The sequence below is a fragment of the Magnolia sinica genome, chromosome 6 (assembly GCF_029962835.1).
Source record: "Magnolia sinica isolate HGM2019 chromosome 6, MsV1, whole genome shotgun sequence".
NCBI lineage: Eukaryota > Viridiplantae > Streptophyta > Magnoliopsida > Magnoliales > Magnoliaceae > Magnolia > Magnolia sinica.
Window position 1 is genome coordinate 20440602 of NC_080578.1, and position 72089 is coordinate 20512690.

Consider the following 72089-nt stretch of genomic DNA (forward strand, 5'->3'; position numbering starts at 1 on the left):
TGTTAGAGTTCTATCAAAAGTAATCTTTGCAAAAGCAATACTCTTATTAAAGAAAGTTTTTCTATTTGTATTAAATGCCAAGATTCTATCAAAGCATATTTCTATCTAGCATTAAATACTAGAATCATGCCAAAAGTAATTCTCTACAGATATTAAAGCCGAGTAACGAAAGGAATCCAGCAACCTTCTTATGTGAGAGTTTAGTGACGATGAACTTCAATTAATGCACAATCCGAAGAAGCGGGGGTTTTTCTCTCATACACATAGTCGTACGTGATAGGTTATACATACGTGGAAGAATTAAGGAGATTTGCATCACCAAACGTCCAAATCCTTCATGATGTTAAAGACTACATAAGGTCACTGCTTCCTAGAAGAGCTCCAGGCCTTATGCCATTACAATTAAACCTAGTTTTATTTATCTGTTTATTATGGACATTTATCTTTTTATTTTATTCTAGTTTTAGGCCCCATTACTAATAGCATGGGCCCTAGTTAGTTTTTAATACTTTGTTTATCGCTCCACCATTTCCACAACATTCAATTGGATTGTAAGAAAGATTGCTTAATTTCGAATAGAAGGCTATAAGGCTTTCCTGTTATGTACTAGGTAATTCCATCAGACATCTCGCTACGAAGTTTGGTCCACACCAAATAATGAACAGATAGTTAAATCACGACCGTCTTGTCACTACCAAGACCATGAACAGACTATTACTTCGCTAGCTATCTCGTCATGCAGCCCAGTTTTAACTGAGAAACGAACAGATCATCAAAGATCTACCCTCCATTGGCTGTCTCTCCACTAGGTTAGCCCGGTTTCTAATCGAACAACAAACAAACAACCATCCAACACATCACGACCCTCCTGCTACGAAACTTAGTCTGCGATTGGGTAACCAAACAGATCGTTGTCCCCTAAGTTGATCGTGAGTGCCAATATTGTCAATATCATAAATAGAAGACTGACATTTTCTTTGTATATTGTTATTGTTGAACTATGGTATCAAATCATGCTGAAAAAATAAGTCCTGAAGTCTATTAACACAAGGCCAAAAGAATTCATTCGAAAAGGCTAACTCCTACCCTTTCACAAATCGTATGATCGCTGACCACAACCGGTGGTTGAGAGGATAGATGGATCGTACGCCTAGTCTCTAATTAGTATGACTAAACACGGGAGCACCAACGATTTAATCAAACACTGAGTTGAGTAGACTCTGGCATACCCATGCATCATAATTATATACAAAATCTGAATAGAGGATCTTAACCATACGTGTGGCCTTTTATTTGATTATATTGATACAATACATGTCATAAATATTATCTCAAAATACTTATTTTAAATATATATAAACAATGCATTAATCTTCTCAGATATATAAACGGTGTATAAATCTTCTCATAAAACTACACATACATTAAACACTATACCATCAACATACATTTGACATGCTTATTCAAACTCTTAAAATACATGATTTTAAATCATCATAAAGATTCAATATTCAGTTAAAATAAGTAGGTCGACAATAATCATGAATAAATATTTAATTAAAATCTATACACAATTCCTCTTACATAATTATATTTTCTAATGAACAATCGATCATGCTATCATATAAAACATAGTTGCATAAAACTTGTCTTCTTTAATATTTTAGTAATAAAATAATTAATTTAATAAATAAAGAATATACAATTTTTAAGAATTTTATATAAATATTCTAAAAAATTATTTTTAATACTACAGTGTAGATTTTTACACGTATTGCAAAAAATTTATGTTGTAAGAATTTAGTCTTTATAATTTCTGTACGGTTGAATTGTTTTTTATAATTGTTTAAAATGTTATAGAAAAATCCCTGAGTATTGCTGGGAATTTTATTTATATTCAAAAAATTTGATTTTTGTATTATTAAACTCAGATAACTCCAAAATTTGAGGAGATTTTGTAAAAACCTAAGTTAGTCTCCTAAAATAAAATTCTAGGTTTTTAGACAGTTTAATTTGCTACTCGTATGTCACGTGTGCAAAATTCTAAATGTTTGTGTATTATTTTTTATTTTTCAATAAAACACAATTGAATTTAAGTTTTAAAAATTCATATTTTAATGTCCCTAATATATCTATGTCCATAATCGTGTAATGTTTTAGAAATACAAAATATATATTTATAAATGTATACTTATACGTAGAAAAAAATTATCCATTTTGTTGTTGTTAATCTCTTAAAATAAAAAGTCTCTTTCCAATTCATCTTAGTTATAGGAAGTAAAAGAATTGTGCTAGATCCTCTAGTATAGGTCATGACCTAATTAAAGTTGTTTAGGAATTAATTAATCTCATGCCAGGGCGTACATCTGTGTGATGGATAAGAGGTGAGGATGTTCCACATTCTTTCTCTATTTTCATTCTCTCCAACTCTTTTTAGTGGATGTTCAAGGGGGTTTTGGGGCTATTATTTTTTTGAATCACACCTCTCTTGAGATAAGGACTATATATAATGAGGGGTTAGGATTTCACGAGGTGCATCGAGGATAGTGGTCCACAATTCTATAGGACTTTTGTGTACCCTATTGTGAATGAATCCTGTTTACTTTCCCCATCCATATGCCCCAACTATTCAAATCCCTCAACTAAATGTAGTTACCATCTTTAGGCATTTCCATTCCACTCTAATAACAGAATTGACAGATCTTAGCTATTGTATACTCATGAAGTATGGTTTAAAATAAATCAATAGTTAAAACTCAAGGTTAGTTGGTAAAAACATACTATTAATTATCAGAAACTATGATAAGTGTTTCTTATCCATTAAAACAATTGATTGATCGTTTAAATCAACAGATCAGCCCAATGCTAATGCCACAAGCAAACTTATTGGATTCCCATATTGAATCATATATACTTTTGACAACCCTGTTAAAACTACCCAACCACACTCACTTTCGGTGGCTATGCACTAACCTCATAAAATTAAAAAAGCATGAAGACATAGGGTGGAGGCACATGACAATAAGTCGAGCTCGATAGTGGAAAATTTTGATTTTGACACCAAGTCACTCCCCTCACATAAAATGACTAATCATATGACTATCATAGGCTAGTTCCACAACCTATATAATTATAACCAAAGTACTGAGGTCTATGAATCATAATTCTTACCTAACTAAGGGCTATTATGTCCAATCTCAAGAGTGCCTAATGACATAGAGATAAACCTATAATGATGATAAACATGTTCACAAAAATTAAATAAGTCAACAAATAAATGAGTGATCCATGAATACAATTAAGTCAATGAGCTACCGATGTTCGCTTTCTAGGGCACAACTTGAACATATCATCCAATGCACTTTGCAAAATTATTAAAGTTTTATGTTTTCTTCTTTTTGATACTCAAGCAGTGTGCAATGGTCAATAGACATGCACACATATTTGGTGTCCATGGTGATGTACATATGAGATTTGATTCATCCATTATATGTTATGTGATGCCCTCTCAGGGCTTCAAACAAATTAATGGATTCATGCTCTCTTAGAAATTTTATGAGTCTTATTATTATGGACACGGTAATCTAAACCATTTATCGTGTATGTTCCTGTGATATGACCCACTTAAAATTTTATATTAGCCGGATTTTAGGGGCTAAGAAGAAGATAATATGATGCATATGATATAAAAATTTAATGTATTTGGCATTAAATGGGCCAGTGGTACTCGATTGTGCGAATTAGTTAATCTCTCAATCATAGGCACTTGTTTGTTATCTTTCTTATTGTTCATGTGAAATTGTTGCTCCACATTATAGTTATTTTTAACCCACAGGCTCATTTTTGTGGATAAGATGATAATTAGTTCAATATAAGTATCCACTAAAAAATGTATCTAAATGCATTCAGCCCAATAACACATCTTATGCTAAGAATTTTATTATTATTATATAATTTGAAGATTTTAGAGTGGTTTTCTGTTCTAACCTCTATTTGCTGTAAATACTCACTTTCTTAGTTGTAAACACTTTATAAGTTAAACTCCCCCTAAAAAAAAAAAAAAAATGAAGAAAAAACAACTTCTAAGTTGTTTACCACTTACATCTAAATACAACAAGTAAATGACTCACATGGGAAATTGATTTTCATCTAGAGGTGTACACGAGTTAAATCGAGTCGAGCTGGGCACAGCTTGACTCGGCTCGGCCACTTGCTGACCCCAGCTCAAACTCGGCTCCGCTCAGTCCTCGAGTCTAATTGGCCAGCTCGGCTTGGTTCGATCAGCAGCTTGGGCCGGTTTGAGCCAAGATTGAGCCAAGTTCACCTGTGCAGCATTTTCACAAACACATGGACTGCACCTTCAAAATCTCACTGTATGTAAAACAACAGTAGTGATTTTATAGGTATTTTGTCAAATATCTATTTGTTTGTTTCCCATCCAAATATTAAGCATTTCCAAATCTCATATGGATCACACTAAAAGAAATAGTGGTGATTAAACACAGACCTTAAAAATTCCGGGAGCCAATATAATGTTTATTTCTCATCCATCCAACCTATTTATAAGGTCATAAAGACTTTGATGATGGGATCACACAAATATCAGCTTGATCCGAACCTTTTGTAGTCCCATTCAATCACCACTGTTTCCCATGCTGTGGTCCACATGAGATTTGGATTTCCTTCACTTTTGAGTTCATGCCCTAAATATAAGCCATCCAAATGGATGGATAGATATATAAGACAAATACATCAATTTAGGCCAGGGGATCCGACACTCATGTGGCCACACCAAACGAAACAGTGGAAACGAAAACATTCACCGTTGAAATCATGGCCACACCGACCATGATGTTTATTTGCCATCCAAACCGTTCATAGAGTTATTACCACTCAGATCAAATTTAGGTGCAAATATCATCCTGATGCAAAACTTCTATGGCCCCTAGAAAGTTTCGAATGGTGAGTATTTAATCATTGTTGTTTCACATAGCATGGCCCATGTAAATTTTGTCTCTGTCTGAGTTTTATAATTACGTTATACTGTGGTTTTGCAAAACCGATGGACGGAGCCACGGATGGGTGCGGATTGGATACTGACAAGGTGAGTAGCCAAATCGCTACCGAAGTGACATCACCAAGCTCTGTTGACCCCACCATGATGTAGGTGTTGTATCCATACTTTCCAACCATTTTTAGAGATCGTTTTATGGCATTACAAAGAGATTGAGATAGATATAAATTTCAAGTCTACACACCACATAAAATTGTGAGAGCCTTGAAACACTTATAAGGCCCACAATGATGTATTTTTGAGATCCATTCTATTCATAAGTTAACATAAAGACAGATGAAGTGAAAACAAAAAAATCTGCATCATCGGAAACTACCCTGGCCCCTAATAAGTTTTTAATGGTGGATGTCACTGTCCCCGCTATTTACTATGGCGGAGCCCACTTGAACTTTAGTTCTATCTCTTGTAATGCCATAAAGCTATCTCTAAAAATGGTTGGACGGTATGGATACAACACATGCATCATGGTGGGGTCCAGAGCGCTTGGTGGCGTAGTAGCCATTTGGCTACTGACATTGTCAGCGTCCAATCCCCGCCCTCCACGGACATGTCCTAATGTCTGTGGCCCCACAACGCTTCCGACTTCAGGAACTTCCTGTGCCTCCGCGTCCGAAAAAAAAAAAAAACTAAAAAAGAGCGCGTGCTCCCAGCATACCTGAGCGTGGGGTGCAAAGTGATGTATGTGACTTAAATCCACACCGTCCAGACATTTTTAGAGATTATTTTACATTACGTTGCAGAAAATGAAGCCGATTCAATTCGTAGTTGGACAACACGAAATGAAACAATCTTATTGAATCCCCACCATTTAAAATTTCATGGATTCCACCGGAATGTTAATTTGCCATCCAACCTGTTGATAAGGTCACAAAGACCTAGACGAAGAGACCACATAAATATTATCTTAATTCAAAGCTGTTTTTTGGCCCGCAAGAAGTTTTTAATGGTCAATTACTACTGTTTCATATACTATGGTCCATCTGAGATTTGGATCTGCTTCGTTAGCTTGATCATGCACTAAAATGAGCTTTCAATACGGATGAACGGCGTGGATGTAGTCAGATACATCACGGTGGGCCCCACAGTCAGGGGTCCCACCCACCTCGGTGGATCCGGGCATCCACCGAAGCCGCGCCCCCAAAAAAACTGCACACGCTGTTAGAATCAGAGAGAAAAACACACAGAAGGAAAATAGGGGAGAAAAATAAAAACGATCTTCTTCCTCCTCCTTACCTACTGGTAAGAAAGATGCAAGGAAATGGCTTGAGTGTTCCTCTCGGCGTACGTTAGCAAATACCTATTTAGATATATTCATGTAAAGATATTTAGAAAACCTGGATGGGGGTGGGAGGACATTTCTGGGATTTGCTAAAACCCTACGGCCGAACAGAGGATTTTGATTTCCTGAGAGATAAGAAAGTGGCTGTCGATCTCTCTTTCTGGACCGTCCAACATGAGACCGCTATCAAGAAGAGAGGAATTGCCAGAAATCCCCATCTTAGAATCGCCTTCTTCAGAACTATCAATCTCTTCTCCAAGGTCTCTCTCTATCTATCTATTTCTCTCTCTCTGTGTGTGTGTTTATTTTGATTTCTTGGACATGTTGTTTTTAAAAGAAAATGGAAAATGATTGTTTCAGCTTGGGGCGTTTCCGGTGTTTGTCCTGGATGGGGTCCCGTCGCGGTTGAAGGCGCAGGCCAGGATCGCGCGGTTTCTGCAGGCCACGGGCATTGACCTCTCTGGTCTGCCTGTGGCCGAGGAGGGTGTTCCTATTGAAAGGAATCGAGCCTTTACGAGATGCATTCAGGAGTGCGTAGTAAGTATTCTTGATCCCAACATGGACATTTGAATTGCATTCCGTTCGACAGCTGATACGTTCCTGTGCTGCACGGTGGGATTGGTATTGATTCTGTATAATTAGATTTGCCATGCATGTGCTGCAAGTTGGTCCACTCATCTGGTGGTTCTAACCAGCTCAATTCAGTTTGGTTCACTCATCTGGTGGGCCATGCTGCTCGCATGTGTACGTTCAATATAAACCTGATGAGTGTACTGGTCTGAATTTTCGGCTTGGGTATGTTAATGGTGGGGCCTACTTGCTGAATGGCCTGGATTTGCATAGCTATTCTGTGTTGGCATGCTTGCCGCGAACTGCCTTTCAATGCATCCTTGCACAAGTGCTGATAGAAAAAATCATCCTGCAAATCACCTCACTCTTTCTTATTGATAATGGAAATTTCAAATATTCCATCTTTTTTGATACCTATTCATCATGGTATGTAAGATGGTATGAGTGGCTGTTGTTTGATGTCCACCCATCAACCACATTGCCCCGATCATAAACCCGCTGGTATGAACACACGTGAATTGAGACAGTTTCTCAATCCAATGGGTTTCCAGTCCTTTGTATATACCTGCCCTTAGGCATGCTGACATTATGGGTCCACATTGTTTTTTTTTTTATTCCTGACGAGATTGTAGTGTTTGGGTCACCAATGTTTCTTTCACGTCTGTGGAGAGGGTTTATTAGTTATTATTTCTCATAGGAAAGAATTTGAATTGGTTGTATGTGGGGCCAGATAACTATTTTCTTGTTCATTTTCTCTGCAATATGGTTAGAAGTTGGCCTAATTACACAATGGTGTCTCCAAATGATAGGAGCTGCTTGAACTCTTGGGGATGCCGATTTTAAGAGCAAGGTGTGAGGCAGAAGCACTTTGCGCACAGTTAAATAGCGAAGGTCATGTGGATGCTTGCATCACAGCTGATAGTGATGCTTTCCTGTATGGGGCCAAATGTGTGATAAAATGCCTACGATCCAACTCCAAGGTAAGTATTAGTATTTCAGAAGATTCATTTTGCTTCTACATGTTGGATTTGATCTGTTTTTTCTTTTGCTTCACTATCCCTTGAGTTCTCCAACTTTTAACACTCTGTTGGATAGTAAGAAACAAGTAATAACAAATTATCTATAGTCCTAAAATGCCATATAAAAAAGCTTGAATGATATGTTAATAATGGCGCCAGACTGCATGAAATAGCCTAATCTTGGAAAGCTTCCACTCCAAGGTATTAAAAACGGTTACATAACAGATAATGGTGGGAACTGTTATGTGTTATGGGACCATAACCACCGTTATGGAAAAAATGGCCCATAACAGCCCGTTATGGGGCCGATACAGTTTGTTTTTTTATTTTTATTTTTAATTTTTAATTTTTTTAAAATTTTAATTTTTTAAATTGTCTATAACGGCTGTTATGGCCCGTATCGTATTGGTTAAGGCCACCGTTACTGGTATTGAATACCTGTTCTACTCCATCTAGATATTCATCACTACCCTCTTAACTGGCTAGCACATTCACCACCTAGTTGGCCTCCCTATGTTTGTATGGGAAACAACATCAAAGCTACTATGAATTGATGAATGATACAGTTTATTTTTCAATCCTTTTAGACTATGTATGAACAAAAGCAAAGGTGATATGATTAAAGGGATAAGAGATTTACAAACACAAGAATGCAAATGATTTGGTTTGCAATTAGATCAGTTGCATAGTGATTCAGATCTATATTTGAGTACCCAAATAATATATTTGACTTGCCATAGATTAGAACAAAATATTGGATTTGCACATGCGAACCTAAGGAGAGGAAAGAACAAAATAGGTTGGCACTAGGCAAAATATTGAACAAAAGAGGTTGGGAGACTCCTTTCAAGGTTCCATTTGCTGATTTGGTGATGGACTTCCCTAATAGAGTAGTAGGGGTATGTGAACGCCTTGAAAGTTTAGGTGAGAAGGTAGTATGGTGTCCCAAGGTTGGTTGGATATAAGAGATGAGGCAATATGTAAGTTAGCAAAATTACTAGATAGGTTAAATGGATCATATTATTTTCAGAGTTTAAAAAAAAATCTAAAAAATTAGGAAAAACTATGCCTAATTACGACAAGTGATTGAATTGGGTTCTTTTATGTATTTTATTGTAGTTTGAGTGTTTGAGACTATTAGACCATCAATAAGTTAAGTTATATATTTAATTACTTATATTATATTTGCATAAAATTTAACAAAACAATCAACAATTTACGTTAAGAGAGAATTAATTATTAAAAACTTTGAATATAGAAATTTTATTCATAAATGATAAATTGATAACTTGAACAAATTATAAGTTACAAGTTACAACTTAATTTACAAATACAATTTATAATTTATAAAAAAACAAGTTTCAACTTATCGACTTATAAATTTAGAATATAAAAAATAAACATACTAACATAGGCTACTATACACATATATGATGTTTGGATACATGGATTCAATGGTCTTTTTTATTTATTTTATTTTATATTTTTAACCGTAGGGACCTACATGCGATCGCATATGGAGTATGCCATTGCATACTCACATATGCAGTCACATATTTATCGCACCAAAAAGTATGCCATCACATTCTATCATCCTTTTGAAAAAATGGCATATGTGATCACATATTCGCATATGCAACCACACATGACAACAATGATAAGGGTTAGCAAATATGTACCTACATAACTAGATAGACAGTAGAAGTCATCATCATTGTCGTTATCATAGCCTTGTCGCAGCTACTAAGAATTGTCAGAAGAGTAAGCACTAAGAAAATACAAGAACAAAAATGATATTTAAGGTTCTTCCTCATAGAAGTGTCAACATGCATTGATGTAGGACATGCCACAGATGTATTCTTAGCACTGCTGGATTAAAAGAAGCCCAAACAAAAATGGGAGTAATTCGTTAGAACTGGACCCAGTCCTACGCAGGGCATGACGAAACTAGGTCCTAGGCATGTCCGGTTTGAAGAAATTCATTCCGGATATGGAAAAACTGGCATTCGGACTTTTAACCGTAAAAGAGCTGTAATTTTGATCTAGGCATCGTCACAAAATGCACAACCTATCAATCTTTATGTAATAATGGTTTTGGGTCAACCGACCTGCATAGCAGGTCGCACACCTTCGTTTCACCGGAAAACTCACACTTCTGGGTCAAAAATGCGATTTTAGAAAAAAAAAATGCTATTTTTAGTAGTTTCTATTTTTGTCGTATCTTCTTTTTAGAGTTTTAGGATTTCCGTCTTGTTGAGAAATTGCTTGTAATAATGCTAGGAATGCTTCTGTAAGGTTTATCCGGACGTTTCTGTTTTTGGCAAATTAGGCTTTAGAAGAGTTTTGCTATTTAGGATAACTTCTAAACGGTTTAGGAAATTAGGCTTTATAAGAGTTTTGCTATTTTGGGTAATTTCAAATTAGGTTTTGGGTTTTCTTTATTAGTGGTGTAATCGAGATACCATACACACATTATACAATAAAATACCCAAAATTTCTCTCCTTTTTTTTTTTTTTTCTCTTGTGGGCTCAAGAACTCTCCCTGTGGATTTTAATCACTTGACGAAGACGGTGATCTTTCTCTTATTTTTTCACGCTCTTCCCTGCATCATGCGTCCAACATGGGTGTCAAACATGTAAACTTTTTTGGAAAATGAAGTGTATACGTGGTTGTGGTCTTGGCTGAGTTGGGGACTGAAATCACTATTTTAAACCATGGACCTCCATCAGGGAAATCTTGGATTTACATGATCAATATAAGATTAGACCAAGGTATTCCAAAATGGTAATGGTGGCCGTAATGGCCACCACCGTTACTGTTATGACACAGGCCATTATGGCCCCCATATCGGCCGTTACTACTTTTTTTTTTTTTTTTTTGAAAAAACTGTTACAGGACCATTATGGCCTGTTTTTTCTGTAATGACCGTATGGTTATGACCAAGGTGTTCTGTAACTGTAACGTTGGCTGTAACGGCCGTTACGATCTCTTTTTTTATTAAAAAAAATAAAATAATGAAAAACATGTATTTGCCCTGTAATGTTCATTAAAAAGTATGGAAAGCTTGTATTTGCCCCATAACAGACAATTACGAGGTTGTTATGGCCTTTATAGGGGACGTAACATGCCGTTAACGGCAATTACGAGTCATTTTTTTTTTCCATAACGGCTGTTATGGGCGTTACGACCCTGTAACATGTAACGGTTGCCACCGTTACCTTTACGTAACGGCCTTTACGGCACACCATGGTTATGACCGTTACTGTTACGGCCGTTACGTAACCAATTTTGAATACCTTGGATTAGACACATCCACCCAAATCTCCCACCTGCCCTCACTTAGACACCCATGCAGCGTACACGAATTCACACACACACACACACACACACACAAAGCACATATAAAACTGGGTTGTGATCAGTTCTGTGTTTTTCCTCCTTCCCTTGGGTGTGCCATGCATATGACCATGAGAAGAAATGGACTGACTGGAGATAGAAAATGGATGAGGAAGAGGTTACAAAGGAAAGAATTTTCAGCATCAGAACAAACCTTTTTGCAAAAGGTAAAACAGTGAAGAAGACGATAGGAGCCCTTCTAAGATTTGTGTAGAGATGTTGTCTCTCAAGAGTTAGCTTTTGTTGCTGCATGGAACCCTTCTTTGTCAGATATCATCAAAAATATTTTCTTGTCTCTTCTAAAAAAATGTTTTCTTGTTCGTGATTAATGTCAATAATATAACATCTTGCAAAAGACCAAAAAAAAAAAGACGATTAAGAAGAAAAGCTCAAGTATATACTACAATGCAGTAACTGCAAGAGATACTGCAAAGCAAATGATGAGGATGATAAGTGTGCCCCTATACAAGGAATGAATGAATTAAAAGAATAAAAGGGAGGAATGCTCACCTGCACACCTCACGTGCGCACCTGTGTGCACCTTTGCACACGTGTCATGGGCACAGAATCTGAACGGTCCACGGGATGCGGCACCCCTTGAAACCTTATGGGCCCAACTTTCAACCGGATTCAAAACTCTAGTGTGGGCCATAGCAAAGAGAAATGCAAATCAAGGGAGGAAACTGTTTCCTTTTTCCATGGCCCACCAGAGTTTTGTATCAGGCTGAAAGTTGGGCCCAAAGGGTTTCAAGGGGTGCCACATCACGTGGACCGTTCAGATTCTGTGTCCATGACACATGTGCAAAGGTGCGCACGTAAGTAGGTGCGCAGGTGAGCATTCCTCTCTCTCTCTCTCTCTCTCTCTCTCTCTCTCTATATATATATATATGAAAGGTAGGAACGTAATAATATTGAAAATTGTCAATCACAGAGTCTTGCCTGCTACTGCATTATCTGAAGTTATGACAGAGATTTGGCCTCTTCTGATATTGTTATGATTGTGAAGCTTCCTTGCTTTAGTTTAGAGCCTAAATCCTTCTCCAAATTTTCAATATTTGTAGAGGAATTCACCTTTGCCCCCTTTTTCATCCTGATGGTTGTGTACTAATCGAATTGATCTTTCCAAAAAAGAAAAAAAAAAAAGTACTAATTGAATTGCTATTCAATTAGGTTTTTCACCTGCCTTGCAAGCATGATGATCACATTTTATGCAGGAACCATTTGAGTGCTACCACATGTCAGAAATTGAAGCTGGTCTTGGTTTGAAGCGGAAACAGTTGGTAGCCATTTCTCTTTTGGTCGGGAATGACCATGATTTGCAAGGAGTGCCAGGGATTGGGGTCGATACTGCTCTTCGCTTTGTCCAGTTATTCCCTGAGGATGAGATTTTGAATAGGTTTGTTTTTGGATGGCTAGATGTGGCAGTAATAGTATCCATTGTGTAAGAGAGGAATTATATCATCTCCAGCCTGTAGTTATCTATCCATTTCAAGGATCTCCTTGAAGGGACATTCCTAAATCTTTGATCAGTGATGCACATAGACAATTAAAAACAGAGCACAGCAACTATCCACATTTGATGGAGAAAATGCTCGAGAATCCAAGATTGCATGGCTAGCATCTTCTTATCTGGAAGATTATGGGGGATGGTGAATGAATATTTGCATCCATCAGATCAGTGCATTGGTCTGGATTGCCATGTACACATTCAAGCCCTTGGGATGCAATGTGTATCATTGTGTTGGGGGATCATATAATTCCACTTTAAAAGAGTCTCATGCTCTGTGGCTGAGAATTGTTGTCAGCTTAATTTCATTTAACTGCTAAGGCGTCAGAAATTTTATACCTGCACAGGTTATGTGAAGTAGGGAAAGGGGATGTTCTGTTTCTTCGGGGTAGTCCCAAAGCTGTAGTGGATTGCAATATAGCCACTGGTGATGAGTCAGCAAAGACCAGATCTCCTCACTGTTCACATTGTGGACATCCAGGCAGTAAGAGAGCTCATCTCAAGGATGCTTGCACGCATTGCAATGTGTACGGTTATGAAAAGTGCATGCAAAAGCCAGTGGGGTTCAAATGCGAGTGCTTCATCTGTGACAAGGTACATCTTTAGTTCAGTTTTGCTGTTCCATAAGAGCTTTTCTGAGCAACATTCACCTCTGCACACATGCCTATATAATGGCCGCATTTGCAAATCCATACATGCATCAGGTGGGCCCGACCATGTTGATGTTGTGGCCGAATCAGGCCAGTCAACTCATGAGGTAGACCACATTTAAGAAAACAATGGACGGTTCGGGAAAAATTATCATGGTCCATTCAACATACATGTGTGGCCTGACTGCCTGTTGGAATGGCTTGATCTTGGGGCCAGGTCATCTATTAGACTATTAAATGGTGGGGCCAACCTGATGCATGTATTTTATGTCCAGCACGTGCTGGGTTGGCACATATCGAAGTGCATGTGGGCTTTCCGAGACTTCAAATATAATTCAATTTTTATTGAACTGCTTTTGTTCACTTCTCAGTCATTATGGAAATAAGTGACATGTCAACCAGTTGTGTCTGTATTCAGTTTCTTATCCATTCGCTTAACCAGAAGAGTTCATTGGCATTGAGTGGCAGGACCGAAGAAGCAAGCAACTTAAGAGACACGAAAATTGGCAAATTAAGATTTGCAAAAAGATTGCAGCTGAACAGAATTTTCCAAATGATGAGATCATTGAAATGTATTTAAGCGAGAACCACTGGAGTTTCAGTGGTATGTTTCTGATTCAAAACAGCAATTCGATGTGATGGGAATTCCCCGATGGTATTCATTAAAGGAATTATAGGATACTTGACCTGAGGGTATGCACAATTTACTTGGGTTTTCAGTTTGTATGAGAATATTTCTGACCTTTCAATTTGTGGATGGTTAAGGAGAGAAATATGGCAGCAGTTCAAATTCGACTTTACCTTTGAAAGGTTTCAATCATTTTGTGTAATACTCCATTCATACCCAAGATTGGTGGCCTGGATCTTCCTATCTGGGCCATGGTGTGCAAATTGCATCAAATGAACGATCTAGATGACTGAACCATGGTACCCTCTTTTGCTTACTGAAAACCTGAGGGTACTATGGATATCCTGGGGTTGAGGATCATATAATTCCTCACTTTGCTAAATAGAGGTGTCAATGGGCTGGGCTTGGGCCTGAAAAATCAGAATTTTGAATAGGCTGGGCCGTGAAACAGTTCAAAACCCAGGCTGAGAAGTACCCAGGCCCTGCCCCCATTGACAGCCCTATTACTAAACAGACAAACTGTCCTATTATTAAAGAACATATACTGACATGGTCTGTTAATTTGCATGATTATTTGCTTTTCATAAAATGCAAAGTTGTTATTCGTTTTGCTCTTAAAAAATTAAGATCTCTCAATTCCTTTGTTAAAATTGGGAATGCTTTTATGTTAAACACCCTTTTCATGCTTAAAGACGTGGGGGGTGATTAAAATGGCAAGACCATTCGGTACATTCCGGTCATCTGGGCTGTTTGGAGCCCTCAAGGACAAAATTTGTTGTTAGACAACTGCTGATGGGCTGTTGTTATAACAGCCATGTTAATGTTTTGTTTCTTGCCTTGCTAATGTTCATTCCATTTTCTTGGTAATTTTGAAGCCTTTTTGATAGAGATCCTTGTCATGATATTTTGGTTAGATTTTGGACAAAATGCTTATGTGGCTGTAATCAATGTTTTAAATATCGACAATATCGGCCGATATATCCCATGATATATCTTGTATCCCGCTTTTGCGATACGAAACGCACAGGTAGTGCCAATATTATCCCCCGTGTTCGATCCGGTGAGCATTTTTAATTTCCGTTTTTTGTTGAAATTAAGTTAAATTAGTGTCAAATGGTTACAAATCCACTAGTTCTTCATGTTTTGCATGAAAATCATGATGTTGGAGCTTTGATTTCGATATCCATTGGTTTTTCATGTTCTCAATGTTTTTTTTTTTTACGAAAATTTCCTTCAACCGGCTGTCAGTTGAAACTAATTTCGAAGTATTTTAGAGTATTTGAAGAAATAATCATCGCATACACTCTAATTTCGAAATTTGATTGTAGGTAGTCCAATTTGGGAAATTTTCAAAATTTCCCCAATTTCTCCCCATTTGTTTTTTTTAAAAAAAAGGCAACAGCAAATGTATTAAAAGGGGCAAGGGAAAACAAGGGGAAAAGGTCAAAAACAAACAAAGAGAGGGGAACATCTGCCGAGGTGGCAGACCGCCCCTAAAAGCCTAAGAACGGCATGTCGAAATCCTTTAAATCTTTAACATTACAAGCCCATTCAATCACCATCTTTTTCGCCCTCGTTCCTACCACTGAGATGGAGGATGAGACATCGTTGAAACAGCGATTGTTTCTTTCCTCCCAAACAGCCCACCAAATAGCGATGATTGACAACCGGCAAATGATGGATTTAACCTTCCCAACTTTCCGCCCATTCCAAGATGAAAGCAAGCCTCCCACCGAGTCAGGACTACACCAGGAAACAGTAAAGTGCTGACAGAAATCAGCCAAAATAGAAGAGATAAAGGGGCAATGGAGGTGATCGACCGATTCTGCGTGACGCATACAGCATAGGCAGATGTTAGCTATTTGCATTCCTCTCTTGAGGAGATTATCAACCGTGAGGATTCTGTTACGGCCAGCTAGCCAAGCAAAACAGATAATTTTATCAAGTGAAATTTCCTCTGATTGTCTCTACCACACCACAGAAAATCTCTTCTAATTTTATCAATGACCTTGAGCACCTGAGCAGGACACCTGAAAAGGGACATGAAATATAGGGGAAGGCTAGATAGAGCCGCTTTGATTAGAGTGAGTCGACCACCCATAGATAAGTAGCGGCATTTCCAGGTGGTGAGAGACTTTTGAAACTTGCTGATGATCTTCTCCCACATGGACTGCAGCGGCCGCCCCACGGCCAAAGGAAGGCCAACGAAGTGCCTTGGGAAGGTGGCAACCTGACAGCCAAGAGTATCTGCGTAGGTCTGGAGGGAGGGAGAGGAGACGTTGATGCCCATTGTCTTGGATTTAGACAAGTTGATCTTGAGGCCTGAGATCGCTTCAAAGCAGCAAAGGCAAATGAGAAGGTTGTCGATGTATTTCGTTAGATCTTCCGAAAAAAATCAGAGTATCATCCGCAAATTGGACGTGAGTGATCGGGTTGGGAAGACTAGGCATCTTAATACCAGAAAGAAGACCCTGCTGCTGGCCTTTGAGTAACATAGCAGACAATGCCTCTGCCACAATTAAAAAAAAGAATGAAGGGAGAAAGGAGGTCACCCTGGCGCAGGCCTCTTGAGCTGCCATGTATTATACTTACCAATTTCTCCCAAATTGCACTCCAAACATGAAATCAAGCATGTATGAGAGTTGATCTATTGATTTGTTAAGTCCTTTTCAATTTTTGGAAAATAAATATCATTTTTAATTTATATATATATACGAAATTTCCCTTCAACTAGTTGTCAATTGAGACTAATTTTGAAGTATTTAAGAGTGTTTTATGAAATGACCATCACATACACTCTAAATGTTATGCATTCAATTTGAATATAATTGCATTAGTTCAGTCAGACAACACATAACCTATTATGTGCACATCTGTTTTGAGATGTTATGATTTAAAAATGTGTATTAAGTTCTTTTTTAACAATCCCTGAAGTTTCATTGAAAAATTCAACCATTTTCCCAATGTTTCCCCATGTTTCCCAAAAAGTACGATAAATTACCTGATACAAATGATATATTCCGTGCGATAGCCGATACGTGTCTATATCCCAAGGAAGCGATATGTAACACTATACGATATTTTGAACACTGGCTGTAATAACTACTGGTAAGCAGTTGTCTAACACCACATGTTTTCCTTTTAAGGGTGCCAAATGACCTCTTTGTTTCGAAACAAAACCATCTGATATTGTGTATTTAGCAATCCTGTATTTCTTTTTTCAAAGGGTTTGGTTATTTACGATGCTAGCCATCTGTCTGCATACAAAAAAATACTTCCAAATTTTGTCATTTCATAAATAAAAAAGTGATGGAATTCCTTTTTGAATATGTTTGAAGTTTATAAGATGGTTTCACCAATTTTCTTGGCTGCATTGCGACCAAATGCTAAACCATCATCATCACATTCTGCAGAAAATGATGGCCTGCCTCTTTTTTGGGGAAGCCCCAGAATTGAAGCTCTTGTTGACTTCTTAGCATATCATCAGCACTGGGAACCATCATATATAAGGCAAAGGATGCTTCCAATGCTGTCCACCATTTTCTTAAGAGAGATGGCTTCGAAAACCAAGGATGGTCTGTTGCTCTGTGATCAGTACGAGTTTCATTCAATTCAGCGAGTGAAAATAAGATATGGTCACCAATTTTACTTGGTAAAATGGAAGAGAGCTATTCCTAGTATGGGTAATGTTACCTATACAATCCCAAATGAAGAGTCCGATTCCCACCAGAGCGAGCCCTTGGGAGTGATGGAGTCCGCTGATGTATTAGATGAGCCAGATGTCCCAGAGATTCTTGTTGATGATGGATGCTGGTTCCTGTTGACCGACGAAAATATGGAGCTGGTGCAGGCTGCATTTCCCAAAGAAGTTGACAGATTTTTGCTGGAGAAGGTAAGTCATATGCTCTCTGTTGGTTATAGGCTGACTGTGAACAAGGCTGGGATACTTCCAGTTTGTTATATTGTCCTTGGAACAAGCTTACATTGTTGTCAGACCGTCAGTCCATGCAAGTGGGACCGTTATTTAGTGATCCAGGCGATTGATATGATGGTCACCACGGTGCGGACCATGACTAGAAACCTCCCATATAAGATCCCTGTCCATCCAATTGTTGGCCATTTTTCTGTTGACCATAGACCAGTGCTTTATATTTTCATGACTATCTCTGTGTGGTTGTGGGCCAAGGTAGCATTGTCACATCTGGGAGATTTTTTGAGCACCCCCAGCCATGGTGGGAGCCATCAGGTCAATATGGTCTGGACCACATGCCATTTCTCACAATTTTTATGGACTCAAGCTAGAGGAAACTATACATATCTTTGGAGTTTGGAACGATGACATTATAATTTGTTTAAGAGATTAAATGTGAGATTTCATCACCATGTGCAACATCGAAAGCATATGGTTATTATGTACTAAAATTACATTTCTTGCTGCACCTTATTTGTGGTGGCAAGACTGACTGTTGTTTAGAGATTTATAGGCATCCCTGAGTAGTTTGTAGGAGTTGACATGTCTTACACCCTGAGTTCATCTTATTTTAGTTAACAGTAATCATGTATTAGAGATCTTGATCTCTATTACATAATTACATAATTACTATTAGCTAAATGGGGATGAACTCATTTTTAGGTGCCTATCAAACAGGGCCTTAGATGTCGTAAGCAACTGATTTACCACTATAACTTTTCAAGTACTATAATGTTATCTGCATAGCACTATTTAAGTTCCCTAATTGGGACTGTTCTCGGTAAGTTCTTAGTTCTATATGTGAAAATGCAATAGGAATTGAAGGAATCAAAATCAAAAGGAAAGAAATCAAGAAACAAAGCTGGAAATGGAGACAGGTCAGGATCTCCAAAATCGAATGGCATTCAGCTAAGCATTACTGAGTTTTACCGATCGAGCAAAGTGCTGGTTCAGGCAACGAATGAAGAAGATCCAGCTAAGAATTCTGAGAATAGCGGCGAAGCCCCCATGAGAAAGAGCAAGAAGAGGGTGACCCGTTCAAGTCCAAATTTGCCCAAGTCTGTCAGGAAGCGTCTTTTGTTTCACTAGCAATACCTTTCTGCTTGGACACAGTTCTCCACCTTGATTCTCCTCATGTAATTATGAAAAATGATGTAAATATAGTGGGAGACCCGTTTTTAATTAGTGTTTAAATTATTTTATTTTGCATGGAAAATCTTTGATACTCTGGCAGAATGTGACGGATGATACACGTGCACTTAGAAATTACATAGCTGAGCTGTGGCATACAGCTAATTCAAATCATGGATCCCATTTTAGATTCATCGGGACCCAAAGATTTGATTTTCTAACTATCGGATTGGGGGGGTGTTAATTGGATGGTTAAAAATTGAAAAGATCCAATTGTACTATTTTAACGAACAAGTGTCCAAGAATATGAGGTTAGGATTGCTAAACCAATCTGATTTTGGGACCCTGACCTTGCGGCAGTGGTACACAATTTAAGTAGTGTTGTTTGAGTTAATGTATGCCATGAGTAAAGTTTCCAAGTGTGAGCATCATTTTCTACTAGAGTATCAAATAACTCACCCTCATTTGGACCTAATCATCGGCGAATGATGAACTTTGGGCCCACATTTGGGCAATCAAATGGTGTCCAAATGAGATGATTCTAAAGTCATTTGAAACTTCATCAAATTATCTTTCTAAAAAGTATAATATCACCCACATCAGACATATAATGAGTTATAGCCGTTTTCGTGGGATTGACTATCCATGGTGAATATCTGCGATCTACGGGAAAAATACCTGCGGTCCACAATAAATATCAGCGGTCCACTCTTAATATTAACGGTCCACATTGAATATCAATGGTCCACTCTTAATATCAATGGTTCATAGTGAATATCGATGATCTACATTAAATATCAATGATCCACAATGAAAATATGGGCGATCCGCAATGAATATGGGCGATCCATGGTAAATATCGATGATCCACCGTATAACAGTCATCCATTATAACATTCATCTATTCTAATGTTTATCACATTCATCAATTACAACATTATTCAATTACAAAATTCATGCATTATAACATTTTTCTATTACAAAATTCATCCATTACAATATCTTTCCATTATAAAAATTCATCTATTACAGTATTTTTCCGCACCCTCTTCCCTTTTACAAACTTACATCATTCGTACCAAATAAAAAAAATCTAAAAAAAAAAAACTATAAATGAAACTAATGATGGATGAATGAAGAAGGAAGAAAGAAGGGAACAAAAAACACCATCCTCCCCTCCCGGGAACAAAACCAAGTAAGAAAGAAATGACCAAACGGCCCTTGTGAACAAGGACTCCACGTTTTGAACCCATACATATCTTGTGTGGGCCCACTAAGGTTGTCGTCAAGCAAATCCAATTCATCCATGTGTAAGGAATTTTAATTTTATGTCATCATCTTAAGTTTAAGGACAACTTATCACAGGTAGACCAAAGAGAAAATAGTTCAGAAATAATGAATAATGTTAGTGTAGTTGTGAGTAATAGAGAACTTTAAATAGAAAACTGAAAAAATCTTCCTTTAAGTTCACGACTGTCTGATTAAAGTGAACGGATCAGGTCAGCTAAGGAGTGGGGTTGAAATTTTATTTTTAATGGGGCCTATGTCCCCTTTTGGAAAAACCTTTTCCTTTTGAGATAAGTGCTCGCCATATAAGAGGCAACTGTGGCAAATTGAGTATTTTTGTCCTCCAAAAAATGAAAAAGTGGTTTCAGAGTTAGAAAAACTTAAGTTTGGAAAAGACGAACTCCTGTCATGACCACGTTACAGTATGAGGCTATTTGGACAAAAAATTTATTGAGAACTGATCCCTTGTAACTAGTTGCATGCAAATATAACTTGTGGTCAATATTTACGAGTGTTTTTCCTTGCTTATGACTGACTATAGGTTATCTTAGCATACATTCCATTTTTATTATCCATTTGTGAAAGTTGGGATGTGTATAGAAGAGGAGAATACAAAGAAAAACACATTTAAAGATAGGCTTAAGACACATTTATCTTCAAGGCGATATTCACACCTTATTAGTAGTTAAAATAGTTTGCAAAAGACACCCAGATCCATAGCTCAACTGGCAGACTGAGTGGACATACCTCGTTTCAACACTCGAGGTCTTGGTATCAATCCCTGGTGGGGGTGGCTAACATGGAGTGTGTGTACTGACATGGGTGTGTACTAACAAGCTAACCCCTGAACTGGAGAAATATGGGTTATAAAAAATCTTCTCAAGATATAACGAGCCTTCTCTCCTAAACTGGAGAAATATGGGTTTTGACTAACAAAATAGAAAAACCGTACCTTGAATATACTTTTATAGATTATACCCCTGACTTTTTTTAACAGTTTATCTCATAAATTTTTTTACAAATTTTCAAAATAACTCATAATAATAGTGGTGAAAAAAGATGGAGAGGAGAGATTGCTTGATATGGTCCTTTTTTTTTTTGGAATATGACACAAAGATGGGTTTTTATAGACCAATAAGGGATACTTAGAGTCATTTTCATGAAAATGCACATGGTTTCTTCAGGGAGGTATCTTTCTATGGTGTTTCTTCATTAATGAGAATTCTTCACTAAGATCTTGAATTTAAAAATCTATTCATTCATCAAAAATCACCATGATTCATAATTAAAGGATTTACCAAGAATCATCGAAAGTTATGAATTATATCTTTTAATTTTCTTTTCAATTTTTATATTTGAAAATTCAAATTTTTTTAAAAAAGTTTTTTTTAGTATATTTAAGAAAAATGTAACAAAATGGCACTATTTTTTAAAATACAGAGATTAGGTATGTAGGAAGATGTGTATAAGAAAATGTGTCATTACATCAGAATCCTTAGTAATCATAGTCTTGAATTATATATTTTATGTGAAAGAATTGAATATATCACACACATAGTGATTGTAGTTTGAGTTAAGTATTTTATGTGAAACAAATAGATGTGTAACGCACACTTATAATTTTCATTTGTTGTAAAATCAGTAGCACATCAATGGCCTCGCGCTTAATCTTAGATTCATGAGTTCATGAGAGTAGCTAAAACTCTCAAACATCAAGAAGGGACTCTACTTCCAATACTGATGCAAGTGAGTCTTTATGAATGTCCTTGTATTAATAATAGCACACTTGAAATGCATATATATATATATATATATATAAGAATAAGGCGGATGAGAAAATGTACAATGTTGTTATAGTCACTTCTTATGATGTACTTTGCCCATTGAACTTGTTAATTTAGTTTGGATTTTCCTCATTCTGTGCTTATGAAATTAGTTTACTAATGAACATTCTTAGCCAGTCCCTTAGTGAATAGGTCTCCTAATATTTAGATAGGCCGCATATATTGAATTGTCATAACACCGCTACCAAGTATTGATGCACGAAATTGTCTTAGACTAATGTATTTAGATTTCTAATTATAAATCGTGTTATATGTTTTTGACGGTATTGCTTCATTGTCAGAGTATATAGAGAAATGTGACAAAAGCATTGCCAATAATGATATTTATAATAACAGGCTTCACAATATTTCTACTTCTTTATTATTGATTACCAACCTTGTATATAAGTTCATATTCTATGGTAGAATGAAATATTAAAGTCTACTTGACTACATCAGAGTCCGTGATTTAACTTAATTGCTATACTCTTCAAATACATTAGGGTAACTATAAAAGTGCAAGCTATAATTAATTGTTTCTTTAACTATCTAACGAGCTGTTTGGGGAGCATGTATTTGATATGAATTGATATGCGTTGACAATTATCAATTGCATTGGGCAGCCTACAATTGGAATCCATTGGAATCCGACAATCCACTGGAGCAATATTTCAGTGATTTAAATTTGAATTACTTATAAACCTACTTAATTTGTCTATTGTAGAAATAATATCAAATTAAGTAAATATTATGAGAAATATATGACTACTAATTACCTTAGAATACTCTATGTATACTATAGCTTCTTTTTTTCTTATTAACTTGAAGTTAGAATTAAAACGAGCATAAACATGGTTCTCATAATAATGATTAATCTTTTTAAGATTTTTTTTCCCAATATAACATGGTTGATAAAGAATTATACTATTCACGTTTCTTATTAGCTTTACTTAGGGGTGCACATTTAACCGGTAGAACCGTGGAACCGGATCGGAACCGTTGGATCGGTCCGGTTTGGTCCGGTTCTAGACAGCACCGGTTCCGGTTCCAGTTCCAAAATTTCCAGAACTGTTGGATACGGTTCGGTTTCGGTTCAAGGGCACGCAGAACTGAACCAAACCGTTAACCAAACCGTGGACTCGATCCGTTGAACCGTGGCCCAGATCCACACCGTCCATTGTCTTCCTCTTGGAATTTAGACCATGAATGGTGAGCTTTAATCATATGATGATATGGCCCACCTGAATAATCAAGCCTTAAAAGCAGTCAGACGGCCTTCTTTCGATCGTTGTAGAGATCACGAGGGTGTACACGGCTAAGAAAGCTCAACATGGTTTTAATGGATTCCACCCCCTCTACCTGATGAACGGTTCAGATCCATCTCTCCCTGCATGATGGTGGCCCACAACAAAAGGACGGAAGCTCTGTTCAACAGAGTTGACGTACGTCGACTGTGTGAAGTTTGGTGGCCCACTTACTGAAGTCTTTTGAAAAATCTACTCTGTTCATGAGATTGAGGACGAAAAACCATCAGGAATATAGTGCTTTTGGAGCAAAATCAGCATGGCCCATGAGCTTATCTACTCCGCCGTCCATTTCATGTTCAACGGTCATAATTCTACAACAGCTTGCATGGTTTCAGAATGCCACATTGCCAAGGGTTAAATCTCCTTTCTGTACACAATGGACAGTACAGATCGACGATCTGAATGTGGAGTGGGCCACACTGAGAAAATTGCAAAGGGACTGTAGGGGATTTTTTTTTCACCTTTTTTTCTTCTTTTGTTAAATTTTTTAAAAACCAATTTTCATTGTCCCGTTTCAGTTTGGTTCAAGGGTGCAAACCATCCAGTTTCAGTTCCAATATTCGGTTCCGGTTCCAAAAATCTCAGAACCGTTAGGAACGGTTCGGTTCTGGTTTTACCCCAGAACCGGACCAAACTGACCCGTGTGCACCCCTAGCTTTACTTACAATCACATTAACTTCACTGATATTCTTTGTGTCAAAATTTGACGATAAGAATCTTTTAATGTTATTTATTACTTCTAAACATGTGTGAAAGATTAACATATCATATATATGTATATATATAATTACTCCTTTATTACTAGAGAATTTTGAATACACATTTATCCATAGAGTGATTTGATCAATTTACACATTTTATTTTCTTGCCTTGAAATTAAGAAACTGCCCGGTTTCTCTATATATTCATTTTCATCGAGGTTACCATTTAGAAAATTTATTTTTATATTTATCTGATGAATTTTTAATTTATAGATGGATGCTAAAGCAACTAAAACTCTAATAATCGATATCTTGGTCATTGGAGCATAAGTGTCGAAAAAGTCAATAATTCTTTGTCTAAATTCTTTAGCAACTAGTTTTTCTTTAGACATTTTTATGGTCCCGTATGATATTAATTTACTTTTTAATATTCATTTATAGCTTATTAATTTTGATTTTAGAAGTAAATTTGCTAGTTTTCATTTTTCATTTTACATTATAAAATCCATCTCATTGTTTAGAACTTCTTTCCAAAAGGAAAACATCCTGAGATCTAAGGACATTATTTAAAGTTAAAAGATCATTTTTAATATTATATATTAATATAATTTTTTTACTATTTGTTTTTTTTTTAATTATTTATTGGCAGAATGTGGAAGTTAGGTTTAAAAGATGTATTCGTTTTGATCCTCCTAATCATTCTAACTTTTATATTCTCTTTATAGGAATTAGTGGTGTATTCAGATACCTGAATGCTACTGCTGGTATTAGAATTTTGAGATTTTGATTCATTTCTAGTTATAGAAGAGAACGAGTTTTCGTAGAACTCGACGTTTTTAAATTCTATAATTATATTTACTTGGATAGTATTATTAGATTTTGCAACTACAAATCTATAAATCTTATTGTATATGCATATCATAAGAAAATGCATTTATGAGATTTTAACTTTATCTTGGGTCTTTTAGGGTCAGTAAGTCTACTTAGGATTCTATAGCTTCTTACGGTATGAAGTATGAAAGGTTTAGTCTTCTTCCTCAATAGCTTGTATGGAATTTTAGAGATCTTAAAATGAGTATATTATTCAAGATGTGACAAGCATTTAATATGATTTCTTCTCAAAACCTTGAACCTATTATTGTATTGTTTAATATAGAGTTTACTATGTCTATAAAATACATATTTTTACATTCCGCGACCTTATTTTGTTGAGGTGAATAAGGAACCGTGACCTGTTTTCACAGTTAAAGCTAATTAAGGCTAATTCTAGAGATTACTAAAGATGATTATTTTTTTAGAAATAACTTAAAGATAATTTTTTATAAACCAACAAATGACACTTATAGTCTCTTTTCATTAAATCATTTATCGTTTCTCTACGGTATCATTTTATCTATAGCAACTCTCTAACAAAATTTTAAATTCAAAATTTACTTCATTTATCAATAGTTACCATGATTCACAATCAACCAAGAATCACCAAAAGCTATATCTTTTAATTTTTTTAAAATATTTATTTTGAAAAAAAAAAAACTAATAATTTTTTCAGTTGTGTTTTTATTTTAGAAAAACCCAACAATTTGTGCTTAGCATACATTATTTTCAACGATAAAGCGGATTTGAAAAAATCCAAGGCATTTGTGCGTGGTATTAGATGAGATTAGGTAGGATGGAATTGCATTTGGTCCCGTGCAAATTTCATCTAATGTTTGGGGGGGATGAGAAGGGATGAAATTGCATTTGGTCCATGTAGGTTTTTTTTTTTTTTTAATGGATTTTGAAATTTAGTACACATGTGGGTTCCACATTGATGCATGTGTTTTAATCATGCTGTCCATCTATATAGGCCCTTTATTCGTGATATTCTGATTATATATGTGTATAAGTGACCGACATCTGTTGAGAATTTAGTTCATTGATTATAATTCCATGGTCCACCAAACGAGTTTTTGCTTAATCCAGTTTATTTTCCCTACCAAGAATTTTATCCCAAACATAAGGATTAGATGGCCAAAATACCATGATATATTTTTATACATGCAATCAATATTGTGCAATAATGATGTTAATCCCATCTAATACAATTCCATGCCATTTAATCCCACGGACCAAACAACCCATACAACTGGTTGGTGTTTTTGTGATCAATTCTCATTTATGTTTCTTGTGGGCGGATCTCCAGTTCATATAATTATACCTCTTTTCTTTTGGAAGTGGATTGGCTGGTGTAACACACACAACTGACCTGGCTGGTGTATTGACGTTAGAGCTGGGCATCGGACCGAGTCGGATCGGATTGAGTCCAACTCGGTTCGGTCCAAAATCTACATGGGCTGACCCGAATTTGATCCGATCCGGGACCGAGTCTGGGACATCTGACTCGAATCGATCCGATGCACAGTTGGCCTGACCCGAACCGAGTTCGACTCGGTCAGGGAAACCGAGTCGGATTGGGTTGGGTATGGTTCGGATCGAGTTGGGTCTGTGGGTCAAACTATGAGGTATATGTTATATCCAAACCGTCCATCCATTTGTAGAGTTTGTCTTAAGGCTTGAGCCAAAAAATAGGACAGATCTAAAGATCAGTTGGATTACACTGCAAAAAATAGCGGGGGATTGAACGTGTACCATTGAAACCCTTTTGGAGATCACGGAAGTTTTGGATTAATATGAAATTTATTTTTCCTCTTCATCCATGTATTTTTAACCTTATTAACAGATTAGATGAAAAATAAACGTTATGGTGGGCAAATCATTATCCTCGCTACTATTTTCGGTGTGGTCCATTTAAGCTTTAGATATGATTCATTTTTATTTTTTATTTTCAAATGCTCTAAAATGATCATGAAAAATGGATAAACAGTATGGATATAATAAATACATCATTGTGGGGCCCATGTAATTTTGATCTCATTTGAGTCGTTCGTACAACTCGGAGCTCGAGGCGTGTCTCTACTCATCTTTACATGACATGGATCTACACCAGTTGTATTGACGTGCTGTGCATGAAATTGCATTGCGTCAGTGGGCTGTTATCGTACTGAGTAAATTCTGTTGGGGCCCACCGTGAATGCATGTGGTTTATCCACGCCGTCCATTTGCTTTTTTAGATCATTTTAGTGGTTGAACCCAAAATTGATGCATATCCAAAGCTCAAGAGGACCATACCAAAGGAAAAATTAGAAGTATTAATTTCTAACATTGAAAAATTTATAAGGCCCTAGTGATGTTTATTTGTCATTTAACATGTTTATAAGATAAATATATGTGATAAATATTCATAAAAATCACTCTAGATCGGATCGGATTAGATCCATTCGGTTTGGATTTCGGTTCGGATCGGTCTGGATTGACCACGATTCGAACTCAATTTGATGAATGGTCAGATCTAACTGATCCAACTCGAACCTCACCGATCCAGGCCTTCGGTTCGGTTCGGATCGGGTTGGATCCACCGAATTGGGTCAGTTTGTGCCCAGCTCTAGTTGATGTCACCAAATCTTATGGGTCCCATCTGTCCATCCTTTAGCGAGCTCATCACAAGGCTTGAATCGAAAAATAAGACATATCCAAAGATCAAGTGGACCATACTACAAAAAACAGTTGGATTCAACATCTACCATTGAAACTCTTTTGGGGTCACAAAAGTTTTGGATCAATATGATATTTGTTTTAGCTATTCATCTAGATCTATGTAAACTTATGACATGATTGTATAAAAAATAAATGTTACCGCCTATGTAAACTTATGATATGATTGTATAAAAATAGATGTTACAGTGAGTCCTACGTATTTTATGGGTGATAACCATTGTCCCACTGTTATTTTCGGTGTGGTTCACTCGAGCTTTTGATATGACTTAGTTTTGGGCACATGATCTAAAATGACCTGCCAAATTGATGAATAGTGTAGATATAATAAATACATCATTATGGGCCATCGGTCATGTAACTTTGATCTGCAAGCGGATTGGATGGTGTACCACACACCGGCTATATAGCTGTGTAGGTACGTGTCATGCGAAGACGAGCGCTGACGCTCCTCAAACTCCAAAGGAGATCAAGGTTACGTGGGCACCACAATGATGTTTTTATTATATCCACACCGTTCATCCAATTTTCGAGATCATTTTAGACAACTATATAGAAAATGAATCATATCCAAAGATCAGATAGCACCATAAATAATAGCAGAGATAATGATTTTCACCGTTAGAAATTTCGTAGGGCTCAGCGTAACATTTATTTTCCATCCAATCTTTTCATAAAGTCAAAAAGACTGGGATGAAGAGGAAAAACAAATTTCATATTAATCCAAAACTTCTGTGAACCCCAAAAGGGTTTCAATGATATACGTTCAATCCCCCGCTGCTATTTGTAATGTGGTCCACTTGATCAGTAGATCTGTCTTATTTTTTGTCTCAAGCCTTACGACGAGCTCAAAAAATGGATGGACGGTTTGGATATAACACATACTTCATGATGGGACACACAAAACCTGCTGACGTGAACACATCAGCGATATAGCGGTGTGCTACACCGGCCTATCCGCTTTCCTTTGATCTCCTTTGAACCGTTAGAACAACTCAGAGTTCGAGGAGCGTTAGCGCTCGTCTTGGCACGACACGTACCCACACCAGCCGGGTCGGTGGTATGTGGTACAGCAGCCAATACGCTTCAGTTTTGTTTTAATTTTTCTTTCAAAACATAAATTTGATTAAAAAAAACAAAAAAAACGTGTCCTATAACTCCACTACGTTTGGTGGTCCCCACTTCGGATTGTCTAATGTTATTAAAAACGCCACCACAGTCCCCCAATCATAGCCGTATGACTATCGGGCTTTCCTCATTTGACTGGTTGCCGACCAGATTGACGACAAAATATCTTTTTCCTCCTTGGCAGTTACCCTCTATCCACTGAGGGTCATCCATCGGACGGTTGATACAATCCTACTATCTTTTCGCAAAGCATATTCATGCACGTTGAAGAAACTATTCATATATCATATCTACAAGTTTGATAAACCCACACGTGTGTGATCTATGTCGGTCAACATGCAAACGCACGTGTCAATATAGAACACGTGTGCAAGATCAATTCTTGACCGCTTACATCAAATGGCCTAAAAGTCATGCAACTTCACTCAGATGGACCAGTGTGAAAATGGACGGCTGGGAGGGGTACAAAAAAGTCTCAGCTGTTCCTTTGTTTTGGATCCTGCGGCCCACCTGATGAGTGAAACAGCCTATCCAACCAGTGTGCCCCCACCTGATAAAAGAACCAGATTTCCTACACGTATGCCACTATGGCACGTGTGAGTAAGGCTTGGCATACCTAAGATAGGTAGCGGATTGGCCGGTGTACCTCACACCAGCTACATAGCTGCTGTATTGACCTCGGCAAGTTTCGTGGGTCATTCAAACTGTCCATTCATTTGATGAGCACGACTTAAGGCTTGACACAAAAAATAAGATGAATTTAACCATCAAGTGGGCCATACTGAAAAAAGCAGCGGGGGATTCAACGTCTACCATTGAAATCTTTTTTAGGGTTATAAAAGTTTTGGATTAATATAAAATTTGTTTTTCCTCTTTATTAAGGTTTTTGTGACCTTACGACAGATTGGATGGAAAATAAACACTTTGTGGGTCCTATGAATAGTTTAACGGTGAAAATCATTACCTTTACTGCTATTTGTGGTGTGGTATAGATTATATTTGAATATGATTCATTTTTTGGATAATGTTCTAAAATGATCTCTAAAAATAAATGAATGGTATAAATATAATAAACACATCACTATGATGCCCGTGTAACTTTTATCTCCTTTGAACCATCCGTACAACTTGAGCTCGACAAGCGTCATTGCTCGTCCTCACCCAACACGTACATATAGCAGCTATGAATACGGATCCTCTGTTTGTGTCGAGCAGAAAAATTGTGGTTGTTGTAATGTAATTGGACCGTGTGATCGTAAAATGCATTGAATTTGCTTAGCTGGCAGAGATGGACCAATCATTGGACAGCATAGGAGGAAAAAAGCGGGAAAGTCGTAGTTTTGGCAAACAGAGGATCCGGACTCAGCAGCTATATAGCTGGTGTGTGGTACACCAGCCAATCCGCTTCCCCAAATATAACAACAGTAGCAAAAGAGAGAAGAAACTATTCATATATAATATCTACAAGTTTGATAAACCCACACGTGTATGATCTATGTCGGTCAACTTGCAAACGCACGTGTTAATATAGAACACGTGCGCAAGATCAATTCATGATCGCTTACATCAAATGGCCTAAAAGTCATGCAACTTCACTCAGATGGACCAGTGTGAAAATGGACGGCTAGGAGGGGTACAAAAAAGTCTCAGCTGCTCCTTTGTTTTGGATCCTGCGGCCCACCTGATGAGTGAAACAGCCTATCCAACCAGTGTGCCCCCACCTGATAAAAGAACCAGATTTCCTACACGTATGCTACTATGGCACGTGTGAGTAAGGCTTGGCATACCTAAGATAGGTAGCGGATTGGCTGGTGTACCTCACACCGTCCATCCATTTGATGAGCGCGACTTAAGGCTTGACACAAAAAATAAGATGAATCTAACTATCAAGTGGGCCATACTGCAAAAAGCAGTGGAGGATTCAACGTCTTCCATTGAAATCTTTTCTAGGGTTATAGAAGTTTTGGATCAATATGAAATTTATTTTTCCTCTTCATTAAGGTTTTTGTGACCTTACGACCCGATTGGATGGAAAATAAACCCCATGTGGGTCCTACGGATAGTTTAACGGTGAAAATCATTATCTTTACTGCTATTTGTGGTGTGATCCAGATAATCTTTGAATATGATTCATTTTTTAAATAATGCTCTAAAATGATCTCTAAAAATAGATGAACGGTATAGATGTAATAAATACATCACTGTGGTGCCCATGTAACTTTGATCTCCTTTGAACCGCCCGTACAACTTGAGCTCGAGAAGCGTCATTACTCGTCCTCACACGACACGTACATATAGCAGCTATGAATACGGATCCTCTGTTTGCGTCGAGCAGAAAAATTGTGGCTGTTGTAATGTAATTGAACCGTATGATTGTAAAATGCATTGAATTTGCGTAGCTGACTGGGACGTACCAATCACTATACAGCAAACGAGTAAAAAAGCGAGAAATCGTGGTTTTGGCAAACAGAGGATCCGGACTCAGCAGCTATATAGCTGGTGTGTGGTACACCAGCCAATCCGCTTCCCCTAAGATAACAACAGAAGCGAAAAAGAAGGGACGCGGATTTCCTGCGAAAGCCTTTCGCAGTAAGTTCTTGCACTGGGAACGCACGTGGGACCCATTGGGATGTTTGTGAGAAATCCTCACCGTCCATCTATTTTGTGAGTTCATTTTAGGACATGAGGCCAAAGATGAATAGTATCCAATGCTCAAGTGTGCCGAAAATGTGATAATTAAACATCCACAGCTGAAATATTCGTGGGGCCACAGAAGTTTTGAATCATGATAATATTTGTGTTTTCAGTTCATCCCAGTAGGAATGACGTTATTAACGGTGTGGATGGCATGTAAACATCACTGTCGAACCCAGGGAGATTTCAACAGTAGGAATTTCCCTAAATACTTTTTCTTTTAGTGCGGCCTAGTTGAGTCTTGGATCCTATTCAATTTTGGTATAATATCTTAAAATTATCTCAAAAAACGGATAGCCGGAGTGGATTCTTGACAAACATTACAGTGGGCCCCATCTGCATTACCAGTGCATGTTTCGCAGGAAATCCGCGTCCCAAAAAAAGAAAGAAACAGTGGGCCCCCGCTTGAAGAAACTAACGGAAAACACTCTATTTTCTCTTTCATACGTTGGGGGTCTAACCCCATCATTCACTCAAATCCAATAATTGCAACTGCCAACTGTAATAACTGTAACTCCGCTACAATCCACTATCTACATATCGGAAGGAAACTCTCCGTCCGTACCAACACAAAAAAACGGGGCACGTCAACCATATAACAGTACCTCACATCCTGCAACACTCAAATAGAGTAGCTCCACAGTGACACGTCAGCATCATCTTCCATATCATCATCCCACTGGGACCCACTTCCCTCATAAGGAGGTGGAGAAAGCAGCAATCCCTCCGCCATGTTCGCAATCAGCCCCGGCGTGCCAGCCTCCTCATCCATGTAAAACACATCCACTTCCGGCGGAACAGTCACATTCTCCGGTCTTGCGTAGTCGCTGCTGCCAGTAACTGCTTCGGAGTGCGATGGAGGGCGGAAAGCTTCCGCAGCTTCTGCAGCAGCCTTCTGTATGTCTCTGGCATTGGTAGATGCCGGCACGGGCAGGAGCCATGCAGAGTCGGCGAAGTTGAGGCAGGCAGAGCGGCCTCTGAGAGCTATGGCAGCCACGTCATGAGCCCGTGCAGCCATCTCCGGTGTCGGAAACGTTCCAAGCCATATCCGCGACTTCTTGTTCGGCTCTCGCACCTCGCAAACCCACTTGCCGGAGTTCCGGCGCCTCACGCCCTTGTAGACCGGGTGGCGTGTCTCCCGGAACTTGGTACGGCCGGCCCGCCGCTTCGGACCGGTCGATGCGACGGTGGTGTATATTTCCTCGTCCGACGCTGCCCGACGGGTAGTACTGCATGTTGGGGAGGAACTGTCGTGTGGGCCACTGGTGGTGAAATCTGAGCGGTTGATGAAGGTATCCATGAGAGAGAGAGAGAGAGAGAGAGAGAGAGAGAGAGAGAGAGAGTAGGAGTGAAGGAAATAGGCGTTTTGAATTTCTAAAAGTGGAATGGAAGTGCTTTTATATGAGTGGGAGTCGGGGCCACGTGTTTTCGGTTTGTACGCGCACACACGGAATCTAACGGTATGCCAGGCTGGGGTCCAGCGGTGGAAATCAGATGATGACTTGGCACCAGCTGTCCGTTTGGTGGTGTTATGGTATGATTTTCCACATTGGGGCTACTTTTGCTGACGTGTACATCTTCGGCACGGACGCGGCTTTCGCAGGAAGTTCCTGCGCTCTAAAACGGGGTGAGGCCCAACGTGATGTTTTTAAGAAATTTATTCCGTACAACCGTTTTCTGAGCTCATTTTAGGACTTGAGACAAAAAATGAGAAGGATTCAAAACTCAAGTGAGGCGCACTAGAGTAAAAGATGGGTAGGAAAATTCCTACCGTTGAAAACTTTTTGGAGTAAAAAGTGATGTTTACATGACATCCATACCGTTAATAACATCATTCCTGCTTGGATGAACTGAGAACACAAATATTAGCTTGATTCAACACTTCTTGGCCCACAAATATTTAAAATATGTACGTTCAGTACTCACATGTTAAGTCTACTTGAGTATTACTTACTATTCATTTTTTGTCTTTTATCATAAAAATATCTCGGAGAACGGATCGCCAGGGTGAATTTCTCAAAAACATCATGTTGGGCCCACCTAGGTTTCCAGCGCAGGGACCTCCCGCGAAATCCTTCCGCAGGAAATCCGCGTTGCTTCGGCTCCGCTATCGTTTTCCTTTTTTCTTCAACGTCCGATGAATCCATTGGCATCGACAAAAGTTGATTTGGACCTTTCTGTCGTGTAATTTTTAGGTATCACGCACCAGCAACCTAGCTGGTGTGGGTACGTCTCGTGCGAATACCAGCGCTGATGATTGGGGAGATTATTTTAGTTTTGATTCCAAAAAATTAAGTAATTTCCTAGCTCAAGTTGACCACACCACGCATAGCAACTGGAATAATGATTTTCACTGTTAAAACATTTGTAGGGCTCATCGTAACGTTTACTCTGCATCCAATCTGTTCATAAGGTTAAAAAGAGCTGAATGAAGAGAAAAAACAAATATAATACTGATCCAAAATTTCTGTGAACCTTAGGAGGGTTTCAATGGCAGGCGTTCAATCCTCCACTGCTTTTTACAGTGTGTTTCACTTGAATTTTGAATCTTACTTATTTTTAGGCTTTAGTCCTACGACGACCTTACCAAGTGGATGGATGGACGGTTTGGATATAAGTCATACCTTATGATGGGACCCACAGAACTTGGTGACGTAAACACACAAGCCACATCGGTGGTGTGTGGAACACCAGTCAATCCGCTTCCATTTCTAGGTGTGTCAGCATAAATCCGCACGCATTGTAATGGGATGGGTTGGGCCTTTGGACTTTGGATTGGTCCTTTTCAATAATCCTGGCCATTTATATGATGGGTCTCATCATGGATGGGGTTTACGAGCAAAAATATCTCTGATTGGAATGAAATGTTAATGGACCGTTTATATTCAAATAAAAAGAGTTAAATGCTTAAATGGTTAAAATAGTTTAATTTAAAATATTTTATTTTTATCTATCGACTATTTTATCCACCGTATAAACGGTTTGGAATATTGAAAGGTTACCACAGATTGAAATATTAAAGTCCTGACGTATCATATTTCAGTAGTCTGAATGTGTTCCAGCAAACACCAATTTCTAGTAGCCGAGGAATCGTCTTAATTCGCCGGTCGTGGTTCTTGGAAACCACGCGAATTCCTCAGTGGTTTTACCACGGTTCGAACGCGTGAGATGTAAGGGTTTCTGGAGATACAACGGCCGCTGGACGGGGTGAAATCCGTGTGAGGGATCCACGATATTCCTATGGTGGGCCCACGGTGAATGTTCCAGAACCCAAGAATAGGAAACACGGGCAAAGGTAAATATAATAAGGATGGTTGATAATTAACGGCCGCATTCAATGGGCGCGGATTGGCTACTGACAGGTTGAGTAGGAGACTGCTACTGAAGTAACGTCACCAAGTTTTGTAGACCAACCATGATGTATGTTTTGTATCCACGCCATCCATCCGTCTGTAGAGATGATTTTAGTGTAAGTTCCAAAGAATGAGTCACATTCAAAGCTCCAGTGGACCCACCAAAAAAAATAGTGGGGAGAGTGTGACGCCACCATTAAAAACTTTTAAAAGCTTCTATAGGCCATAAAAGTTTTCGATCAACCTGATATTGGTGTTTTACCTTTTTTAATGTCTTTTCTAACCTTTGAACACGTCGGATTTCGAAAAAACATCCTGGTCGGCTTTAGGAAGGTTTTAACTCTGGGCATCAATCTTCCCACTGTTTTATGTGGTGTGGTCCATTAAAGCTTTGGATCTACCTCATTCTCTAATTGATGCCTTAAAATAATATCTCCAAATGGATGGATGTTGTGGATACAACACATACATTATAGGGGGGTCCACAAAACTTGGTGATGTCACTTCAATAGCAACTCTCGCTTAGAGTTGGGCATAATGGACCCGGTCCGGTAGATCCGATCCGATCTTACCTGATTCGAACAGAACCGACAGTCTGGATCAGGCAGGTTCGAGTAGGATTAGACAGATCCGACCGCTAATCGGAGTTCAGATTAATAGCGAATCCGACCGGATCGATCCGAAATCCGATCCGTTTAGAACCGACCCAATCAAATTCGAACAGATCCGAACGTAGTTAGTAAGAAATTACAAATTTACCCTATATACATCTTCTACAAGGAAGGGGCACATGTGCCACGAGCACGACGTGGGTGCGACCATGGAACCATTGATGTGGGTGAGGCCCTAACTGTAGGGCTTACCTTGATGTATGTATTCCAATATCCATGCTGGCGATCCGTTTTTCCAGCTTAGTTTAAGGCATGGTCTCAAAAAAGTAGCAGATAAAAATTTTAGGTGGACCATAGCACAGAAACAGAAGTTATAGGCCATTAAAAACGTTTTGTGGGACAAAAAAGTTTTTGATCAAGCTCATATTTATTTTTCCCTTTCATCCTTGTCTGTGTAACCCTATCAACAGGTTGGATGGTAAAATAAAACTTTACGGTGGACCCTAGGAATTTTTTAATGGTGGGTGTTCAACAACCACTCTTTCCAGTGGTGTGGTCCACCTGAAATTTTCATCAGGATCATTTTCTTTTACGTATATTAAAATAATATGTAAAAACATATGGACTACGTGGATACACACTGCATAAATCGAAGTGGGCCCTACGGTTAGGGTCGCACCCACATCTCTCGTTCAGGTGCGCGGCCAAGTCGCGCTCAAACTTGAATACAGATTGCCAGCACGCCTATTGATAGTCATCATTCTCTTCTATCCTACTAAATGAAAATTGATCACATACAGGACGCGTACCACAGGTCCATAACTTGCGGTACCATGACATCTTTCCCGCCAAAAAAGAAAGAATTATGAAGGACATTAGCAGATGGTAGGCCCCAACATGATGATAAACTTGGGAAAAAATCAAGCCCTTCCGATCATCAGGTGAGCCACACCATTGGAATCAATGGAATATCGATTGAGTGATTCAACATATTATTGTGGAGCCCTTTACCAGCGGATCGGTCTGATTTCCAAGAACAAAGATCTTCATGGCGGGGGCAACCGTTTCCATGGCACTAATTTCCCATACAAGTGGTTTGTTGGAGGGAAAGATGGTATGAAACCGTTGCCTGCATGTGACTAGTTCTCCTATCATACAACGCACCTTGTGCTTTTCAATTATAGCTGTTACTGACATGGGATTCGAAAATCTTTGATTAGACACTCGCACGGTCGCAAGTGAAAAAGAAAAGGAAAAAGCTGGTAATTTCAGTCCATGACGAACCTTTCAACGAAACACTCTCCCCATATCAGTACTCTGATCGGTGGGCCACACATGCCCTTAAAAAGAATGGTTCTTTTCATTTGAGAGTAGAGCTGGGCATAATGGACCCATCCGGTGGATTCAGGGCAATCGAAAGAAAGACTCGCATATTCAGTATGTCTCGGTGTATCATCTTCTTTTCCCTTTACTGGTGCAGATGGAAAAGCAAAGCCCCTGAAACAACCCAAGGCGTAAAAGAAAGACTACAACGAGGTATTATACCTTTTTTATTATTATTATAAATCTCTAGGAATTATATGGTATTTTAATATAGGATCGGCCTATCAGTTCACCAAATCCAGTACAATTGTATGGTATTTCCGACATGATGGATGGTACAGATCGATGTTTTAGACTCACCAAATCCAGTACAATGATTTGCACCTCAATACTGCGAATGTGAGCGGGAACAGATGATCATTTGAACCACAACCGATCCGGACCTAGCCAAATTTGATCCGACTCGGTCAGGATCGGGTCTAGTTCAACCCAACATGAGTTACGATCGGGTCAAGTCAGGTGACTCAAACTCGGTCTCAGATCGGACCGAGTTCAGGTCAGGCCATTCAAAACTCGGATTGAGTCGAGTTGGTCCCAATCCGATTCGACTCAGTCCGATGCCCAGCTCTACTCTCGCTATTCAACCTGTCAGTATCTAATCCGCGTCTGCATTCAATGTACGAGAGGTCGACTTACACAGGTCCCACTCGAAGAATTGCCTGGATATCATGAATGAAATCAGATTGCGTACTGAGTTACTTAGTACGCTCTTATCGTACTGAGTAAACTCAGTTGGGCCCATCTTGAATGTATGTGGTCTATCCACGCTGTCCATCTGTTTTTCCCTCTAATTTAATGGGTTGAGCCCAAAATTGAAGCAAATCAAAAGATCAAGTGGATTATACCACAGGAAACAGTGGGGATAATGATTTCCACCGTTGAAACCATGTTAAGCCCAACAGTGATGTTTATTTGTTATCAAACCTATTCATAAGATCACACAGACATGGATGAATGGAAAACACAAATATAAGCTTGATCCAAAACTTTTGTGGCTCTTAAGAAATTTTCAACGGTAGAAGTTCAATTGAAAATTTTCCTACGGTGTGGTCTATTTGAACATTGAATATACTTCATTTTTGGGCTCATGCCATAAAATTATCTAGTAAAATGGATGGATGGAGCGGATAAAATACATAAATGATGGTGGACCTCATGGAGTTTACTCAGTACGTTAAGCGTAGTGAGCTACTCACTACGCAATCTGCTTCCATCATGAACGTGTTAGGAATGGATGCAGATTGGGTACTGACAGTGCCAGTGGGGCCATCATTGTTGTAGAGCTGATCGTATGAAGATGAACTAGAGAACAGGGGTGCACATCGAACCAGTAGAACCGTGGAATCGGATTGGAACCGATCAAACTGTTCAGTTTTGTCCGGTTCTAAACTGCATCGGTTCATCCCGGTTCCAAAAATCAAAGAACCATTGGATACGGTTCGGTTTTGGTTTAGGGGCATGTAGAACCGAACCGAACCGTGGATCCCAACCATTAATCTAGACCATCGATCATCTGGGTCCATCACCTGGTTGGCCATCCCTTAAAAAATGACTTTTGTTGGATGATCCTTACTGACTAGGTAAATGAGGGAGGTCAACATTAATCATACTACAAAATAAATGGTCTATTCATTTATCTAAACAATCCATCATGTGGGTCAGAGATTGGCTATACCGTAAAAATAATAATTTATTTTCTCCTTTATGCTCTCTTAGAAACCAATCTAATCAATCTAGCAATCATCCTTGCCATCCCTCAAAAGTGCAATTGGCTTGCTCTCCATGTATAAATTATGACTTCAAAACCCAGTCAGACAAAACTTCTTGCATCTAACCTTGTGAGTCCCAAATGTTTGTAAAATTAGCAACCATAGGCAAAAATAATAGCGAACCAGTAATGGAAATGAAATCGTATTAGTTGTTATTACAATAGAATTGGTTGTGGAAGATGTTCACTCCCCAAATATAGGGTTGTGATGTAGTAATAAACTTGGTGAGACTGAGGTCGAATCCCAAGGGACTGAAACCTATACGTAATCTGAAATTAAGGAGAACTAGAACTAGACTAAGATGAAATCTAAATCGACTATAATTTGAGGAATAATGATGAAATAATTATCTAAAACTTAAAGAATTCAAGGAAAGGAAACTAGGGATTCAGAGGATCCACTTGTAGAGATCAGGGAGATCTTATGCCTGCTTCAAGAACTCAACTGGACTTAGAGTCCCATCTTCATCCAGTTGAAGAGTGTAACCATGGAAATCAAGATTGAACTTCCTTTGATATAGTTTTCAAGAGATGAAAGGTATATGAATTAGAATAGATTCCATCACCAAACCATGCCTAGGAGACAAAGTAAACAACAAAATTAAAGTAATTACCAACCAATCAACAATGTATGAAGGTTAAGAAGGGTACCATCATCTGACCATGCCCAGGAGATGATGGTGAACAACATGGTTTCCTGACGTCATAAACATAAAAAGGAAAGGATCATGCTTAAAGCTATCGCAGACCCATTGTAATTTTAGTCATAACAGACTATTAAAAATTAAAACTATTTTCTTAATTAAACTAAAATCAACATCAGTTCAATCTAAACAAAAGGCACAAGCAAAAATGTCTCCCATCACGCTACAAGCTTCACCTCTTAGCCCTAGCTAAGAAGTTTAGCCTAGAATAGACACGATTAGGCTAAACATCTTAAAAGAAATAATAAAAAGAACAGTAAATAAAAAACTCTACAACTACTCTTTCTCTCACTGACGTCCCAGCCGTGGATGCCCCTCTCTCTTCTTGCTCTCTCCCTTTTATAGACGCTGAAGACGGTGGATGTGTGTAGAGCACCGACCTGCCTTTCGCAGGCTGTTTGCAACAGGGCCGGACTCTGTATCGTGCAATAACAAGGTTTCCTGCGTAAGGATGATTAGTGGGGCCCACTTTAGCTGTCATTTGAGAGATCCATGCCGTCCATCAGCTTCTCCTCGGAATTTCGACCGAAGATGGTCTGTTTTAATCGTCCGTTGATGCGGCCCAGGGAAGAATTCCTGCTGCAATGGTATTTGAATGGTCCTCTTATGATTGTTATAGCGGACATGTATGCGTGTATGGCTGAAAACAATCAAAATGGTTCTGACTAGATTGAGTCCCTATACGTGATGGACGGTTCAGATCAGACATCCGATCATCGCTGGTGGGCCAGGACAATTCGGAGCGTCCGGTTCTTCCGGACTGCGAAACAGGGCAGCGTAGTTGACGCTGTGACGATGGTGGGCCCCTTTATCGGCTTCGACGAAGAAATCCACTCCATTCATTGTAATCCTCTCGAGAAACCAGTAAGAAATGGCTGGTTTCATATTGGATTCTAAGTGTCCCACAAGATCTCAAATAGGTTGTAGCTTCTTTTTGTATTGTATCAATTGTTGTTATGTTAGTCTGTTTGTCTGTGCTGTAGAGTATGGGGTTACTTTCTAATCCCTCAGCACCTCAACTGTTTAGGTGTTGGGGTCCTCTGTACGTACGGTGTGGATGAAATATTTCCATCATGATAGGCCTTAGGAAGGTTTCAACTATAGGAGACATTACCTCCATTGTTTCCTGTGATGCAGTCTCTGGATGGACGGTGAATATAAATGCATCTCACACGAATTTGGCTGGATTTTAAAAAGCCCAGAACCGTGGAACCGATCCGGAATTGAACTGGTTTTCATGGTCCGGTTCCAGTTCGGTTCTAGGGTGTTAACGGTCCAATTTCGATTCCAAAAATCCTAGAACCGTTAGGAACGGTTCGGTTCTGGTTTCACCCCAAAACTGAACCAAACCGACCCGTGTGCACCCCTACTAGAGAAGGCTCGATTGGAGGTAGAAGTGATCTGAATCATCATAACATTAAAATATGCATATCTGGCAAATCGGAATGAATTATTTAACATATCATATATAATTTTGGGTAGGAGAAGCTACTTTAGCCAACCAACCTTGCTACACTGGGTTGCCCACACCAAATTTACAAGATTTCATCAGATCAATGGTTGAAAATCCATTTTATTTTCTTTTTTACTATTTATATTAAGTTTTAGTTCGGTTGTAACTTTTGATCCATTGAGTTTTAGTATTGTATCTCTGTAAGGAGTAGAAAGAAATTCCATGGATTTGAAGTGGTTATCCTTGAGGTAGACTGTACTTGACAATTTTACGTCCATCCCTGCATTAATAATGATATATGTGTTTTATCTACTAGCTCATTTTTGGGCATATCAACCATTAACTGAGCTAGATATAAATCTTAAGTGGACCCAGTATAAGAAATAGTGGTGATTGAACGTCCATTGTTGAAAACTTACCAGGCCACAAAAGTTTTGGATTCGTTCACCTAAACTAGATGACAAATAATCACTATCGTGGACTTAGTTTTTCATGGTGGGCATTAAGGGCTCGTTTGGATGCAGTAAGAAAGTAATTTTTATTTATTTATTGACCTTAGTAATTAAGTTATTTATTTAAGATAAATAAATTTGGTTAATTAATTATTTATTATACTTATTTACTTAAAAAGACTGAAGCATTTCAGTCATTTTATTTAGTATCTTCACTTTTATCCACGGGTTGTGGTATAAATGTCTTCCTTTGCAACACGTGTGTTACCACGACGTGAGTAGCCCCTACTTGGGTTTTAAGTTTGTAGGTTGTATTTGGCAATCCCAACCGTTGATACGACCGACACGATTCTAGATGGCCCATGCAACAACAAATCTTAAATGGAAGAATCTTATCCTTTCAATAGATAGTTAATAAATCAATGTTTCACATCCACTAGAAAAAAGACCAAGTATTCAATGGACTGAATCTTTCAAGCAGGGATTTATTTATTTTACTATTATTATTATTATTATTTTTGGGTCCATCTACATTGTGTACCATCATTTCAACAGTTTGGATCGCTGGACCATGGGTCCGGATGGCACAAAGCGAAGACCATAGCTATAGAACTCACAGGCCAAAGCATTGCACAATACATAATTGAATGATCCTCAACTCGAGGGTATGTGAGTATACTCGGGTTTTCATTTACTGCCAAGTGGGAGCTTGGTTTCAATGGTCCACCGTGGATCCACTCAAAATGTATGGTCTTAGGGGATTTATCCGCAGAATCACATAGATTTAGCTCTAGGATAGCAATCCAATGGCACCAAGCATACACAAGAGAACACAAAGATTTAATGTGAAAAACCCTTGCGGGAAAAAATCACGGTACAAATCGATAGAAATCCACTATGAAAGCATAAATTACAAAGAGAGAGGTCTTACTTGATTCGAACAATCTCGAATCTCACCCTTGCTACACCATTTGATAACCCTAGAACCCTTTAGAATACTTTTAGGAAGCCTTAGAATTACCTAGAAAAGCCTTAGGGACCCCTATTTATAGTTTAGGCAACTTCCCTTTCGCACCCTTACAAAACCGCATCAAATTTATGCAGTCCGTACCAAATTCGCGCAAGAATCTGCGTAACCTCGACTAGTAAAGCCGAAGCCTCAACTAGTCGAGGGACCCCCTCGACCAGTCGAGCCATCCCCTTGACCGGTCGAGTGCCCTGGACACCCAAATAAGTAGCACGCTGGACTTTGAGTCGAGTGGTGCTCGACTGGTCAAGTGGTGCTTGACTGGTCAAGTGGACCCTCGACCAGTTGAGCAGCCCAAAACATTAAAGACTTTAAAAGTCTGACAATAATCTCCACCAAGTCTTCAATATTCAATTGTGTATCTTGATACCCTCTTTTCTTATCTTTGCATCATAGCTTCTTGTGCACACTCCGTCTTTCTTTTCCGTCATCGCCAAGCCCAGAAAAGTTACACAGAACTTAAACTTCTTTACAAGAACGATCTAGGTGAGTATGTCTGCCGGATCAAAATCTACGTGCCCAACCACCTTTGCTCCTGTCTTCTCAAAAGGAAAGACGTAGTCTTCTTACCATCTCACCGTTACCCAATATTGCTTGCCGGGGTACTTACTCGCAACACTGATAGCCTGTGAAATAATCGGTCTAATCCAGACCATGACATACATTGCCAACCGTATTCGAATAAGGCCCATGAGATATCCTACTTTTCCTTATCTGTTTTGGGACGTGTCCTGAGGAAAACTTGAGGAGAGACGTGTAGGGAACACTCTCCGGCTTTACATGGTCCGTCACCTCCTTGATCAATACCTACCCAAGGTATTCTGCCTAAGATAACCAAAGCCTAGTCTTCTTCCAGTCTCAATGCCGAGAACCATCTTTGCAGCCTCCCGATCCTTCATCCTTAATATCCCACTTAACCGAGTCTTCAGTACATTGATTTTAGACATGTCATAATTGGCGATTTACATGTCATCAATTTCTAACTCACCATGAAGGAATTAAACTACTGCCTAGACGACAGGTCCTATCACGACCTCCTGTAAAATCTTTTCTCAGCCCATTTAACTTCGAACCGCTCTGGTTGCTTCATGTAGATCTGTTTTTTCAATTTTCCTTTTAGAAGTACAGACTTTACATCCATCCTTCCAATTGAAGATCACATTGGCCAACTAGCACCAATCACGAATCTAATAAACATCTGCTATACCATTGGTGCGAATATCTCTAAGAAGTCAATCCCTTCTCTCTGAGCATAATCATTCGCTACTAACCTCACCCTGTATCTATGCTGTATCCTCTTGAAGATTCACCTGCATCCAACCACTTTTTGGCCTATTGGAAGCTGCACCAGCTCCCATATGTCGGTTTGGTATAATGAGTCCATCACATCGCCTATAGTCACCTTCTACTTTTCAGCACCAAGTTCACCTAGAAACGTTTGAATAGAAAACAAATCCTCTACGACATTGGAGTCGTCCATGTACCTCGCTGATGTCCCGCGATTATGCCGTGTGATTCTTTCCACAGGCGGCTGCTTCCCTGCTCTGTATCTCTGTCCACGTGTCTCAGCTTTCTAGCCCTGCCCGCTCATGTGGTCATGCCTAGCATGCCACACACGTGCAAAAGTGGAATCCGCCATAGCTATTGCAGCTCCACCTTTTGAAATGCTCCCGATCAACCTGTAAACATGATCGAATTGTTGCGCTTTCATGACTACTCATGTCCCCTTAGATACCTTAAGAGCACTATCAATACCTATATACTTATATCCTTTTGCCTCAAGTACACCAAGAGAAATCAGATTCTACTTCAAATCAGGAACGTGCTTGACATCAGTCAACGTACGCTCCACCCCATCAAACATCCTGATGCACACTATACCAACAGTCACAACATTACAAGCAATGCCATTGCCCATAAATATTTGTCCATCATCGTACTCCCTGTAACTAGCGAACAAACTCCGATGAGGAGTCATGTGAAAAGATGCCCCTGTGTCTAAAATTCACTCGTCCTTATAGTCCTCGTATGACCGTCTGATCGTAGACACAGACAAAACATTACCATCACATCTACTCGATCCATCTGGCGTGGCAGTATTGGCCTCTCTGTACGAAGCCTCAGAATCTTCTCTCTTCGATTTAGAATTTTCACAATCCTTCTTCACATGTCCTTCCATCTCACAGTTCCAGCACTTTACCTTTCCTTTGCCCTTGCCCTTGGATTTTGATGTAGGACCTGAAGAACCTGTACCTTGTTTAGAATTCATACCACTTATAAGTAGTGCATTAGAAGATATTCTCAAGCCGACGTTAAACTTTCTCATAACCTTCCCTTGAAGGGCAAAGATAACGGTGTTGACACTCAGGGTTTTATTCGTACTGCACATTGTGTCCTTGAACAACTCATAAGACGCCAGAAGACAATTCAGCAATATACATGCTTGTTTTTCATCTTTCATCACTTCCTCCATATCCAGCAATTTACAAACTAATTTATTAAAGTTGCTGATGTAAGCCTCCAGATCTCCATCATCTGCCATCTTAAAGTTATACCAGTGCCGCTTCAAGTGTAGGAGATTTTCAGAGGATTTTTTCGCATAGATATCCTTTAACTTCGCACATAATTTAGTCGCGGTTTTCTCCCTCATGACGTTGTAGAGAACCTCATCCGTGAGACATAAACGGATCGATGATAAGACCTCCTTATCAAGAGTATTCCACTCATCATCAGTCATAGTATACTTCCGCTCCTCAAGAACACCATCCTCGCCTTGCTTGATTAATGAACTAATTATCTTGATCTTTCATAACTCAGAATTATTTTTCCTTGAGTACTTCTCAATCTTATACCTAGTACTTTCCATTATTACTAATTCCTTAGATTCAGATCTGTGCCCCAACGATTGCTCTGATACTACTTGTTGGGGATTTATCTGTGGAATCATACAGATCTAGCTTTAGGATAGCAATCCAATGGCACCAAGCACACAAAAGAGAACACAAAGATTTAACATAGAAAACCCTTACGGGAAAAAATCACAGCACAAAGCGACAGAAATCCACTATAAAAGCATAAATTACAAAGAGAGAGGTCTTACCTGATTCGAACAATCTCGAATCTCACCCTTGCTACACCCTTTGATAACCCTAGAACCCTTTAGAATACCTTTAGGAAGCCTTAGAATTACCTAGAAAAGCCCTACAATCCTCTATTTATAGTTTAGACAACTTCCCTTTCGCACCCTTGCAAAACCGCTTCAAATTTACGTAGTCCGCACCAAATCCGTGCAAGAATCTGCGTAAACTTAAGTGGTCGAGGGACTCCCCTCGACTGGTCGAGTGCCCCAAACACCCAAATAAGTAACACGCTGGACTTTGAGTCGAGTGGTGCTCAACCAGTCGAGTCAGCCTCTCGACCAGTCTTGACGGGTCGAGCAGCCCCAAACATTGAAGACTTTAAAAGTCTGACAATACGGTCCACGTTCAACTAAAAGGAGATAATTTGCCTAAACTCTTATTATTAGAGGTGCCAAAATACGCCTAAACAATCCAACCATCAATTAGTGGCCAATAAATATACGGTCCACAGTCAACTCAAAGGAGATAATTAGCCAACAGGTCCTCGGATCTTAGATAAACTTTGATAACGGTCCTTCTAAGGTCTGACCCACTGCACCAATGGTCTGGATCACTGATCAAGGGCCCCACTTGCAGTAAAAAGTCATAGTATGCTGTCCGTGTAGCTTCAAATGGGTGTCCTATGGTTTCTCTTTGCAGGAGAAAACGGACGGGGATTGCGTCCTACCCCCACCAAATAATAAGCTTGGGTTGAACATTAAATGCAAGAGTCATCTGTGGTGTGGTCCACTTGAGTGTTGAAACTGCCTCATTTTTATCTACGTATCTAAGAGAAGGATGGACAGCGTGGATAAATAGATACATTGATCACGGTGGGCCCACCCACAGATCTGCCTGCTCGTGGCTAGTGACTGGCTGGGGTAGGATGCAATCCGCATTCCAGGAAAATATATGATACGTGCTCGCATCTTTGCACAGCATACGTAGGTTTTCGGTTCCAACAATCATGGTTGTAGTTCGGTAATCTAGAGCATCCATATGTTGTTCTACGTTGTGCATGGCCATCGCTAAAAATAAAAAAATAAATAAATAATAAAAAATAAAAAATCCTGGATAAAACAATCTCATCTTTTAAATTATGGCCTACATGTGGACGGGTACTTATCAATGCAACCCGTTGATTGTGGCACAATATGTACATATTAGATTGGTGCATATGTTAGCTTTCATTCATTGCAGGTCACAAGAACTGTTTTTTGAAAAGAAAAAGAAAAAGAAAAATAGAAAACTAATTATTATTGGGAACTAAACATAATTATTTACTTTTTAGCTGATAAATATGTTGTTTACCACATTCTTATTTGCTTAAACCAAGATAAGCTACCTGATGCATAAGTAGCTTATTTTAAGTAACTTATGATACAAACAGCCCAAGTTGACCACTGTTTCTTGTGTTGTGGTCTACCTAAGTTTTGTGTCTGCATTTTTGGCCCGCACCCTAAAATGAGGGTCCAAAACAGATGGACACTGTGGATACATAACAAATACATCAAGGTGGGACCCATGGTAAGGGACTCACCTGCTAAGCTGTTGCCCCAGTGCCCCTACCCAAAGGGCATGTGAGTCATGCAATCCAGAGTTCTACCTATCAAGCGGGCCACCCTGTACAAAAAACAACTGATTGTTTCAATCAGAGATTCCAACTGTATGATTAAAGGCACAAATGTGGCCTGATTCTTATCCATGGGTCAACACATGTGTCAAACAACCATTTACTCTAAAAGCTTGTTGTTTAACGGAGCATCAGAGCAAAAAGTCTTATGTTTGAATATTGAGAGCAGCAAATATACCTTGCTAATATATTATTCTCCCATGGAATACCCCACATGTGCAGCAACTTAAGCTTTTAGAGTAAATGATTATTTGGCAGCATGAGCCAGAGGTGGACCAATAATTAGGAATGGTTATCTTTTCCATACCTATGAACTAGGGGAATTGGCATATACGCAGAGAGACGAGAAACAGTAGATGTGGCTACATGCACGTAAAGACAGGGAAGATTCCAATGGTAGGAGACCTATTCATACTTTTTTCTTTTTCATGAGCCATTGAATATTAAATCCAGCTCTTGTTTAGGTTATTATCTTATAAGATGAGGCAGCACAATGGATGTATGGATGAATTTTACATAATTATCATATTGAGCCCCACATAACCCTTGTTGGATAAACTTACCATTCATTTTACATGCAAATGCAAAGAGAGGTAGGACACACAGGAGTGGATAAAATCAACCATCCGTTGACTAGCTAATTAAACCCAAGCTCTTCATTTATAAACACGTGTTTTTAAAATGATACTAATATATATTAAAAATTTTCATTTAACCTTCAGTAAATCGTAAAAGCCGCAGCTCTCCTAAATCTAAGGGTACCGGGTAAAAATGCGCTCAGTTCCTCAGCTTACATAAAGTAGAGATGCATGTTACATTTATTAGTATTTGAACGCATGTGGGTAGGTTAAGCTTAACCTACAACAATGTGTAAGGCCCACCATGATGTGTCAATGGCATTTAATTTATCCATCATGTTCTCATCCTTGTGTTCTCATTACCATACATAAATTAGGCTGATCCAAATCTCAGGTGGGCCACACCATGTAAAATGATGCCTACAATCTCTACAATCATTGATGGCATAAAAGAAACATGGTAGACCACAGAAATTAATGATGGGTTTCCTCTTCTTTAACTTTTCCATGCATCATGACTTGCCGAAATTTTGTATAAGCTTGAAATTTTGATACCAATGAGAAATGGGGCATACATGATGGAGAAATGGATGTCACACACATCATGGTGGGCCCCACACATATTGTAGATTAGACTTACCGTAAGAGCTTTGTAGTGAATCTTGGAGAAAATATAATATTCAACCATGCACACCCATAAGTAGTGTGGTGTATGGGACACAAGTTGCATTCTGACACAAGGAAGGATGTGATGAGGTCGATCACCATCTTCCTCGGGGATAACTACTCCAAATCCACGGAGCTCTCTAAATTCCTCATAGAGTTTCTTCAAATCCATAAGAGATAAAATAGAAATAATTTCTAAAAAAATTCAAAAATAAATTAATTGATGATATATAAAAAGGAATTTAAAATCCTTTAAATAATGATTTCAAATTAAGATAGAGTTTTAGACTCAAACTCCATAAAAACATGACTTAATACATGACTTAATATAAATAATAAACTTATTATTTATAGACAATCATCATTCACACTAGACTTCATGGTTTTCGGCCAAAAATAGTGCATCCAATTTGGCCTAACCATGTTATTCTCCTAATTTTTCTAACCCATTTTCACGTTGGGCAGTCTCCTCAAACTCGAAGGATCAAAAGTTATGATCGAACTAAAACTTACTATTTGTAGTAAAAATGAAAATAAAATGGATTTTCGATCGTCAATCTAATGGAATCTCGCAAATCCAGCATGGGCAACCAGACCTAGTGAGTTGGTTGGCTAAAGTAGCTTCTCCTATGCAAAATCATATATGATACGTTGAAAAACTCATTTCAGTTTGTGAGCTACAACTATTTTAAGGTTTTGAAGGTCCAGATTATTTCCGCCTCCGATTGGACCATCTTTGCAAGTCTCCGCGACCCTCTCTACATCACATTCTTACATGTAGCATAACTGTCCTATAATCTAACCGTCCATCTAGTGGTCCCATCATGTTTCGGTCACTATTCATGAGTTGCACCAACTAAACTCTCCCAACGATCTTAGCATTGGCTACCAAACATGATTAAAACAGAGGCCCATGGTTTGGTTTTCCTTTTCCAAAATATAGCAATAAGTAAAGGATACTATCAATTGCACAATGGTGACACCCTACTATCTGTTGATCTAAGCATTTCAGTTTTCTTTCTAGACCGTCCATCTAGTTGACCACCACTTGGGCCTGTTCATTAACACTGAATTTTTGTACATTTGGAAAATATTTCATGTTTAGTGGTATTTGTTAATGCAAAAGAAGGGAAGCGCTCCACCATTTTATGTTGAAATTCTTTCGTGATGAGAGTCCTTTATGTTGAAATTTTTCGGTAACCGGAGTCTTGCTTAATTGCGAATGAAGAATGCGCTCAGTAATTATTATTACTTTTTTAGCCACCATGATGTATGTGTTTCATCCATTTTTAAATATCATTTTACGGCTTGATACCAAAAACGAGAGGAATATGAATCTCAATTGGACCATACCATAGGAAAACAATAGTGATTGGATATCCACCATTAAAATTCTCCTAAGGCCCAATGTACTGTTTATTTGACATCCAATCTGTGGATTAGGTCATACGTACCCAGATGAATGGAAAAAACAAAGATCAGCTTGATCCAAAACTTTTGTGACCCCCAAAAAGTTTTTAATGGTCACGTTCATTCAACACTGTTTTCTGTAATATGGTCCACTTGAGATTGGGATTAACTAATTTTTGGTCTCATACTATAAAATGATCTAGAAACATAGATGGAAGGCATGGATGAAACACATACATTATGGTGAGCCCCACATAGCACCGACCACCAGCCAATGGCGGCAGGGGAGTGGCCAATCCGTTTCCGCCGACGCAGATTGGATACAGACAGGTAGCGTGGCGAGACTTGCTGCTAAAGGGACGTCACCAAGTTCTGTGTGCCTCATCATGATGTATGTTTTGTATCCACACCATCCATCCATTTGGAATGATAATTTTAGGTAAAGATGCAAAGAATGAGTCAAATCCAAAGCTCCAGTGGACCTCATCACATAAAACAGTGGGGAGCGTGACACCCACCATTAAAAACTTAAATAGGCCACAAAGTTTTTGATCAAGCTGAGATTTGTTTTTTTTTTTTCCTTTTTTCATGTCCGTGTTTAATTAACAGGTTGGATTTCAAATAAAAATCATGGCGAGCCTTAGGAAGGTTTCAATGGTAGGCATCAATCTCCTCATTGCTTTTTGTGGTGGGGTCAAGTACATATTTGGATCTGCCTCGTTCTTTAACATGCACTGAATTATATCTCCAAATAGATGGATGGTGTAAATGGAGCACATACATCATAGTGGAGCCCACATACATCACAGTGGACCCAAAGAACTTGGGGATGTCACTTCGGTAGCAAATCTCGCTACTCAACCTGTCAGTAGCTAATCTACGTCCAAGTAGTACTCGGAGGCAGAGTTCCTACACGATGATGTTGGGTGGGTCCATCGAGTTGTTTTTGAGAAATCCACCGTGAGGTCATTTATGGACGTGTGACTAAAATTGAAGTTTATTAAATACTTAAGTGTGCCATACAAGACAAAATAGTGGGCATTCAGCGAGCATTGAAACATTTTTATGGCCATAAAAGTCTTGTATCAAGCTATATTTTAGGTGTTTTCACTTCATCCGGGAATGACGGGAATGACCTTATAAACGGTTTGGATATCATATAAACATTAAGGTGGAGCCTAAGAAGGTTTTAACTATATGAACTTTTTTTCCTAATTTTCCCACTTGTGTGAGTCATTTGAGTTTTGTGTCCACCTCATTTTTTGTTGAACATCCTAAAATAAGCTTGAAAAATGGATGGACAGAATGGATTTCTCACATACATTCCAGTGGACCCCACCCAACATCCTTGTGCAAGAATTTCCTGCGAAAGGCTTTTGCAGGAAATTCATGTCCATAGTATCCAATCGTACACAGATTTCAGGCTTTTACAGGAAGTTCCTGGGAACCATTGTGGGGCCCACCATAATGTTTTTGATAAATCCACAACGTCAATCTATTTTTTGAGCCCATTTTAGGATAAAAGTCCAAAAATAAGCGTATCCAAAAATCAAGTGAGCCGTAGTAAAGGAAAAGGTGAGTAGGGATATTCTTACCATTGAAACCTCTCTAGGGTCGACAGTGATGCTTACATACCATCTTTACCGCTCGTAATGGAATGAACTGAAAACAGATATACTAGTTTGATTCAAAACTTCTGTGGCCACACGAATATTTCAACTATGAATGTTCAATTCTCACATTTTCAACCCAGTTGAGTATTGGATCCGAATCATTTTTGACCTCTTCTCCTCAAATGAACTCACAAAAACATCATGGTGGGCCCACAGGCTCACAGCGCAGGACCTTCCTGCGAAATCCACCACGTCCATCATGGATGGACGTGGTCGATTTATCAAAAACATCATGGTGGGCCCCATAGGTTCACAGCGCAGGAGCTTCCAGCGAAAGCCTTTCCCAAGAAATTTGCGTCTTACCCAATCTGCATGCATCCAGATGCACTTGAGATGGGCACTATTGTCTCACCAGTTCTGTGGGCCTTATTTGAAAGTTTTGTTGCTACTGGTGCTCAAGCCTACATGATACATAGTGGCAATATTCCCAATAAGAGGAATTGAGGGCCTTATAAATAATGATATTTTAGTTTTCTATTAAGTATTTTAGTTTATTTGAATTAAATATAATAATTTTATTTTCATTTAATAAAAAATAATTTCTTTATAATGTAAAACATTTTCAAATGGGAGATAGGGGCAAATGTGTTAAATTAACATATTTCAAACATTTCGGATGTTTGTTAACAAACAGGTTATTTCAAATTTAGAACTTAATTTTCAGACTTCAGCCATAATTATTAAACGAGTTTTTTTTTTTTTTTCTTTCTCTTTTTTTTTTTTTTTTTTTTTTTTCAAAAAAAAAAAAACTTCAAATTTCAGATTCGGGCTTTAGATTTCAGATTCAGTCTTTAAACTTAAGATTTAACAAACGGGGCCTTGGTAGGCCATGGCACAAAACTCACCAGGATTAGAAATTCTCACATGTTCGAGTCATCAGTTTAACTTTTCATGACCAATTAAATTTTGGACTAGCAATATAGAATAAAAAGATCATCAGATTGAATGGCCAGACGCAAAGTCAAAGAATTATATACTTGGTTAGTGATTCATCTAATACCGACGTAGTATACCATCGGTGCTCTGTTAGCTTTCATTCATACTAATTCATTTTGCAAGCTTAATTTTGAGCATAAGCTCAAACAATAAGGTAGATCCAAATATAGAGGACTATGCCATAGGAAACAATGGTGATTGAACGCACACCATTAAAAATTTTGTAAGGCCCAATTGATTAGGTCACACAAACACGGACGAAGGTAAAACATAAATATGAGCTTGATCCAAAACTTCTATGGCTCCAAGAAGCTCTTACTGGTGCATTTAATCACCAATGTTTCATGAGGTGTAGCTGACGGTAGATTTGGATATGACTCATTTTTTACTCATGTTCTACAATGAGTTAGAAAAATGGATGGATGGTGCGGACAAAACACATACATCATGGTGGGAGGATGGATCTTTTTCAACACCGAGATGGTTAGGGGAGGGTCACTGACGAATCCGAGAGTCCAAGAATACCGAAGTTTCTGAACGCGGGCGCCCATCATGAGGGGGTCAGTTAGTTGACGTTCAGGGTCTATCGGTATAACGTGGAGCTGTAAACAAAACAGGTTCAACAGCCCGATGATGAGAAAAGATCGGGGATTAATTGGAAATGGATTGCATCATGCCCCTTTGGGCAGGGGAAACGGATTGGCTGTAGCTGGTGTGGTACGTGTCGTGCGAATCTGAGTTGGACGAACGGTTCAAAGGAGATCAAACGTCCATGGGCTGCAAAATGATGTATTTATTATATCCACACCGTTCATCTATTTTTAGAAATCATTTTATAGCATGAGCCAAAAAGTAAATCATATCTAAATCTCAAATGGACCACACCACAAATTACAGTGGGATAATGATTTTCACCGTTAAAACATTTGTAGGGCCAACATAACGTTTATTTCCATCCAATCCATTCGTAAGGTCACAAAGACATGAATGAAGAGGAAAAAACTTCAGTGACCCCTAAAAGGATTTCAATGATAGACGTTCAAACCCCCACTGCTTTTTGCAGTGTGATCCACATGATCTTTATATATATATTTTTATTTTTTGGCTGAAGCCTTAAGACAAGCTTTCCGGATGAATGATGTGGATATAACACATGCTTCGTGACCGGACTCACAGAACTCGCTAACGTTAACACACCAGCTAGGCCGCTAGTTTGTGTTACACCAACCAATCCACTTTATCTTGGACAGGGGCTCCATTGGTCCCACTGTAATGTATTTGTTTTATCAATACCATCCATCATGCTAGGTCATTTTAGAGTACGGGCTAAAAAATAATGCAGATCCAGGGCTCAAGTGGACCATACAGTGAGGATTGAAGTCCCATCATTAGAAATTTCCTATGATCCACGTATATTTAGATCAAGCTGATATTTGTGATCTACTTGACCTTAGGAATATATTAGAAGGAAAATAAACAGCACCATAGGTGCAGGAACATTTACACTGTGGTGTCAATATCACCGTCTCTTCTTGTGATGTGGTCCACTTGATACCTCATTTTTGGGCTCATGCCCTAAAGTGGGAAGCTGATTGGCTGGTGTACCACACACTAGCTATATAGCTGGTGTAGGAACGTGCCATGCTCTAAGTTGTATGGACAGCTCAAAGGAGATCAAAGTTACATGGCCCCTAAAATGATATATTTATTATATCCACACCGTTCCTCAATTTTTCGAGACAATTTTAGAGCATGATCCAAAAAATGAATCATATACAAAGCTCAACCACAAATAGTAGTAGAGATACTGAACAATCATGGGGCCTAATATAACATTTATTTTCCATCCAATTTGTTCGTAAGGTCAAAAAGATCGGGATGAAGAGGAAAAACAAATTTCATACTGATTAAAAACTTCTTTGACCCCAAAAGGGTTTCAATGGTAGATGTTCAATTCCCTATTAATTTTTATAGTGTAGTCCACTTGATTATTAAATCGGTCTTATTTTTCATCTCAAGCCTTAGGACAAGCTCACCAAATTGATGGACAGTTTGGATATAACACATACCTCATGATGGGACCCACAAATTTTGCTGACCTTAATACCCTGACTATATAGCTGGTGTGTGGAACATGTAAAAGGGATGGATGGCTTGGATAAAATTCGTCGATCATAGTTTGAAGCAGATTGGCTGGTGTACCACACACCAACTATATAGCTGCTGTAGGTATGTGTGGTGCAAGATGAGCACGGACGCTCTTCAAGCTTCGAGTTGTAGGAACCGTTCAAAGTTCAAAGGAGATCTAAGTTACATGCCCCATGTGATGTATTTATTATATCCACACCGTTCCTTTAATTTTAGAGATCATGTTAGAGCATTATCTAAAAAATGAATCATATTCAAAGATCATCTGGACCATACTACAGGTAGCAGTGGTGATAATGATTTTCACTGTTAAACAATTCATAGGGCCCACTATAATGTTTTTTTTTTCTATCTAATCTGATCATAAGGTCACAAAGACCTAAATGAAGTAGAAAAAAAATTTCATATTGATTCAAAACTTGTGTGACCCTAAAAAGAATTTCACTGGTAGACATTCAATCCCCCACTTTTTTTTCATGTGGTCCATTTGATAGACAGATTTGCCTTATTTTCCGTCACAAGCCTTGAGACGAGCTCGCCGAATGGATGAAAGGTATGGATATAACACGTACCTGTTACCATACCCACGGAACTTGCTGCCACAGCAGCAATATAGCTGTTGCGGGGTACACCAGCCAATCCGATTCCTTCACGGTGGGCTCCACAAATCCACTCGCTGTAGTGAGTCAATCCAGACAGGCAATCCGCGGTCGACTAATTGACAGTGACGCAACGAATAGTACAAGAGTACCTTTGTGAGATAGCGACAGCAAACCCGGCTGTTATTATACACGTTTTACATTAATCGCCACGCGCAAACGCGTGTTCCATGCTTCTTACATGGAGACATCATGGTCTTCCTGCCTTATACAGCTGTAAAATGATTCGAAATACTCCACGACCGTTACCCGCAGCACTTGCAAGTTGCAATAATCATACGCGACGGTGACGCACCACTTGCGTACGTCATGTTGCAGTGTAATTGTACGGTACGAGTAAGCAGTGAAAAACGACATATTCCAACAAGTTTCACTGAGCTACCGGGGAAGTTTGGCACCTTGCATTCCTTGTATTTGAGGGGATTCGGATTTAAACGAAATAAAATCATTGGCTTAGCTCTGTCCATTTGCAGGTAAACGGAATTGGATATTTTTAGGAAGCATTTGTATCATAGTTGTATATATAATAAAAGTGTCATTGGGCTACTAAGCCATTATGTATGCATCACATCAATAGATTATAATCTAATTAACCATTTAATTGGATGGTTCAAAAATGTCCGTGCGCCACTTGTTTATGATCCTTATATTTATGACTCACTTAAGGTTTAAATATATATTTTTTTGTTGGAATATATATTTTAATAATTTTATTATAACCATTTTGTCAAGTATAATATATGTGATTCAATTTGAGATATTAAATCTGATTTAATTAATTAAATTAAGGACCGATAAATACACTAATGAGTTGTTTGGCACTTTGGATTTAAAAGTAAACAGGTTTATTTCAAATTTAAGTAGCTATATTTTGTATTTGGCAACCTTGGATTTGGAGTTATTTCAAATATATTATTTTCGTGTGATTCTAATGTAATCTCAATTAAGTGCATTTTTAAAAATAAAAAATAAAAAATAAAAAAAATAAAAAAAAGGTAGAGGAGTCGCACACATAATAAAGATGTTTCTAGGTTACTAATTCGTTTACATGTGGCACGCTAATGATACTTAAAATAATATAATTATTGGTTGCTAAAATCACATTAATGAAATGATCAGAACTATCTAATCATTGGACATCTAAATGGACAATTAAAAAATGTTAATGAGTTGCTTATTCATGATATTTACATTTTTAGCCCACCTAAGGTTTAAAATTTTTCCAGTTTTGGGCAAAGTATATATTTTTATAGACTTATTATAATCATTCTATCATATATCTCACACACTAATTTATGATATAAAAGTTAATTTAATTACTTAAATCCAGTCTCATGAATATATTACAGAATTTTAATGCATTCGAAATACAAGCTCCCGAGAAAAAAAAATATGCATTCTAGCGCATTTTAACAAAATATAATTGAGGATTTGAAATCACCTTAATTACATTGCGATTTGTATTCCAATGCATTCCAAATCCGATCTCTCAAATTATAATTAATAAAGAACTTCAATGCATTATAAACATAAGCTTTCAAATGAAAAGTTTGGATTCTAATATATTTCAATTACAAGCTACCAAACACAATTAAAGATTTAAAAATGACCCTGATTCTAATATCAAGATAATTTAAAATCCAATACATTTCAAATCAAAAGCTCCCAAGCAAGCCCTTAGGGCTAAGGAACAAATAGCAATTTCTATATTGTGCAATAATGATTTCTCCTGTGAATGCATGGAATCCTTTTATAATGAGGCTACATTAGATATAGTCACAAATTGCACATAAATAGAGGTTACACGGATTTTATAATCCATGACGTGTCCCAATGAGAATCAGAATGAAAAGGGCAAAATAAAAAAAGTCAAGATTGTTATTTTACTAAGAAAAATCTTTGATACGGACACATAAAGCAAGCTATCATTGGGCCACGTCAGAGGTCATTCTAATAAAGTATTTTATAACCCTTGGCTACATGCATTGGCATCCACAGCACCAAGCTCTTTGGGCCCACCAAGTTCGTTATTATTTTATTCAAAAAAATCTATTTCAGTCACAAAAATAAGTTTAATCTACGGCTGAGATAAGCCACAACAATGCAAACAAAAGGCAGGGGGATAGAAACCATGAGCTTGTGTGGGGCCCAGCATGATGTGTTTGTTCCATCAACCACGTTTAACAACTTTGCCTCATCAGGGGGGATTTAGGTGTGATTCCACATTGTTCTCCATGTTATGGCTCACCTGAGTTTTGGAATGGGATGACTTTTCATCGAACGGTGAACATATAAGAAGGCTCAACTGGTGGATGGGAGTAGATATAAGGTGGGACCCACAGTGATTAGGTGTTTTACCTGAAGCAGATTCGTTACTACCTGTGCATGTCCCTTCCTAGGAACGGACAGGGGCTTTGAGGGGCCAACGTGATTTATGGTTTTTATCTACACCGTTCATCCATATTGCCATATTATTTTAGGGTATCGAATACTCAAGTGACCAGGGATTTAAACACTCACCATTGAAAACTTTTTGGGGGTCATGGAACTTTTTATTATCAAGCTTATATTTGTGTTTTCCCTTCATCTAGGTGCAAGTGATATTAGGAACAGGTTGGATGGAAATTAACCCTCACTATGGTTCTTAAGAAGGTTTCAATGGTAAGTGTCATTATCACCGCTGCTTACTGTGGCGTGGTTCACTTGAGCCTTAGATCTACTTCACTTTTGGGATTTTATCCTAAAGTGATATGGTAAAGTGGATAAACGGTGTGGATAGAACCCATACATGCATTACGGTAACCCCTCAGACCGGCTGAGCGGATTAGCTGTTACCCGTGTAATACCTTGGTGGGTGTTACCCTTACTGTGAGGGGTCCACCTTAATAAATTTGTTTCATATCCACCCTGTCGATCCAGCTCATTTAAGTACGTTATCCCAAAAACTTAGAAGATCGAAATCTCTGGTGGACCACACCACACAACTGTGAAAAGTGGTGAATGATTATTAAAAGCTTTTTGTAGGCTATAAATTTTTTTTTTTAATCAAGATAATCTTTGTATTTTCCATTTTATCCGGTTCTATTTGACCTTATCAATGGGTTGGATAGGAAATAAACATTACGGATCTACTTACAATGAGCCTTGCGATATTTTTTATGGTAAGTGTTCAATCATCACTGTTTCTTGTGGTGTGGTTAACCTTAGACTTGGATATGCTTAATGTTTGGGACATGGTCCTAAAATGGGCTGAGAAAACGGACGGACGGAGTGGATATTAGCATATCATCAAGGTGGGCCTTACCGTAAGGGTAACACCCACTAAGCTTTACCCGGTAACACCTAATACGCCCCCGGAACAGGCGGGGTAGTACCCAACAACGGAAACGGATTGGTTACTCCCCCTGACACCAGCCAATGGCTGATGGTTGGTGTTATGTGGGCCCCACCATGATGTATGCATTTCATCCATGCTGTCCACATATTTTTACAGATCATTTTACGGTATGAGTCCAAAAATGAGGTATATCTAAATCTCAAGTGGACCGCATTACAGGAAACAGTGTTGAATGAGGGTTGACCATTAAAAAATATTTTAGGGCCATAAAAGTTTTGAACCAAGCTGAACTTTGCTTTTTCTCTTCATCTGGGCATGTATGACCTAATCAACGGATTGGATGTCAAATAAACAGTATAGCGGGCCTTAGAAGGATTTTAATGGTGGATATCCAATCACTATTGTTTTCACGTGGTGTGGTCCACCTGAGATTTATATCCCTCTCATTTTTGGGATCAGGCCATAAAATGATATGTAAAAATGGATGAACAAAATGGATGAAACACATACATCATGGTGGGGCCCACAGAGCACCAACCACCAGCCACGGAGCCCGTGGCTGGGGGAGTAGCCAATCTGTTTCCGTACCCAACAGGGCTTGATCCAAAGTTCATGTGACGCCAAGAAATTTTCAACGGTAGACATTCAATTCACATTGTTTCGTGTGGTGTGGTTTACTTAGATATGCTTCATTTTTAAGCATAAGCCCTAAAATTAATAGATGCACCACAAAATTACTTGGGATATGCTTCATTTTTACGCTTAAGCCCTAAAATTAATAGATGCACCACAAAATATATAAATCACCGTGGACCCGCATATGAATTACTCAATACGCAATCCTCTCCCCGACCTAGCTAGCAACGGTTGGTCATGTAAGGTGCTATGTGTGGCTATTATGATATATGTCTTCTATCCAAGCCTTCGATATGGCTCCCTTTTAAGATAAATTACCGTGGACCACATCACATGAAACAATGGTCACGATGACTCCACCGTTGAAACCTTCGTAGTGATGGGATTTTCCTCCTCAGGTCAGAGGAGATGTGCTGCGGTTCAAATGCCACAAACAGTGGAATCACCGAGCTGCTCGACCAGTCGAGTGGACTGCTCGACCGGTCGAGTGAACAGTGCTTGATCAGTCAAGGGTCACTCAACTCAAAGTCCAGTGAGCTCAATGAACAGTGCTCGACCAGTCGAGTGAATAGTGCTCGACCAGTCGAGGGTCGGCTTGACTAGTCGAGTGAACAGTGCTCGACTAGTCGAGGACTCTGCTTGACTAGTCGAGTTTACGCAGATTTGAGTCCGGATCTTGTGCGGACTGCGAAAATTGGAGGCAGTTTCGCAAGAGGTGCGAAAAGGAATTTCCAAATCTATAAATATGGGTGCTTATGGCCTTTCTAGGTAATGCAAAAGGGTTTCCTAGAGCTTTGTAAGGGTTTTCTAAAGAGTTTAGGGTTATTAAAGGTGAGAGAGATAGAGAAAAGAGAGAGAGGAAGCTTGTGGAAGGGAATCGACGTCTCAACACTTCTACCTTCTAGTAATCGGTGAGATCTCTCCGTTTTTCTTTTATTCTCTTATTGTTTATCCACTCCTGCATAAGTAAAGAAGGTTGTAACGTTCTACTTCATAGTGGATTGTTGATCTGGATCAGGTCCCGTAGTTTTTACCTCTTTAAAGGTTTTCCACGTAAAAATCTCTTGTGTCATGTGGTTTGTGCTTTGATTTATTTCATTGCTTTATCATCCCATAATTCTGGTGTTTTTGGGAGGCTAGATCCTAAGGTTTTGTGCAATGCACCTAATAAAGTGGTATCAGAGCTAAGTTTTGTAAGACCCGTGTCCTAATCAGTACTGTTCCGTTAGCTTCAGCGGTCCTTCCGGTCAAATTCCTGCAACTTTCGCACCGTATCCGACTATTGCGCGCAATCTTAAGTCGAGTCCTGCATACCGAAGTCAGCTCGAACCGAAACTTGTATCTTAGCGACCGCGCAGTGGTCGTGGTTCCAATGCTGCGACTCGCGCACCGAACCAATACCCAGGCTGGAAGATGTGGGCCCACGTTCAATTTGAAGAAAACGCCATGCGTACGAATTCTGAGAGAATCTTTACGACCTATCCCATCAATCAATCAATCAATCCTATCAATCTAGTACACATCACACATCAAGTCAAGTACAAGCAACCCATACCCTATCCCTACCTCTCTCTTACACAAGCTACCTAAAGTCAACCCTCACATCACTTCATCCATCACTCAACCCATCACTCCATCACCTCTTATCATTCCCATCACCTCACTCTCTCTCTCATTTCTCAATCTCCCAAGCAACTCAAAGCTTCACACGTCCAAGCATTCCCAAGTTTTCCCAAAAACATCAAGTATGGCCCACCCTCTCATCTCTCATCCACACCATCAAAATCCCATCAACCACCATCAAAAGAGAAGGCAAGGAGCATAAGGCTAAAGGAGCAAGGAAAGAGGCCTAGAGGTGGGTGATCCTTGAGTTTCTACCGTTGATTTCATGATTTATATGGGACCCAATTTGATGTATGTGTTGCAATCATACGAGGGACCCATAGTGGCGGGGTACCTCCATCTACACCGCTCATTTCTCTCTCTCTCTCTCTCTCTCTCTCCTTCTTTAGTGTGATGTCTTGTGGCCACCATGTGCAACATGATCTTGGCCGCCCGATCGTGAGGCCCACCTTGTAGTGGGTTCGTTAGACGGCCAAGATGAAGGAAGACACAAAAATCATGTTGATCCAACCGGTGGGCCACGTTCATGTGGGACCCACCTTGATGTGTGGGCCACGTACAGGTGGGACCCACCACAATGATGTATTTACCTATGCCGTCCAGCGTCCCTAGACGCTGGACGTGCTGTTGGCTAACAATAAAGTGTAAACTGACATGGGAGTGTACTAACAAGCTAGCTAAAAAGAGAAGGAAGTGGTGGGCCACTTATGCAGGCCCCACCTTGATGTATGTAATCAATCCAAGTCGTCCATCCTTTTCTTCAGGCCATTTTTGGCATTGAGCTAAAAATTCGAGGCCAATCTGACTTCCTGATGGGCCATAGTATGGACAAAAGAACTCTCACCATTAAAATACCTCCCTGATGTTCCTGTATACCAAAAACCATCCAATATTGGTCTTGATAGGTTTGTATCAAGCCATAGGGACCATTGACTAGGTTGGATTTGTCTGAGGCGGGCCCCACCTACAAAAAACTACAGGAATTATGATTTCAAATAAATAAATAAATAAATAACAAAGGCAACAGCACCTGCTGCTGCTGTTGTCAGTGGGCAGGCGGACGGCCTGGCAGGGCCCTCACGGCCCCAGTTGTGGGCCCCACCATGATGCGTTTCAAACATTAACACCATGCATTTGATGGGTTCCCTCGGACCAGGAGGCCACCCCAAAAATCAGCCGTATACGGAACTCAGGTGGACCACACCATCTAAAATCACTTTGTGGGGCCTATCTGAAATTTGGATGCGACTGAAACTTGGTCTGAACCCTCAGTCAAGTGGGACACACATAATGGGTGGGCTGGATTTGCGAACCACATTCCAGTGAGCCCAGTTTTCCCAGGTCCACGTGAACTTTTTAAATAGGTTGGATGTCAGATAAATATCACGGTGGGCCCAGGACACGTGTAACCTCATCAAAGGGTTTGATGGAAAAAATAAACATTACGGTGGGCCCCAGTCCCACCCCAGGTCCACGTGACCCTATCAACAGGTTGGCTGGAAAATAAACATCACCATGGGCCCCCTGGTCCACGTGACTTTATGAATAGTTTGGATGGCATGAACATCACAGCGGGCCCTACCCAAGGTCCATGTGACCTTATGAATAGATTGGATTGCAAATAAATATTACAGTGGGCCCAGTTTCTCCCCTGGTCCACGTGGCCTTGTGAACAGATTGGATGTAAATAAACGTTATGGTGGGCCCTGGTCCATGTGACCTTATGCACAGATTGGATGTAAATAAACATTACAGTGGGCCCAGGTTAGGTGGAAAATAAACATTATTGTGGGCCCCAGGTCTGAGTGACCTTATCAATGGGTTGGATGGAAAATAAACATTATGGTAGGCCCCACATGGGACCCACTTATGTATGTATTGTAATCCACACCCTCCATTAGTGTGGGCTCCACCATGATGCATGAGTTTCATCCCAACCGTCCAACCATTTTGGAGATTATTTTAAGGCCATTGATGAGGCCCATCTTAATGTATTTGTGGACCGCCCACTAAGGCCCACTTAAAATATATGAGTCCATGGTTTGAGACCCATTTGATGTATTTGGGCCCTTGGGTCGAGGCTCAACAAGATCTATATAAGGCCCATTGCAATATGTGATTCATGGCAGGCCGTGCCCTGGGAGCAATGATGGTTTGATGTCCACATTGTAAGGATGATGTCGGTTAAATGTCCGCATTGTAACTCTCTCCCCAGGGCCCATTAATAGGCCCTAGGGAGAGAGTTGGAGCGTGCAGTCAAGCTTTTGGAGTCCCTGTTATTATTGTCATCTTATATTTCCCTTTCATACGCATTGTACTCAAAAGTTTTTGATCATAGTGTATTTTGTGATGGTGTTCTTGTGGTTATTGTTTGTGGGTTATGCTTTTGGTTATGCTCACTCGAATCAGACTGAAGATTAGAAATCCGCCTTGTAGGATTCCAGGATCGAAACTTGGTAAATGGGTGCTGGGAGCCGAGAATGGGGTTCTACAGAGGCTATCAGCGCCGGATTCGGCGATCGAAAATTTTTATGAGCCTGGTTTCTGAGTTCGGGGTGTGACAAGTTCATTGAACAGAGTGAGATCAGTTTTGAATTATGGAAGGCGGCTCATCAAGGATGATAAGCCTCAATGGTTCTAACTGGACCATATGGAAGGCTAAGATGGAGGACTTGCTTTATTGCAAGGACTTATATTCTTCAATTTTAGGTATATCAGCAAAATCCAAGGATATGTCTAATGATGATTGGAAGAAATTGGACTGGAAGATGGTGGGGTTTATTAGACAATGGCTGGATGATTCCGTATTCCACCATGTGTCTGCGGAGACCTTAGCCGCTAGCCTATGGCCGAAATTACAAGGGCTGTATGAGAGAAAGACAGCTGGCAATAAGATTTTTTTTGATACAACGACTTGTGAATCTCAAGTTAAAATATGGTGCTTCTATGGCTGAGCACATGAATGAGGTTAGTAATATATTGAACCAGCTCTCCGTTATGAAAATGGTCCTACATGATGAATTGCAGTATTTGCTATTGCTTAGTTCATTGCCTGACAGTTGGGAGACATTGGTAGTGTCTCTAAGTAACTCCGTGCCAAACGGAAAAGTATTCATGGAACATGTAACCAGTTGTCTCTTCAATGAGGAGACAAGGAGGAAGTCTCAGGGGTCTACTCAGTAAGAGGCCCTTGTGACACAGGAACGGGGGAGAGGAAAGAACATGAAGGGTGGGAAGGCCTGAGATAAATCAAGAGGCAAGTCGAGTACTAGGAAAGATGTTCAATATTGAAATTGTGGTAAGAAGGGCCACTATAAGCATGAATGTCGTAAGAATAAGAACAACAAGAAAAGAAAAGGAAAGGAAAAGGAAGATGAATCAGATTCCACTACGGTCGCTTCAGATGGTGACGTTGCAGTTATTCTTTCTACAGATCATGATATTTGTCTCATGGCTACGAGTCTGGACACCGACTAAGTGATTGACTCGGGAGCCTTGTTTCATACGACTCCACGTAGGGATTTCTTTACAAGCTACAAGTCAAGTGATTATGGGACCGTGAAAATGGAAAATTCTAGCATATCGAAGATCGTAGGGGTCAGTGATATTTGTGTGAAGACTGATGTGGGTTGCACATTGGTTCTCAGGGATGTGAGGCACATTCCAGACCTTCGCCTCAACTTAATGTCGATGGGAAGGTTGGATGATGATGGTTATGAAAGCCGGTTTGCTGGTGGGTGGTGGAAGCTCATCAAGGGTTCGTTGATCGCAGCCAGAGAAAAGAAGTATTGCACCCTTTACAAGGCAAGTATCAGTTTATGCAAGGGTGGGTTGAACGCAATAAAAGATTCAGCTATTAATATGTGGTACAGGCGTCTAGGCCATATGAGTGAAAAGGGCTTCAGCTACTAATGAGGAAGCAGCTTATTCCAGACGTGACAGTTATACCTCTCAAAACCTGTATTGATTGTTTATCAGGGAAACAGTATAGAGTTTCATTTATTAAATCTGCTTCTCATGTTAATAAAGTGCATGCATTAGATTTGGTTTATTCTGATGTTTGTGGTCCTATGAGGACAAAAACCTTAGGTCGGGTATTGTATTTTGTCACTTTTATAGATGATCCATTTAAAAAGGTTTGGGCTTATGCTTTGATAGCCAAGGACGAGGTTTTTGATGTGTTTAAATTGTTTCATGCTATGGTCGCGAGAGAGACAGGTAAATCATTGAAGTGCATCTGCATTAACAATAGTGGTGAATACATTGATGACTTTCATGAGTATTATAAGTTCCTAAGTATACGGCATGAACAGATGGTTCCCAAGAGCCCCCAATATAATGGTGTGGCTGAGCGAATGAATCGCACCATTGTAGAGAGAATCAGATGCATGTTATCCCATGTGAAGTTGCCCAAGACGTTCTGGAGAGAAGTAATGCATGCGGCAGTGTATCTGATAAACAGGTCTCCATCAGCCCCGTGAATGGAAAAGTACCTGAGAAGGTTTGGACTGGAAAAAATCCATCGTACAGTCATCTCAGGGTGTTTGGATGCAGGGCATCCGTTTATGTACCAAAGGACGAGAGGTCCAAACTCGATATAAAGATCAGAGAATGTGTGTTCCTGTAGTACGGTGATGAAAAGTTAGGTTACAGATTGTGAGATTTGACCGAGAAGAAGCTTGTCAGGAGTAGAGATGTGGTTTTCTTTGAAGATCAGTGTATAGAAGACATTGGTAAGCAAGAGAAGAACCAGCCTAGTTCAGGTGAACTAGAGGATATGAATCCGGTTATTCCTCCCGTGGTGCCTGATGACGGGGGAATATAGCAAGGTGCAGAGGACGAGGGAGTTATTTTAGAAGATGGACCAGGGGAGCAGCCCCTACTTGATTCACCTGTTGAGCCACAGGTGAGGAGGTCATCTAGGGACAGACAGCCATCCAAGAGGTACTCGCCGCATGAGTACATTATGTTAACTAATGGGGGAGAACCAGAAGCTTATTCTGAGACTCTAGCCGACGAGCATAAGGGAGAGTGGTTGAGAGCTATGCAAGATGAGATGACATCTTTGCATAAGAACCGCACCTATGATATGGTGAAGTGGATACTACTGTATCTAAGATGCTCATCTAAGTTGAGCCTATGTTATGGTGACGAAAAACCTGTGTTAAAGGGTTACATAGATGCCGATATGGCAGGTGACTGTTGAGGGTCAAATATTGCATATCAGACCCAGTTGTTGCCTGGATTTATGAACATGGTACCGTTTAATAGCTTATTTTAATCATGTTTCTGTTGCAAGGTAGAATTGCGAGCTGGGACTGGATCGGGATGCTAAAAGCATGGAATTAACATTCAGAATGCACCAAGGCAAGGGACGGACTCCAAGGGACCAAGATCGACAGATGTGCACTCCAGGGATTCAAGAAAATCGAGAAACTAAAGCTCAAGTGGCCCAAGAGACATCCAGAATGCAAGATCACAGGGTTCCCACCATCCGTTCAGTTCAAAACTCCATACGTGGCCTGAGGACCATAAATGAACCGTACACGTCAAATTTCATCCATTGGATCGCTGTGGAAGTGGCCCAACGGACAGATCAGCCCACAAATTATCAATCTGGGGCCCGCCTGATATCTTGAAATACTTCAATTTTGGTGTCAACCATTTAAATCATATGGCAACCAGGTTGGACGGAGCTGATCTCTCATATACATCAGCATGGGACCCACATGTGCATCGCACATGTACAGCGTGGGTGCACCAGGCGTGCACGGAAACTCCAGGACGGTCAAACCGTCCTGGACTCGAGCTCTCTCTCTCAAACAGACGGTCGGACTGCGGAAGTTGGTGGGCCACCACCGTGCATCAAATGATCAATCCGGACCGTCCATCAGAAACCCTTGCCCCATATCATCCTCGCCTAGATGGCAAAATTTCAAGAAAGATCGGAGGCCGGCTGTTGATCGTCAAAACTAAAGGCAGACGGCTGAATGAAATCATCCCTGGACCGCACCGATTTTTATCCAAAAACATTGAGTCCCACCTATTTTTTCAAACTGATACTAATAGACGGAGTAGATCTTTCAAAAAATCAGTGAAGTGGGCCCCACCACGCGTCAGCGCGTGCCCTGTTACGGGCGTTCGTGAAAGCCGGACGCCGTCCGACTTTCGCGGCGGGTTGTACGCCCTTGAGGGCGGTCGGACGGCTGATCTGAACCGTTCATCATGTAGGTGGGCCAAAAATCTCCCAGGGGACGCTGTCCTTTTGGAAAGAAGGTAAAGAATAAGAAGAAGGGAGACGCGGAATTCCGGGCTGCATGAGGTATCTCGCAGCAGAGGGACGCGTTCCATGCTGCGGAAGGACTGTTTCCGCAGCCTAATCCTTTCAGGACTCCACAGCAGCACCGGATGGGGCTTTTTCCATCTTTAAAAAGGATTCTGGTGTATGTGAAAAGAAAAAACGTGGAGGAAAATGGAGATTTTGGAAGCAGCGGCTGGGTTGCTGCTGCACGTGAAGGAAGGAGATGTGGAAGAAGGGAGGAAGAGCTTGGCCTTTGCTGCTGGGACGTGAGCACAGGTTAGCGGCTGGGTTGCTGCTGGCAGCGTGTGGAGAAAAGAAAAGGAAGAAAAGAAGAACAGGACCAGAGGCTGTTGAAGATGAGAAAGGATTGAGGAGGTTAGCTGCCTTATTCTTTTTTTCTTATTTTCTGTTGGCTGTTATTCCTTTCTTTCTTTATGAATCCTAAGGATTTTAGCCTAATCATGGTCGGCTAAACCTCTTAGCTAGGGCTAAGAGGTGAAGCCTGTAGCGAGATGGGAGACACTATTTCATGTGTTTAATTTGAATTTCTGAACTGAACTTGGTTTTAAGTTGATTATTAAAAGAATATTTTCTCAGTCTTTAATGGTCTGTTGTGACTGAAATTACAATGGGTTTGCAATGGCTTTGAATATCTCTTTTTCTCTTTTGATGTTTATGACGTCAGGAGGCCCTGTTGTTCACCATTGTCTCCTGGGTATGGTTGGATGATAGTACCCTTCCTGATCTTCATACATTGTTGATTGGTTGGTAATTAGTTTAATCATGTTGTTTGCTTTGTCTCCTGGGCATGGTTAGATGATGGAATCCATTCTAATTTATATACCCTTCATCTCTTGAAACCTAGATCAAGTAAATTCAGTTTGATTTCCATGAATCCTGATGCAAGCATAAGATCTCCCTGATCTCTAGAAGTGGATCCTCTGAATCCCTAGTTTCCCTTCCTCTGAATTCTTTAAAGTTTTAGATAATTATTTCACAATTATTTCTTAAATTCTATTTGGTTTAGATTACATCTTAGTCTAGTTCTAGTTCTACTTGGTTTCAGATAACGTACAGGTATCAGTCCCTGTGGATTCGATCTCGGTCTTACCGAGTTTATTAATACATCACAACCCTATACTTGGGGAGTGAACAAGTTTTTGGCGCCGTTGCCGGGGACTGACGATTACGATTCTCTGAAATTAATTGGTTTTAGGATTAGTTTAAGATTAAGATTTTACTAACCTTAGTTTTTTATTTATTTTTATTTGAGTTCAACACTAACTTGTTTCCTGTTTTATAGGATCTTGACATAAGTTTCTCAATTGGTAATTCCTTCCCAATCTCTCTACTTTTTCCTATTTTTAGAATTAGGGTTTAATTTTTGAAAATTTTTAATCTTAGTATTTTTTCTATTTTTAGGAAGTAATTTATTTTTAGAAACTTTCCTCTTTTGTTTTTTAGTTTCTAATTTTAACTCTTTTAGAATCTAAACTTTGTTTCCTAAATTCACCTTTAGAAATTTTCTATTTATAGAATTTTTGTGTAGAAACTAACCTTCCTATTTTGTAGGCCTTTAAGATAGTAATCTCTAATTCGGTACACTCCTTCTCTACTTTCTATTTTTCAGTTCTCTTTTAGTAATTTACTTTCTAGTTTAGGACTTTCCTAATTTATTTTAGAAGTTTCCACTTTCTTCTAGAAATTAGTTTACTGCTACCTTACTTTTAAAAGGATTGTTCCTCTCTTGTTTTAAAAATCTAACTTATTTTGTTTTATTTTGCAGGTCCTTAACTTAGGAGCTTTAATTTGGTAATTCCTTTTCAACTCTCCCTCTCTTTCTTTTTAGACTTTCTTTTCCTTTCTTAGGATTAGGCTTTGAATTTGATTAAGGGCTGCGAGTGTTTCATGCCCAAGTGGGCCCGTGACAACACTCAACGTATCTTGACTGAAGGAGGATTGGTCGAGGGGTTGACTATCCATCGCATGACTAGACACCGCTCGAAATCCCCTGAGTTAACTGAAGTTATGGCTGAAGACCAACCTCCTCTACTTCCACCGAGGGTGGAGGATACCCAAGATGAGAATGAGGTACAACAGGCACCCCCGCCTCGTACTTTACGAGATTATCTACAACCGGCGGGAGTGAGTACACCCTCATGCATGATTTTTCCTGAAAACACAGGACAAATGGACATCAAGCCAGGAGTTATCCAACTCATTCCCAAATTCCATGGACTTGAATCAGAAAGTCCATATTTACATTTGAAAGAGTTCGATGAGATTATGACTACTTTATGTTTTCCTAATGTATCTGAGGATACAATTAGGCTGAAACTCTTTCCTTTTTCCTTAAAAGAGAAAGCTAAGACGTGGTTACATTCACTGCGTCCTAGATCCATTGGCACATGGAACGACATGCAGAGAGAATTCATAAAAAAATTCTTCCCACATCATAAAACGATTACCCTCAGAAAAGCAATCATGAACTTTGCCCAAAAGGAAGATGAAACATTCTTCCAATGTTGGGAAAGGTTTAAAGATTTGGTCAGTTCATGCCCACAACACGGATTTGAAACGTGGCGCATTACAAATTTTTTCTATGATGGACTGACATTTTCCATGCGCCAAATGGTCGAGACAATGTGTAATGGAGAGTTCATCAATAAAGATGTTGACGAGGTATGGGATTACCTCGATAGTCTCGCTGAAAAAACACAATCATGGGACTATTACCCAATGGCGAACACCACGTCTAGGCCGACTCAATTAAAGGAGATAGGTGGATTATATCTCTTAAAAGAAGAGGATGATCTCAAGTGTAAAGTGACTACGCTCATAAGGAAAGTTGAGGCCATGGAAGGAAAGAAGGATAAGGTCAATGAAATTGTTTGCGGCATCTGTGATTGCAACATTCACACAACTGAAAATTGTCCTACAATACCTGCCTTTCGAGGAGTGTTGAATGAACAAGCCAATGCCGTAAATAACTATCAAAGACCTTCTACTGGACCTAACTCCAATACATACAATCCTGGCTAGAAAAATCATCCAAACTTTAGTTGGAGGAATGGACAAACGGCTACCCCTCCAGGTTTCTTCAATCAAAATCCAAATCAAGTGAAACCTCAAGAGGAACCGGTTCAAAATCCCATACAAGAGCTGGCTCAGGCAATGCGGGGAATTACAGATTTTATGCAAAAGATAGATTCTCGTATGACGGTTATAGAAAAGGGGATGCTTCTTGCACAACCTCTCCCCAATCCTAAACCGTAGTACGAGAATAATGATCCCAGCTCTTCAAATCAGATGGGGCATGCTAAATCTATCACCACTCTTAGGAGTGGGAAGATCATTGATAAAACTCTTCCGGTTAGGCCCGAAAAGCCTCAAGAACCAGAAGAGGACAACAATGATGGATCCAGTGATGCCCCACAAAAAGTAGAACCGGAACTTCTAAAGAAGCCAGTTGCTCCATTCCCCCAATGGTTGGTTTCACCAAAACCTCTCTCTAACTCTCATGATATCCTAGAGGTGTTGAAACAGGTGAAAGTCAACATTCTTTTACTTGATGTCGTTAAACAGATACCTTCATATGCCAAATTTCTGAAAGACTTATGCACAACCAAAAGACGAAAAATTATTCAAAAGAAAATCTTTTTGATTAAGAAAGTGAGTGCCATCCTGAAAGCAAGACGTGCCGCAGAAATTCAAGGATCCCGGTAGCCCAACCATATCATGTGTAATCGGGAACCACCGAATTGATCACGCACTTCTTGACTTAGGAGCGAGCGTCAATCTGATCCCCTACTCGGTATACAAACAGTTAGGTTTGGGTAAATTAAAACCCACCCTAACTACACTACAACTTGCTGATCGCTCTGTTCGTGTACCAAGAGGGATAATTGAGGATGTGTTAGTCCAGGTCGATAGATTTTACTACCCTGTAGATTTTATCATCCTGGACACCGAACCCATCAATAAAATGAGCACTCAGATTCCCGTCATTCTTGGTCGCCCATTCCTTGCCACGCCAAATGCAATTATCAATTGCAGGAATGGTATCATGACTATGTCTTTTGGAAATTTGACCTTGGAGTCAAACATTTTTTTCAATAACGGCAGCAACTCAGAGGATGATGACAATTTCCACGACATTAACATGATTGACTCTTTTGTGGAAGATACGACACCGCTGACCTTATCCTCCGACCATCTGGAGACGTGCCTGGCCCACTCCCATGATTTTGATGATGACATGATTAGGGAGACGTGTGCCTTACTTGATACTGCACCGGTACTTGAAGTTAACCGGTGGAGGCCACAATTTGAAGAATTGCCACAAACCGATGTAGTGCCTCTACCGTCTAACCTCAAGCCGCCGAAGCTTGACCTAAAACCTTTGCCCTCTGATTTGAAATATGCCTATTTAGGTCAAGATGAGACATACCCGGTGGTGATCTCTGCCCACCTGGAGAAAGAACAGGAGAGTATACTCATAGCTACTCTCATTGAGCATAAAGGAGCCCTGGGATGGACGATAGCGGACCTCAAGGGAATCGATCCCTCGATTTGTACTCACCGCATATACCTTGAGGATAATGCAAAAACCGCTCGGCAACCACAACGTAGATTAAATCCAAACATGAAGGAAGTGGTTAAAGCCGAGGTTCTTAAACTATTAGACGTGGGTATTATATACCCTATATCTGATAGTCAATGGGTGAGTCCAACTCAAGTGGTCCCTAAGAAGTCCGGAATCACCATCGTAGCCAATGCTAATAATGAACTCGTGCCAACTAGAGTCACTACTGGTTGGAGAATGTGCATTGACTACAGGAAATTGAATACCGTCACGAGGAA

General features: G+C 39.4%; 2 protein-coding genes and 1 non-coding gene across 3 annotated transcripts; 1 reads left to right on the forward strand and 2 right to left on the reverse strand.

The window, feature by feature from the left end:
* Nucleotides 1-6224: 6224 nt before the first annotated feature.
* On the forward strand, nucleotides 6225-19310 carry LOC131248482 (flap endonuclease GEN-like 1). Its single transcript, XM_058248764.1, has 8 exons — nucleotides 6225-6613; nucleotides 6714-6890; nucleotides 7733-7903; nucleotides 12554-12735; nucleotides 13194-13440; nucleotides 13965-14100; nucleotides 17538-18016; nucleotides 18911-19310. Exons 1-8 carry the CDS (start codon nucleotides 6413-6415, stop codon nucleotides 19181-19183), a joined length of 1866 nt encoding a protein of 621 aa, XP_058104747.1. The 5' UTR covers nucleotides 6225-6412; the 3' UTR covers nucleotides 19184-19310.
* A 12927-nt stretch (nucleotides 19311-32237) lies between these two features.
* On the reverse strand, nucleotides 32238-33089 carry LOC131248483 (dehydration-responsive element-binding protein 1B-like). Its single transcript, XM_058248765.1, has one exon. It carries the CDS (start codon nucleotides 33054-33056, stop codon nucleotides 32379-32381), a length of 678 nt encoding a protein of 225 aa, XP_058104748.1. The 5' UTR covers nucleotides 33057-33089; the 3' UTR covers nucleotides 32238-32378.
* Nucleotides 33090-69692: 36603 nt separating this feature from the next.
* Nucleotides 69693-69799, reverse strand: LOC131250220 (small nucleolar RNA R71). The gene has a single exon (XR_009173146.1). It is a non-coding gene; the product is annotated as a small nucleolar RNA R71 (small nucleolar RNA).
* Between the last annotated feature and the right edge of the window lie 2290 nt (nucleotides 69800-72089).

Coding starts and splice junctions, on each gene's coding strand:
- LOC131248482 (XM_058248764.1), top strand. CDS start 6,413: ATGGGGGTGGGAGGACATTTCTGGGATTTGCTAAAACCCTACGGCCGA. Junction 6,891..7,732: donor GATGCATTCAGGAGTGCGTA/GTAAGTATTCTT, acceptor TCCAAATGATAG/GAGCTGCTTGAACTCTTGGG. Junction 12,736..13,193: donor GAGGATGAGATTTTGAATAG/GTTTGTTTTTGG, acceptor ATACCTGCACAG/GTTATGTGAAGTAGGGAAAG.
- LOC131248483 (XM_058248765.1), bottom strand. CDS start 33,056: ATGGATACCTTCATCAACCGCTCAGATTTCACCACCAGTGGCCCACAC.